At 37.6% G+C, this 58,117-nt stretch overlaps 1 long non-coding RNA gene across 1 annotated transcript; it reads right to left on the bottom strand.

Annotated features, from left to right (window-relative positions):
- Positions 1-2,022: 2,022 nt before the first annotated feature.
- On the bottom strand, positions 2,023-46,763 carry LOC148214625 (uncharacterized). The gene is made up of 3 exons (XR_015797718.1): positions 46,645-46,763; positions 4,687-5,130; positions 2,023-2,219 (listed from the first exon to the last, which is right to left on the bottom strand). It is a non-coding gene; the product is annotated as an uncharacterized LOC148214625 (long non-coding RNA).
- Positions 46,764-58,117: the final 11,354 nt, after the last annotated feature.

The following is a 58,117-nucleotide window of genomic DNA, read 5'->3' as shown; positions in this document are numbered from 1 at the left end:
CGCCATTATTTTCTATGGAAAAAGTAAATACACCTTGGCTGTAATACCTGCTATTGCCCCCTTTGGCAGAAAAGAACTCAAATAGGTATTGCCTTGTAACTGTCTACCAGTCTCTGAAAAAATTCTGGAAGGAACTTTTTCCCACTCATCCAATGCAGATTTTTTCCAGCTGTGTGATTTCTGGGCGGTTTCTTGCATGCAGAGCCCATTTCAAATCACCCCACAGAATCTTGATGAGATTTAGATCTGGGCTTTCTAGAACCTCCCCCCCCCCCGCCCCCCAGCCATTCCTTGGTGGTTTTGCTGGAATGTTTAGGGTCATTGTCACGTTGCAAGGTCTACTTTCGGTTGAACTTCAATCTTCTGACAGATGGTCTCACGTTATTGTCAAGCACCTTCTGGTACAATGAAGAATTCATAGTGGATTCTATGATGGTGAGCTGCCCAGGTCCTGATGAAGCAAAGCAGTCCCAAACCATAACATTTCAACTATCATGCTTTACAGTTGGTATCAGGTTCTTCTGGTGAAATGCTGTCTTTGGTTTTCACCAAACATGTCTTCTAGTACTGTGGCCAAATAACTCTATCTTTGCCCTGCCTGTCCAGAGCACATTGTTCCAGAAGTCCTGGTCTTTGCCTAGATGTTCATGAGCAACATGAGTTGTGCCCTGATGTTCTTTCTGGGCAGCAAAGGTGTCCTCCTGGCACACCTAACACATAGATCTGATTTGTGCAACTTCTTTCTAATGGTAGACTCATGCACTTTGACACTAATATTGGCAAGAGTTACCTGTAGGTCACGTGATGAAATTTTGGGGTACTTAGAGACTTCTTTCAGCATCCTGTGTTCTGCTTTCAGGCTGAAGTATCTGGGATGGCCTGGCCTGAACAAGTTGGCAGTTGAAACCTTCTCCATTTGTAGATGATCTTCCAGACAGTGGAATGATTGATGTCCAATTGTTTGCAATTGCAATTTTTTAAATCCCTTTCCAGACTCATAGGCATCTATAGCCTTCTTTCTGAAGGCCTCCAAGAGCTCTTTGATTTAGGCATGGTGATATCACACACTTTAACAACAAAGATCAAATCAAACTAGATGTTTGAGGTTGCAATAAGACAAGTTCCTCCCAGATCCTAACAATATTCTAATCATTTGCACCTGATCTGATGCACCTGATTCTAGTTTTAGGTATTTGAGGTAGTAATAAATGTAGGAATGAACTTACTTTTTCCATATGCAAAATTTGAATTTATGTTCATTTAAACTGACAATGAACTACAAAATGTAATGATATTTGTTATATCTCCTTTATCTATCAGTACTGTTGAAATGAAGATCAAATATGTGTATGTTGAAATATGTTGAAAAAGTCAATTTCAATGCAATGTACTTTTTCACATGAATGTATTTTGGCATTTATGTCAAATTTCAAGTTTGTACAGTATATAACTTGAAAGTCTCTTAACCAATTTGCTTCCATGCCAAATGAAAAGTGCTCAGTATTATTATGTTTATATAGTAGTTGGCATATATTGGTCTACATAAAATTTCAAGGCTTTGACTTTTTTGGAATTGTATCAAAATTAATACCCCTGTAAGTAAGTGGCATTGCAATGATACCCAGACTTAGATGGGAGGAGATCAAACTGAATACAATAGAAACTTACTCCCAAGTAAAGAGGTGCAATCTGTCAATATTCTAGTAACTTTCAAGTAGTATTTCTATTAAATCTCATGTGTCCATAATCCGTACCTATTTAAGAGGCTGCAGCTTGAAGAATACGTACTAGCAGTTGCATCTTATTAAAAAATATTGGAGAACATTATTTGAAACACTAACTTGATCATACAGTGGATTTATAGTATTTACCCAGGAAACTACCACAGCTTATAATTGTTCCTTTTATTTTAAGTTTACTGAAATGCCCAGTGTAGTCCTATAAGGAGCCCATCAAATGGGGATGTGTGCTGAGAGTCAGAAGGGAGAATAGCATTAACACAGTCTATGTGATGCAAAAGAACTGTAGTTTTCTGAGATATCACCATTTAATAAATAACAAAGTGAAAAAAAAAGCAGGAATTGATTTTAGTTTCACTGAAACCCAACAATTAACTCTCTAGTCCTCCAAACTAGACAGCATTCCATTTTTTCCATCCACTGAGGAGATGCTTCAGAAAAGTGTCAATACAATTTCTTTCCTGAGGTTGCCATCTTATTCTAAAGGAAAAAAAAGAGAGAGAAACTAAAAAACAGGAAAGAAGTGTGTTTACATGGTAATTTTACAATGGAAATGGCTTTTTAAAAAAATTTCCCATAAATAGTGGTTAGGCTTCACCATTTAAAATTTGAGCATTTTCCCTTCATGTGATTCATGAAAATGTGATTCAGTGCTATTTACAGAATTAGAAAACCTGTCACAGAATAATTGGCATATGTATTTGTTTCTTTATGAAGAACTGAAAATACTGTATATATAATTGCTATGGAAAATTTAGAGCTAGGGATAGATAGCATTCAACATCTGAGTTTCAAAGCTGATCTTTTTAAAACGTTGCTGTTCCGTACCATGTAGTCCCAATTATACATCTATGCCAGTGGTCCTTTACATTCTTAAAAATGATTGAGGAGCTCAAAGAGCTTTGGTTTATGTGAGTTATATTTTTCAATAGTTCTGTATTAGAAATTATAACAGAAATGTTAAAATATTTATTTATTTGACCTTATGGACTCCCTGAAAAATCTTAGGGACCCCCAGGGGTCCCCAGACCACACTTTGAGAACCACTGATCTATTCAATGTGGCTATTCATTGTTAACTTCTTTTATGAGTTCTGGTGAGTGCATCAGGCTTTAGTTATTTAATACTTTTTTATTTTGTAAACCATTTCAAAATGGAAAACAAAATATATAATTAGAAATTACTATCATTGTTAGGTTTTTTTGTTTTGTTCTTGGCAGGGGCTCCTATGCCTCTAATATCTGTGTAATTTTTATTTATTTATTTATTGGTGCCTTCAAGTGAATGTTGACTCCCAGCAACTGCCTGGACAAATCCCTGCAGTTTTCTTGGCAAGATTTCAGAAGTGGTTTGCCATTGCCTGCTTCCTAAGGTTGAGAGAGAGTGACTGATCAAAATCAGGCAGCCTTTCCACAACAGGCAAGGGCAATTTGGGAAAATTTAAGCTACAATAATTCTGCCAGGGTGAGTGATGTCACATTGTTGGAGTACTAACTTTAATCACCAGAACATTAGGCCTTAAAAATCTATTAAACAAAGCAACAAGGCTAAGAGTTATAACATCAGTGCAAAATCAACCATTTTACAAAAATCTAGCTGAAAAAAGAAGAAGATATTTATGAAGGGTTTTCAGAGAGCAGTGTTTTCCCCTCTCTTGGTAGACTTTTGCCTATCTCCCCAAGCTGCTGTTGGCCCCATTGCTGAGGAGGAAAGAGAAAACAGGTACCTACATTTTGACTCAGGAAATATGTCTCATGACCAGGCCATCTTACATTGCCCAAAATATGAGTTGGGGAGGAAACAGAGCATTTCTCAGATATATGCTAGATGGAGGCTAGATGGTTCTGATCCTGTAGCTAATAGAATTTTAGTTTCTCATACAATCTATGTTTAAAATTGTAGCCCACCCCACAGATCAAGAGAGTAGAGCAGAAAAGGGATATATTTTGCATATACATGTATCTATTTAGTCCTACAGCATAATCCTAAACATACAAAGAGTGTCAAGATGTTTAGGATAACATAAACTAACGTGTTTATACTTTAATGAAGGCATCAGCTTGGATAACTCAAGCTGAAGCCCTTCTGCTATTGGTCCAGTGGTCACTTATATCACTTTGTATGCTGCTACTTCTCTTTTCTACAACTTTCCCAAATGTGCAAAAAAACATTCTGTATGTGTTCACTTTTTGTGCATCAGACTTACATACAATGTCTATCTGCTCACATATACAAAATGTATGGCATACCATTGTAACCCACATTTAAATACAGCATATAAAGGCCAAATCCTACACAAGTGTGTAATGGGTTGGCATCTGGAAGTACCGCTTAGTAGTGGTACTGGGTTGATGAGTTTGATTGTCAAGACAGGCAATTTAAGATTAGTTAGCTAAATTAGCTTTCCTGTACATTGTATATAAACAGGTCTCCATAGCCTGCAGGAATCTATAGTTCCTCTGAATGTGCCTCCAAATATATTTGCAGAATCAACAATGTTGAAAGTAAGAAGGATTAGTGACAGGAGTGACATTCAGGTCAGCTTGTACCCTTAGGAAAATATATATCATGTTAGAAAACAATGTCTGATCACCCAAAGAAAATTTACTTTCTCTCCTGTTAGAAATTAGCAAGAGACTTGCTGGTTTATATGTCAACCCTTACTATATAGTAGCATTACCATGTTGAATTTCTCATATCCCATCATATATAATTTGGTAGAAATTATTGTGTGAATTGGAAATATTATACAGAATTTCTGTGGCCTACTCAGCTATGACATTAAAGCAACAGAATATTTTGTTTTAGTCCCAACTAATATAGTTATTGTATTAAATGGTATATAATTGCAAGGTAAGAAATTCTTTTAGAAGATTCTAAATCTCATGTAAACATATAATATATAGACCACTTCAAAAAGATAGTAGTTATAGTCAAAGTAACTTACTAAGCATTTCTCTTTACTCAGTGCCTGCTGTTGGTTGCAAGAATGATGCTGTGGTTGTTTGCATGATTTCATCCCCATGTGGTTCTTCGCTTGAAAATATACTTGAAAAATCTCCTGGTTCTAGGCTGAATTCCTGGCAGGGTTCCCCAGCTGGTCCTATACTTGGCTCCTCTGTTGGTATATCACTTGCCTCTACTGTGGATTCTTCATTTGGTTCTGTGCTTGGTTCAACAGTTATTTCTCCTTCTCCACTGGATTCTCCACTTGTATCCCCACTTAGATCTTCACCTGGTTGTATGCTGGGCTGTTCACTTGGTTCCACACTTGGTTCTATATCTGGTTCCTCACTTGGTTGTGTGCTGCTCAATTCTGTGTTTGAGTCAACTGTTGGCACCTTGCTCGGTTCAATGCTTGGTTTCTCAGTCATTGGTGCAACAGATCCTTCTGGAATATTAAAAATGGTGAACATACCATGCAAAGTGATAGTTTTGTTACTAAATATCAAACACTTGGTTGCAGACATGCAACATATTAAGATGGTCATGGAGTGGAATGGTCTGGTTTTGATCTTTTTTGCTTCTTCCATTAGAAATCCTGTGGCCAACCAGTGTGTTTTTAATTTACAAAAAAAGGCATATCACCGAGCCTCTGCCTTAAACTTTTCAGAGCCTGAGAAAGTAGATAATGATTTGCAAAATATTACTAGCCGAAAATATCTGTACATTCTTCCCCTATCAGGAAAATAGTTAACCACCTTCCCTGTCCATTGAATGATTGTTAGCAAGAGAATTAAGACATCCTTGTCCTAGTGAACTTAGAAATAAATTGAGTGCTGTAGGAAGGTATCCTGTTTGTCAAGGTTTCTGTAACCTAAATCTCTTTTCTGTTTCCATAAATCTAATTAAATACAACTTTGTAAGAATCTTGTTTTCTCTTGCAAGAATTTTGACAACCAACAAATGCTAGGTAGCCCACTGAAAACTGGTCAACAGGCTACCTTCCTCCATCCATTGAATTACATTCCTCTTTTGTACTGAAGCTTTTAAATATTTTAGTAACAGTTTAAGCTATGAAGTTGCTTAGGCAAAGAAAAATAATCTCAAAAAATGTAAGAATACCAGGGGATCACACTAGCCCTAAATTTTAAATGTTGCTTTTAAATGAATAAACTTAAAGTATCTTAATATTTCCCTACTGCTGTTGGATGAGAATGACTTTACTGCATATAATGTTTTGTATGATAGCATGTAGAGCCCAGCTATCTTTATGCATTGGCCACTACTGTAGATCCTAACTGATCACAATCTAGTTTTTTATTATGTTTGTCTCAGAGTGATCTTAAGGTATTCAAGGTATAATCTTTTAAATCCAACATAAACAATGTGTAAAAATTGTAGTTAATAATACAGTAATCTCTCAAACTGATTGGCTTACCTGGTATGATTAGTACAAGAAGGATTGCTGAGAAGATTGACTTTTTTTTCAACATAATTTTCTTGTTATTTCTTGTGAAATGCCAGCAACACAGAGGCAGACTACAGAATCTTGTGGAAACAGAATTTTGGCTCTATTTATTTAGGCAAATCCTTGGCCTCAACCTTCTCCAAAACCTGATCTTTGACGTCAAAGGTTGCAAGACAACCCATCCCCCATCCCTTATGTTAAAGAATTCCGAATGGGATTAGGAATCTCAGTGTTGTTGGTAAATTTCCATTTCATTGTCTCAGAATAAGATAACATTTACAACACTGTGCTTGAAGGAAAATTACAAGTGTTTGTATGGTGGGAAAGGATCAGTCATGGAAAAGACTTTATTATCAGGCAAGGCCCACAAGAGTTTGCTTCTGGCAAATTTCTCAAGACAAGTTACCCTTTGCTCTCTAGCTGAATGTATTTTGTACTATCCAACAGAAAGTGCCTCTGGGCACTTGGTAGGAGGTGAAAAGTCAGTGGAGATTGCAATACATTTTGTCATTGTATCATAAGAGGATAATCATGGTATTGAAACTGTAAACCAGATTCAGGTTTGAGATGGAGACTCTGTCCTAATGTGCACTCACTCTTAGCATTTTACATGATTCAGGGTACCGCACGTTCACATATATTTGTCAGGTTTTCTTAATGACCCAGTGGAGATCAATGAGATTGGACTGTGCTTAATGTTCCCTGCTTTTATGTATCAGGTCAAAGGGGTGGAAATTTCTCCTAGAAAAATGCTTAGTAATAGATATTCTTTCAAGTTTGTTCAGTGCTACTGTTTCCTTAATTGTCTTTCTCCAAGCTCACCTCCACTTGCCTTCTCATTCTTCCTTCTTAGATCAGCATATTACATATCAAATTAGATTAGATACAAAATGGCCTGTCAAAATTCCAGTAAAGCACTGTGTGTGTGTGTGTGTGTGTGTGTTACACATCCCTTTCTTCCTGAAGAAACTTTGTTCAGCTTTAATGGGTCTGCCAGTGGCAGCCCTTTCTCAATCAGGAGGTGCTGAAGATTGTCATCTCTCAATTAAACTACAGTAATTTGCCCTTACATGTGGATGCCATTGCAGGTGACTCAGTAGGTGCAGTTGGTACAGAATGTGGCTGCCTATTTTTTGACCAGGATTGGCCAGTTCAGGAGAACAATACCTATTTTATGGGAGTTGCACTTCCCTTCCTGATCTAGCATGGTGTAAAAAGCATAGAAGGTGATCTTGATGGAGATAGATAAGATCCATTACCCAAACAATGAGGGGAAAATATATACAAATCCAGATCCAGATCCAAAACAAGCAGAAAATATATGGAAGCTGCTCAGAAAGACACGCCCCTATTCACATGAGTATAAGAGGGGAGGAGGTACAGCACTATCAGACTTGCAAGATTCTGTTATTATAGCTACTCTCCGTAAAAGTAGACTTGGACTTCCTATGGAGCTAATTCCTGCTGTCATCTACCTGGTGATGCTAAGGTGATGCACCCCGCCTTACTCTGCAATGGCATGCCCCCGATGTCAGGTTGGCCACACCTTCTGTCCTATGGGAAACTGGTGAAGATCTCCTTCTTTGTAGGGCATGAAGATTCCAATTACGAGAGCAATTAGGTTTTATTGTAATAAATTGTTTTGATGGACGTTTTTAGATCTGTATATTTTACACAGTCTAGATGGTGTTTCTCAACCTTGGCAACTTGAAGTCCTTGGTGTGGACTTCAGCTCCCAGAATTTCCCAGCCAGTCTTTGATTGTTCTCCTCAATGAGTTGCACCTTCACCAACCTGCCTGGCCCTGAAGAATATAACCAAGGTCTTCCTTGACCATTTCAACGCTAATGATTTATAGCATCTTCCCCCCATTACTGTAGAGATATAAAGCCTTTGTCATTACATGTTGCCATATCTATAACTGGATGACATATTACATTTTTAATAAGAAATGCTCATTGTGTACCTGACCTCAAGAAATGTCACACAATGGATTTTTCCACTGATGTTCCATGGCAAGGAAATTTCCTATTTAGGTAACAGGACGGGCTGCAGAAATCTGGACAACTGCTAGAGGGTAGCAAAGGACAAGAAAACTTGGGGTTGCTGGTTCATTGCAGCCCAAATATGGTAGCCCTATAGATGGGTATTTCACTGATTAATTCTAAAGGGATCCTCAAGATCATTTCCCTTCAAACTGCTTTAAAATGTATTTTAGTATTTAATTGTCTGTAGGTTTAGCAGTTTATTTTAGGTTTTATTATTCCTTCCATCCCTACCCTGCTGCCCCTGTTTAACTGTTGATGTGATATTTTTGGATCCCCTAGTGTTTATATTTTTTGGGTTTACAGAATAATGAGCTTTTAATACCTTGTAGGTCAGCTTGGAATGGTTAATTCTGAAAGGCACCTGAATGTGTATATTTAATATTTATATATGAAAGCTTATTGATAGTTCCTGCTTATTCTGAAGTCTGTCTTACGATGTCCAAATGTGCCTACAGAAAACATAGCTATATACCTCCTCTCACAATATCACTTCGCATTGTGTGACCTGAAAATTTAGGGTTAGGAGTCTGTCCCCCAAACACTCACAAGACATGGCTTGATCATTTGTCCCATTAAGTAGGGAACAAATCACCCATTTCTACAAGCAGAATGAATCCATTCAGATCTGCACTTGTATATAAATTCCTTTGGATGCTGTCGCCAAAGCAGTGCCTGGGGAGGGAAGGCCAGCAGGGCTAACCCATTCAGCAGTACCAGCCAGCTTTTCTGGAAAGGTGAGAGAGGCGGTGACAGCATGTAATTCCTTTCTTATCAGATGTGGACAGTAATCGGCCCAAAGCATCAGCTGCGGAGTTAAAATGGCTCAGGCGGAAGGTAGTTGAGTTACTCTCCTCAAATAGCTTATCAACTAGAATCACATTTCAGCTGGTTAGGTGATACTGGTAAAAAAAAACAAAAAACAGAAAAGACAAGTTATAATGAAATCTTTATTTTGCAGTTCTCTCCTCCCATCCATGTGGTTTCTGTTTCTATTCTCTTAAGAGCACACACAAAAAAAGGATATTTGGATGTTACCTTTAAATCCAAGTGTGTAATGACAGAAAATCAGGTTTACTATAGATAGGCCTCAATAGAGGGCTGTAAATAGAATTATAGATATGTGTACTCTGCACTAAAAACTGTTAAAAACTGGGCCAAAGATGCATCTTGCTCATATTTTATTTTTAATCCTGGCAACTGTTACCTGTATTTACCATAGAATAATAATTTTCTGAGGAGGGACATCCATGAGGAAAAAGTCAAGAACACAGCTATGACTATGCAATGTCAAACCCTGCTCCTTTTTTAAGGTGTATTACACACATAACATATCTAAAATACATGCAGGGCTTTGATTGCAGGGTTTGTGTGACTTTTTTGACACTCCATGGAAACCCCTGTCTTGCAGGCCCATCATTTTTGTATTTAGTGTTCAATATTTTGAATGTAGGACTATGCTGAATGTTGGCTCATTTGATTTTTAGGACAAAAAAGTTTTGTAGAAGTCTAAAAAAGCCTAAAAAGCAAGTAGGACAAATATGTCTTATTTGTAAATAGTCACTGTTTCCATTGTCTTTAAAAGGATTTTTTCCTTCTTAGAATCAATTGCCAGAGTCAACACTGACTCGAAGGCGCGTACACACACACCCATACACACGAACACACTCAAGCAGTTAATATCTTTAAACTATGTAATCAGTCAGAATACAGATGTCACCAAAATCAACATACTGAAAGCTAAGCAGTATGGCTGAAACAGGAGTTGCAACTTCTTAGTAACTAAGAACACATGGCTTTCTTCTGTCTTTCCCTGTCTATTGATCTAAAATTGTGTTTTGGAACACCACTGTAGCTTGGTCATGGAAAGTACTCTGATGTAAATCTTGTCCAAATCCTGTGTTAGCATCCATCCATTTATGTTACGACAGAGAAGTTATGAAAGTGTTATAAACAGGATATAAACCCTTCTGCAATTGTTTTTCATATGCACTCACTATGGGTGAAATAGGGTTTCTAATTCACGTTAGTATAGAAAAAAGTTAACCAATTATTTGGTCACCTAATGCGAAGAGAGGACTCTTTGGAAAAGACCCTGGTGCTGGGAAAGATTGAAGGCAAAAGGAGAAGGGGACGGCAGAGGATGAGATGGCTAGATAGTATCACTGAAGCAATGAGCATGAAACTGAGCAAACTCAGGGAGGCAGTGAAGGACAGGAAGGCCTGGTGCGATATGGTTCATGGGGTCACGAAGAGTCGGACACAAATTAATGACTGAACAACAACAACAAAAGTATACACTTTTGTGAAGAAAAGAAAAGGAAAGGAAAGGAGAGAAGAGAGAGAGAGAGAAGAGAAAGAAAAAAAGAAAGAAAGAAAGAAAGAAAGAAAGAAAGAAAGAAAGAAAGAAAGAAAGAAAGAAAGAAAGAAAGAAAGAGATCAGTGATGCTTGCTGATTAGGGCATAGTCTTGACTGCTTTGTTCACTAATAGTGTATAGTGTGTATGTACACGTTCCTAAACAGACTGCTGCTCTTTTAATCACTTTAGGAATGAAGCTATGACAGTTACTGCTTAATCCTTTTTTTGCTAGACAAGGGTTTAATTAAACTTTGTACTTCTCTTAGCATTTAATTAGGTTATTCTCCTTAGGATCTGCCCTATTAACTGCCTCCTGGCTATCTGCTTGCAGCATCACCCTCCTGCTGGCTTGGCTGTTTCAAGCATTTCCTGTTTATGAGATGGGCACTTAAACAGAATAAAGTTCTGAGATAAACTTCCTTGCATTACAAGAGTTAGTGCTTCATGATTAATCATAGTCCAACCAAATTGTCAAAAATTCCTTTTACTGTGCCACTAACTAAATAAGGAGTGACAAGCATTTGTATCAGATTCCTACAGGATATTACTTCCATCTGCTCTGCTTCAAATAAGCACTTGTCTGCCTTCCCAGCCTCCAATGCCAGAGTGTTTCTGTAATAAGAAAAAAAAAATGTTCCCTTGGAAGGCTGGTTCTCCAGCAGTTCAGACCTTCCAGTCACTGTTAGGTAATTTCCTGTTGCAAGTTGCTCCCCCAAGCCAATTCTGCAGATACCAACCAGTTGGCCCGCCTCTGCCTGTCTGGGCTTCTGACCCCCTTTCCAGCTGGATTCATCCTTTCCTAGGGTTCCTGTTTTGCCCACAAAGGTAAATTAGAGGTCCTCCTCCCCCAGTATACCATCAGCATTCCTTTCTGTTTTTAAATGCTGAGATTCCATGAATAAGTTGGGACATCTTGAACTAGCTGGTTGGGGTAGATGTTGAATGCCTGCTGCAACCTCTTACAGAAAAGCAGAATATTTCTAATTTGCAATGCTAATATGTAGTGTTAGAGAAAGAATTTAGCCCTGTCTGGGGAAAGGAAGGGTTTACATCACAATAACAACTAAAATTAACCAGGTAGCGTAGTCCTATAGAATCTGGCATTTTCTAGATGTCTTGAAATTGCAGAATTCTCAGCAATGAAAAAGGCAGGGATAGCTTTTCATAGTTTTCCAGGTAGGCTAGAACATTTTAATGTTAAAAATGCAAGTGGGGTAGCATTTGGACTTCCTGGGTGAGAGAAATGGTCTCTGTAGAACAGTGTTTCTCAACCTTGGCAACTTTAAGATGTGTGGACTTCAACTCCCATGGCTGGCTGGGGAATCCTGGGAGTTGAAGTCCACACATCTTAAAGTTGCCAAAGTTGACAAACACTACTGTAGAGGGTAAGAGAGAATAAGGACAACTCTTTCCAATTAAGAAAATGTTTCGTAGTAGAGTTTTGCATTACAGCCTACCAAATAGGCAATTACATCTTCAGCTATGGGTAGGTGACTTACTGAATGCCTTTTATTAGATTTTGGCTTGAATTCTTATATTGATTGGGCAGAAATTGTTGGATCTCATGCCTTCCCTTCTTTTCTGGATCAATAGGAAATGCTGTCTCTGGCTACTGTGCAAGCAAGAGCTGTATGGGCTCAGGAAAACAGCAAAGAATCCTTAGCTAACATTTAAATTCATAAATAAAACTCATCCTTGCTTCTATTCCTAATGACAACCAACACAACAGTTCCCAAATTAAGTAGGATAAAACATTTTGAATGTTGACGTCACCCCAACTTTCAGATTAAGAACAAAATAGGAGGGAAAGGGAATGGGAATAGGTGTACTGACCTGATCTTGCCTTCCTTTTATTTAAATACATGCATCTTTGATTAAATATATTTTAAAAGATATTTTTACACTTTGTGTGCTTATTTAAAAAAAATAGCAGAGGGATGGAAGTCAGAGTTAGGAAAATAAACAATGGATGACCATAGGAAAGGCTAGCAATTGTGGCACATTATATGTTGTATCCAAGCTAATCATAAACATTTTTACCACCATCCACAGCATTTTAAAGGAATAGTTGGTGGTCCTTGCATGGATGTAGTGCATCAGTCATGATCTAAGTGGTCTGTAAGGAACATCCATTTATGGTTACTTGAATTCTAAAAGAACCCTTCATATGTTATTGGGGTTTCTGATCATAGAGAGGGTTCTATTCATGTTCATGCAAACACAATAGTCCTTGTTGGTTTTTATGGAGAGATCTTTATGATGAACCTAACAGTAATATTTGGAGCTGACTATATATCAGACTGGGAAATTAAAAAATATCCAGAAGGTGATAAGGTTAACCACTTATTTACTAGTGCCAAGAAAACTACATGGATGTGTCCATGAAATCAGCAGGACTCAAGATTAACTCAAAGATTATTTTAAAAAAAGTTTTCATGCTAATCTAGCAAATTATGACACTATATTCCCCAAGATCATTCTAGCGGGATCTCTTTCTGTCTCTGCCTCTCTCTCTCTCTCTCTCTCTGTTTAGACTCTGTACAGATGTTATGATTTCTAAAGTTTCCCCATAATGACATATCCTGATTTTGATTATACTTATTTCCTTTTGTATATGCTTTGTAATCCTAAATTCAAGATCTTAATCATATTATAATTAAACAGGACTACAGCCAGGCTTTTTGAAGTAGTAAATCTCACTGATTTCAACTTTGCAGTAAATCATGCTGAATTCAACAAGTCTTCTGCCAAATAAGTGGGGGCAGGATTTGTGACTTCTCAAGATTTATGACTTCTCTAAACTGTTTGTGAGGACTAATGAATAATTTAGCACATTTATTGTTGCTCTTTCAAACTGTTCTCTTTTAAAGGCCCTAGGGCTCATTTACTGAATACATGGTGCTGTGCAATCATTAAATGTATAAACAAGTAATTTATTATACTGCAAATCTTATGTTGAAGAAGCAAGGCAAGAAAACAGTAGATGAGAGATAGTAAGGGAATCATATTTAAGGCAAATATAAATTATTGTACTGTTTTCCAAAAAACACAATATTTATTTTTTAATTAGGTATCTTGACTCTCTTCCTAGGAATTCAGAAGAACTTGAATTATCCCATTGTTTCCCAATTGGTGCTGTTTACATTTGGTTTCCTATTGCCAGGAACAATATAGTACTCTCTTTCATTCTCTGACTCTCCTGTTTGCATTTTATATCATCAGTCCACTTGAAGAAGAGATTTACTATAAGTACAGTGGCAGCAGCAATTCATCCTAGACAGTTCAGATGATGGCCTATCATGAACATGAGATCCTTACTAAATCTGTTGCACAGAAGAAAAACTGCAGTATGCTGTGTTGCGGTTAAGATATTAGAGCAGGACCAAGGACATCTAGTTTCAGTTTAACCATGGAAGCTTGTAGTCACTCTCTGTGGGGTAGGTTGAACCAGTCACTCTCTTTCATCCCAATCTATGGATGTTGTGGGAAAAGTTAGAAGAGGAGGATCCTATGAATGCTGCCTTGAGCTTCTAAGGGAGAAAAAAAAAACACCCCAGGATATAAACCTAACAAACTAACTAAACTGCAATGCAAAGAGTCTCCCTACTGTTCTGAATTATTTACTTTTTCAGTCTAGCAACATCATTACACTGATTTCCAAATGCTTCCACTGCAGTTTAGATTAATCACTGAACTAATTCTAAGATTGTATTGAGGAATTGTGGGGGAACCCTGGAAGTTGAAAGCAATTGTGTTCATCATGTCCAAAGTCAGAAGGTAATGCTATTGATGACTGTTCATCATTCAATATAAACTTTCTCTTTGATTTTGTTGAGTCATTCTTATTTGCTCAATAGAAGAGCAAAACAATGAACTGTGATAAATTTATTGTTGGAGAAAAAAACATCAGCTACATAGATTATTGCATTGTGAAACAAACTTGAATTCACACAGGTATGCTAATTCAACCTAAGCCCAACCAGGCTGGACAAACTAATAGAGAATAGGTAAACACAATAACCAGTTATCATTTAGCAGCATAATGTGAGTCCATTTACTGGATCTTGTTGACGGTGAAATTGTCTTTAGAGCACAGTATTTGTCTTCTGTTTTTGTTTCATAGTTGAAGAACATGCATCTAAGGATAGAGTCACATTAAAGAACAGTATTCTAAGAGATTATTGTAATGTATTATGTAGCTTTAAAATTCCAGTAATTTCCTTTATTTGTCTCAGAGATTCAAATGAGCTCACATGGTGTGATAATCATATCTCCTTTGGGTGTTTCATATTGATCAACATAGATTCTGTGACTATTTTTCTACCATTTGTTTGCTTTAAAAATATGGATGCTTCCAAAACTCAAAACAAAGTTTTCTCAGGGTGATTTCTAACACATTAAAATCACAATGTTATTTTTAAACATTCTAAAATAGTGATTAAAATAGATTATAATAAACACACAGCAGCAAACTGCTTAGTTAAATACCTTCTATGCCTCATATACACGCAACATTAACATATTGGCATATTTAACATTCTAAGAGAATAAAAACAGTTTTGCCTAGTGCCAAAAAGGCCATAAAATAGCACCAGTGTAGCCACCTCAGCCTGGGTAGACACCTGGAGCAAGGCTTCTGAAAATGCCTTAGATAACAGGTAGGAGATATAAGAAGGGACGTTCCTTCAGATACTATGATGATCCACTTGAGGCCAGCCCTGCTGTTTCTGCACAACATTTATTACATTTTTAGAAGACCTGATGTGACCCTTGCCTGACAAAGATTTAAAGCCAGATAGTAGAGAGAGAACTATAGGGCTGCTCATGCACACAAAGTAAATATAATGCTCATCCTTAATTCCTGGAGAAAAAGCTCAAGGATATGCATCTTAAGTTACAATAATTTAAGAAAACCACAGTCAACTTACTATTCAGTTTAAACTAGTTCTTCAAAGGTGTAGCAAAAGAAGAAGAAGAAGAAAAAAGAAACACTGGTAACCTTCTGTACATATGACACAAATTGGCTGACGGAAGTTGTAAATTCCTGGAAACTTTTTCACTTTTAATATTGATGATTAATTCACTTTGTATAACTGGACTAATTAAAATCCATGGGGTTGCATGAAGCATATGTACTATTTTAAAAATCAAAGCAAAAATATGAATCAAGGGTTGATAGCTGATCTAGTTGTGGTTTACTCCTTTATGTTTCCATCACAAAGAAGGATATGAAGTTGACACCAAGAGTGGAAATTCATGATGCCGATAGTTCCCAATCTATGGCCCAGGGAGTCAAGGTATTACAGTTGACTCCTCATGCAGGCACATGCATGCATGTGTGTCTGTGTATTGTGTACCTCATGCAATTAACAAATCTCACAAGTTTCTCACATTTAAGATTTCATGAGATATCAGTATTTTTTCTTGTATCTTCCAACAGTTCAGGTGGACACACCAACATCTTGTGAGATTTTGGGGTGCCCAGATGGTCATAAAAAATCCCCCAACAATGTTGAAGTCCTCTGGATGATAAGTGGAGAGGAGATATATAGCTCACATATAGTTAATTCAGAATACTAGACAGATTTCATACACATTGCATTAATACTCCTTCCCTGTTCAATTAATATGGATCTAAAATTCCCAAGGAGGTTCAGCTGAAGTCACAGCACTTCACTTTAATGTGTTGCTTTGACCAATAATCGTATTACCAAACATTTTCAAAATCTAGATATGAATTCTGCTTTAACTCTCTTGACTCTATTTATGGATTAATTACCCACCATATGTTTACACTGGATCATTTACCTTGTAAATATATTCATATTTCATCTATTAAATTATAGCTTCAAGCAATGTCCACATTATAGTTATATCTAAAATTTTAAGAATGTTTTTGCAATATTTTAATACTTCCAATAACTTTATAAAATCTTGCAAAAGCATGTGCATCTGTAAAGCCAGCTACCTGTCTAAGAACTCTGAGATTTCAAAATGAAACAAAAATGTTTATGAGAGATTAATATGGGATGTATGAAAGCTAAGTTATTGTACTTATTTTCCTGCTGTAATCAGTATGGATTAAGATATGTCCCATTTCTTTTTTGCTCTTCAAATCATTCATTGCATGGTCTATCTAAATTTAAGCACTTTTAAATGCCATCAAGTTTTGCAGAAGATCCAAACACATACCTACACAATTTAAGATGAGTCCAAGGTGATTTTGCAATACTAAGATTTATTCAGTTGCAAGTTCTGCAGGATCCCTCTACACAGGCACTGTGAAGTCATATTTAAACTGACTTCTACTTTAGCAACTGTAATACTTTTTCAGCAAATGAAATTACATAAAAATCCAGAAGAGGGAGCCCTTTATTAAAACAAGACAGTGCGCTGGATTTTTCTCTTTTATGAATTCATACTCTGAATTCCACTGTCTATAAGCTGCTGCTTCTGCTTCTGCTTCTGCTTCTGCTTCTTCAGCAAGAATCATTGGGTAATTTCACCTAGTAATGTCACATAGTTGTTAAAGATCCTGGAGGACAAGATGGAACCTGCAGCATCTCATAATCTACAGTTTATGAGTTCCCAGCCTCAAACATCCGAGATCTACTTTCTAGGAAACTCTGGAATTGCCTGAGCATAGAACCTGCCTTCCATCTGTGAAAAGTATACCAGGATAAAACCATGCTTGCCTGGAATCAAAGAATCCCCTGGCTGTCTTCCTTCACACAGAAGCCTGAGGAAGTCACAATTGCCTCAAATGCAGTTCAGTCCTATGCTCTTTTGAATTAACAAACTTCAGAACAATTGTCTTGTATCAATATTGCATCTGATGAGGATAAGCAAAATCAGGGGAAACTGGAAATGGACCATTTCACTGCTGATCCTAAGTTTTTGAGTCAGAAGGTTAAAGAGAGTACTGTATTATTTCCTAGAAAATGCACTACTTCTCTTTGCTTATTCCCACTATATTTCCCAGACAACAGTGCAAACATTTACAGACACATTCTGTAACTCCCAATCAAAGCTCTGCAGCAGTTGGGAAATGTCGGCAAGAAAGTGGAACGTTTCCCATAGATCTCTACTGGTTGGCTGGGAAGCAGGTTAGATAGGCTTTAGAACTGATCTAGTCAAAATCAGAATATCTTCTTCTGATTTAAAAAAAAAAAATGAAAAGGCAGAGAGAATCTTGCAAAACCTTTCCCCACATTGATGAAGAACCACTGATAAATACTCTTAGGCATAGGCTGATTACAATGTTTTGATTTAAAAAAGAATAAAGTTTTCTTTGAGTCAGTTGGACTCCTGATCAAGAATGTAATGTAAAAGTCCAAAGTAAAAAGAAACTGAAATATACATTTAGTATGAAAAGTGCAATGTCCATAAAATTAGCAATGAAAACATAAACATCTTTGGAAGAATGTTATTTGTTAATGTATTGCTCACATTGGTAAAGTGAGATGGCTTCTCAAGACAATGATTCTTTTTTATATAGTATCCTTGGTCATTCTTTAATTTCAAAATAGAAATGTGACACTGTTAGTGTTTAAAATAGCTTTATACAGTATACACAATATGTCTTCTTCTCCAGAAACGGTCCTTGTATGGCTGTTCGGCAAACTTGTGTTTTTAACTTGTCCAATGATCTCACCCTTAACATTCTTAGAGGATCTTAAAAGCTGAAAACATAAATTAAAATTCTATCCAAAATGAATACTAAAACCAGCAAGTAATTAAAAGCTTAGGGAAGAGGTGGGTCTTTGTAGACATGGGCTGTACAATTTTGGAAGGAATGTGCCCCATACCCAGAAGGCAGCCTCTTCCATCTGCAGAAAGACAGGCCCCTTGGCAGTGGAGAAATGCTCAATGATAGAGACAGAGATTCCAGCTGGAGAGCATCAGCGCTGGGACAAACTACAATTCAACTATAACTTAAAACTGGGAAGAAAGTCACACCCTTTTAATACAGTTTATGTTAGGGGGTAAAAGGAGAAATGGAGAAGATGTTTTGGGTGGGCCAGAATGTGAACAGCAATTTTCACAGATTCTTTTCTGAAATCTGGTAGATTACATCCATTTACTAGGTAGATTATGTGTGGTGAATTCCATGCTATTTGGACAATTCTTACTGACTTTATACTGAATGAGATACTTAGGCTTTATAATAACAGAAATAGAAAACTGAAGTCCATTATGGCTTCATGTTTTGGTTCAATAAAATTTAGTTTCATAATACAGGATTAGAGTGACAGTGAACCTGACATTTAAATGTAAGAAAGGCACTACCTCCTGGCATTTGGATCTGGCAGCAGAGGCCAATTTTGTCAGGGACTTGCTAGCCCTGAACTCTTTTATTTTTGGCTGTTTGTCCACATGCTGTTTCTGAATTGATGGGAAGAAAGCAAGAACAATAATCCCAGTGTACATCACTTTGGACAGTGGCGTGATTTGGGACTAGAGAGAAAGACAGATGAACGGTTAACCACCTGCATTGTATAGCATGTCCAGCAATTTGTTTTGTTGATCATTTCCAAGACTGAAGCATCCTTTTCACATGCAGTTGTAGTAGCACATGAACACTTCCCTGTGGTCTGATCAAAGGATACATAAGGGATATCAGAGCTATGTGGCTGTTCACTGGGCTTCTGGCACTCTCATATGCAGTTCCAACACATGGTATTCCAGCACGATGAAGAAGAGATCAAATCTTTTCAATTGACTCAGTTCAATTCAATTGATTCAGTTCTGTTCAACTGATATGAAGGAGAGCTGAAAGGCTCCTCTGGTTCTTGCCAAGAGTTGGCACTGGTGTTTATGGCTACCTGGGGAAAGATGCTATTTCCTCCTTGCCATACAGCTGCCGTTACAAAGCTGTTCTGTAGGAAGGATTTTCAAATGCTTTAACAGGCCTGGTGCTCATTCTCACTCACAGGTTATAGTCTGCTGAACTAAATGATCTGTAATAAAGTTCAATAACGTTTTTGTGTCTTTATGATCCTAGGTATAAATGACATGAGGGAACATTTCTTGGCATGGAGTGCATTATTTATCATAAGTTAGAAAAAATGGGCAGCTAGTTTTTATTAAAATACTTGGAAAGTTCAATACATATTTCTTCAGTATATGCATTTTGAAGTTATTTGGTCAATGTGAACTTAGATGCTTTCAAATAATTGCTGAAATAAATAACAAATAAATAATTGTTCCGATTGCAAGTTGCAATAATATAAACAACTGGACGCTATGTTGTATATTCAGGGATATCATTATATTCTGTGCAACAGTTTCTATGAGTTTTACTGAATATTGTTGTAATTTAGCTAAGTGGGCTGTAGAAAGTGAAAGTTCTATGCTACAAAAGTTAAGGGCTGCTTTCAGATTTGCCACTGTTGAAATTCTGCCAAAATTGTGATATATGGTAGGCAGGCTGCCTTCTTCTTTGAACCTAGCACTGAGAGATGAGATTAGATTGGTAAATTTACTTCCCACAAGATGGGACAGAAAGTGCTAAGAAAGCTAGCTAGCTGGATAGACTTGAAGGCTGGATACTTAAATCTCGAGTGTAATACATTGGATTGTTTCTAAAGAGCAGAAACTGATGGATGATGAAGAATTCTTTTTACTCCGTGTTGGAATAATGATAAAAGACAATACAGCCAATCCTTTTGTACTAATAATTATAATTTTGCTTGAAATACTGCTTAGGATTTTGTTTTTTTGTTTTTCAAATCTAAATACAACCAGTGCCCTGTTTCTTTTCTAGCAGGACTTAGGAGATTGCCCTTCAAAACTCAGCAATAACTGCAAAAGCCTTGTATTGTTTAAAGACAACCAGCTACTTCCTTACATAAACTCTGTTGGTCTTTTATGTAGTTGCAAAACAGTTTCACACAAATGAAAACCAAATGCTTTATATGTATACTATATATATTCCTCTTCTATTGCAGTAGAAGAAATCCTAGAGAAGTAAAGGCTAAAGCAATTCTCAATTTCTCTTCTCCCCGTGCCCAGTTGACTCTTTCAAAAGAGAATACAGAATGCATCTATTCAGAAAAGCTATGCATCTTTCTGTTAGATACAGAATCTACTGGAGAGATTAAAAAAGCAACTTGTATGAAACTATTCAGAATAAAGAATCCCTGGATATGGAAAACATTATGCATCTTAGACTGAGGTGTGCCATGTTTTTCAGCTTAAAATAGTTGCTATTGTCAAAACAGCCCCTTTCATGCAAACACACTCACAATAATAAATTAAACCCAATGTTGCACAGACAATTTTTCAATAGGCTATGGGCCCAAAGGAGAGGCATTATAAATGTGTGCCTCTCTGATGCTCATCAATAGGAGTCTCACTCAATTACATCAGCATGTGATTTTGATTTATAATCAGAAAACAAGTATGGCATGCAAAGGCAATTTAGTGGGTTCTTCTGTTCAGATATTTACTATTGCAAAGCCATCTCTTGGATGTTTATTGTGAATTTTGTATCCCATAAGCCTTTGTCTCTATACTTGTGAAAACTGAAGGGATACTTCCTCAAGGCATTATAAAAATAGGACTAATTGCTATACAAATGTTACTGCTAAACACATGTATTACAGCGAAGATAGGCCATGTGGGAACTGGAGTTGAACAACCTCTGCAGTTCACCTTCTGGTAAATTGGTGGGGGGTTTAATTGGCCATGGCCAACATGGCAGCTACAGTGTGTGTAGACAGTCCCAGTTCTAGCAAGTGCTGATGATATGCTGTCAAAATTCAAAATATGCTCTAAGGTTCAAAAAATTTGCAGGATTTCCTGGGCTGGGCTGACTGCAATGTGTGCTAGGGGTTGTGGGGGAAACTGGGCAGGGAATTAATCCAGTGGGAAAGAAATTGGATCCAACATTGGATGACTTCACCTGTGTGCAGATTTCATCCATATCAAAAGCATGAAAAAGGTGGGGAAAAAAACAAAAACTAATCTTGTGAGTGTTGTAAGAATTCATAGTGGTCCCCCCCCCCCCTTATAATGCACAGATGCAGTAAAATCCACATAGGATAGGATTCTTTGTGCTCTGACTCAATTCTGAAAATGATTTATACACAACACTAGAAAGCATCACTATCAGTTAAATGAACAGAGGAACTTTGAGCATGCAGCTTACTATTAGCAACAGTTTCTAGGAACTTATTTGTACATCTGGGCTGCATATTCTGGTGTATGAGGGTCTAGACAAACCTTTGGATCTTGAGGCATATTTGAAATTGAAAACATACCATAGGCCGTCAGAATACCCATACAGGAAGAAAGGTACACAGTAGTATTCCCCTTGATGTTTGGAGTAGCTATGCAAGGAGAAGAAAATACATTTAATGCTCTGGGAAGTATCCTCAACCTCTTGCTTATTTCAGAGTTGTTGCATACAGCGCCCACAAATAATGGAGGCATGGCAAGTCTGGAAGCAAAAAGAAAGTACACAGGACCACATTTGCCCCCTGAACAGTATCTCATTGCTATACACAGACATTGTTTTGAAGGAATCTCAAAATATCAGGTATGACTGCATATGAGAGAGATAGCATGCAAATGATTGAGACCACCTGATGAACAGTGTGCATTGTCTTGAAGCCAGGATAGCGTTTATACTTGGTGATAGTATTTGCCAATAAGTGATAAGACTCAAGATCATTTTATTGCCTATCTGATCATTCTACAAATGTAGGTATATGATTCAAGTGAATGTGGCTATCTGTGAATTTCACTGGTCATTAAAATAAATTAAATATTTTATTTTAATCCTGTTCATGAATGTACAGGAATTGCCCCTGGATGCAAAAACAATACTCAGGAGCAACACCCAACACAGAAGTGGACATTTTAAAGTCTCTAATATGTTTCAAACAATGATTTATGCTTTTCTGCTTTTTATTAAGTAATGATGTTTTAATGTTGAATCATATTTTGGCTATTTGTATTGTATTTCTGGTATTCCCAACATGGTGCTTGCAGGCACCAGTGTGGATGGGAGTCTTGATAACTGCCCTTTTGTATTCTTTTCCCCCTAAAATTCTTTGTAATTATGACAAAACTGTGGGCAGATTGCAAGTTGCAAGGTAAACCATCAGTTTTTAACACTTTTATTTTCAAGAACTGCCTTTGGGAACTCATGTGGCATTCTTAGAAGATAAAAATGGCAGGTGGTGAAAGCTTCATTCTTTGTTCTGAAGCCATGTAAACCCTGCAGATTATGGTAGGGGCAGTAGGAGGCACTCCTGGCCTGCTACTTGCATGGCCACCTTTTGCAGAATTAATTAATGAAGAGTCTTAAGCCAATCACTTCTGATGACACAAAGACATTATGAAGCCAAATCCAAGGCAATGCAATTGATACACTGCACTTTGAAGGAACTGCAAGCCACATTGTGTGTTTGCAATATGCACCAGTTTCATCTGTAATCCAATCCTGGATTTATCCATGTCATTTTATAAGGTTACCATATCAGGGCTCCAAAAATCTGGATGACTAATGGTAACAAGGAGATTCAGAAAACTTTATTTTTTGCCACCATCGATTGGTTGCCTTGATTTTTGCTTTCCAGATATGGTAGCTATACATTTTGAGGAATGAATTGCGGATAAATGAGACTGGCTTCATGTTTCTAATCATTAGTGATAGATGCAAAAGCCAAGAGACCTGCATCATAACTAAGAAAGCTAATTATAATTATTTTAAAACTTTCCAGCTATTTGACCTCTTACCTAAGAGTCTGCAGAATGGACAAATAGATGGTAAATTTTAAGCTGACTCCTTTGCAATCCCATTGACTTAATTTGGACTCCCATGATTTAGTTGATTCAGGATGTTGGTCTTTTTAAACATTGCCTGTTCAATATATGACTATAGGAATAAGATGTACAGTATGTCATTTCCAAGGCATGATAGTTATTAAAGACTTTTACATTCATTCTTAAGACCTTTATCTACAGAGACCTCCAAGAGAGATAAAAAGTTTGTGTAAGGTCTGGATTCCTCTTATGGGGTTGTAATATTATCACCAATTGTAATGTTATGAAACGGCTAAAACGTGAGTTGAAAAGGGACATGAGCTGTAAACAAGTCATAAGGAATTGAAAACATAGGGTGTCAGGCTTAATATTTCAAAATATTCCTGACATCTTCCCACTGCTTCAGACTTTTCCACCTGGTTATCCTGAGACACTCAGATCTGCTGTGAGTTGGGAAGCCAGCTGTACAGGCACAGTATAGCATGGTATCTGGGAAGAGTTTGAACTTGTTATCCTGAGGAAATGGACAGGGTCCTCAGTGCTGTCAATGCAGCCACTTGTGTATTAGAACTATCTCCTCCTGGTTGGTTAAGGCCTTCAGAGACATGACATGTGGTTGGATCCAGGCAATAATAAATATATTCTTGAGGAAGGGGGTGGTTCCTCCAGCTGTTAAAGAGGTGGTAGCTAGTCTCCTCTTCAAGAAGCTATCTCTGGATCTAACAGTACTAGACACTTTTTGTCTGGTCTCCAAGTAGTAGACAATTTTTGTCTGGTCTCTTTTCTTTTTAGGAAAAATTGTTGAGAAAATAATCAGTTTACAACTCCAAGGGGTCCTGGAGGAAACAAATTATCTGAACCCCCTTCAGTCAGATTTCAGACTGGGATATAGTACTGAGACAGCATTGATCATACTTGTAGATGACCTTTGGCAGGACTGAGATAGGGGTAGTGATTCTATCCTGCTCTCCTTAATCTCTCAGTGGGTTTCAATACTATTGATCATAGTATTCTTCTGGACTGGCTTCTGGGGGGCACTGTGTTGTCTCTTCCTTCCTGCAGGGCTGGATCCAGTCTGTTGATCAGAGGGAGTGTAATCTAGCCCCAAACCTCCAGGGATATAGTTCTATCCTCATTCTTATTTAACATCTACATGAAATCAATGGGTGGTGCCAGTACAGGGTCAAATATACTCAAAACACTGATGATGCCCATTTGTATATCTCCATTCTAGGCTGAACAAGCAATGCCATCAAGATTCTTTCCCAGTGTCTAGAACTGGGGGAATTGGATAGGGAAGAACAAGATTTAGCCTAGCCTAAGCAAGACTAAGTGGCTATGGGTTTCGGGGTCCCCAGATTTGGGAGACTATCTTTTTTTGAATGGGGTTGCAGTCACACATTCAGAATGGGTGTGCAATCTGAAGGTCCTCTTGGACTCAGTTCTTGCTGGAAGGGCTAGTGGCAGCCTTCGCCAGGCATGTCTCTCTGCACAAATTCATCTAGAGCACCAGTTGCAGCCAGTCCTGAATTAGGAGGCCTTGCTCACATTCACTCATGCCTTGGTCCCCTCTTGGTTGAACTATAACAAAACATTCTACATGGGGCTGCCCTTAAAAACCATCTAGAAGCTGCAATTGGTCCAGAATATAGTGGTGTGAGTAATATAGGTATACCACAATTTGCCCATGTAACCCCAAAACTTCATGAACTGTGCTGGTTCCCTATAGGCTTCTGGGTCACCCTTATATCACCTATAAAGCCCTTTATGGCACAGGGACAGATTACTATATCTGCAGCACCACCTGTTTCCAATTCTCTCTGCTTATCCCATGAGTTCCAGCAGAGGTGCCAAGCTTAAAGTCCCTTCTATGAAGCAATATCCCCTGGTGGGACTTGGACAGTGTGCCTTCTCTATTGCAGTACCTACCATATGGAATAATATTCCCCTTAAATATGGATGGCCATGACCTTGGTGACCTTCCATAAGGCTCTGAAAACCTGGTTCATCTGGGCAACAGCCTGGGATAAGCCTGTCCAGAAATGATGGTTGGCATCTGTTTTTATGCTTCTAACCAAGTGTAAGCCACTTCTGTGAGTTGGGCAGTCATATTAAATAATAAACAAACAAACAAACTTGTACTTTAAAAGTAAAATTGAATATAATTCATAACAAATTGAATATAAATTACACTATGTACATTGAAGAAACATGGTTACTTGTAAAAGGGAAGCTTATTTAATGCATGCATGTCTAATCTGTTCTTAGCTCTGCTACCCTTTGAACTAATTAAAGTCTAAGTTGTATGTATTTACATACAGACACACAGTTGCACACAAATCTCTCTGTCTCTCTCCCTCTCCCTCTCCCTCTCCCTCTCCCTCTCCCTCTCCCTCTCCCTCTCCCTCTCCCTCTCCCTCTCCCTCTCCCTCTCCCTCTCCCTCTCCCTCTCCCTCTCTCTGTCTCTGTCTCTGTCTCTCTCTCATCTATCTACCTATCACCTCTCATCTATCAGACAGTACCTTTTTTTGTGATGATATTATTTCTTTTTTAAAAAGCAGATATGATAAAGATATCAGATCTATTAGTAAGGATTTTCTATCTTTTTTTTTTTTTTTACTTTAGCTATATTAGAAAACTGAACTCTTGCTACCCCAGAAATTTAATCCTAGGGAGTTCAGTGCTTAGTGCAGGACTACTCTGGGGGAACAAAAGATACCTTTCCAATTAAAGTTAATAGAAGGATAACTTCAGACATACAAAGAGAAAAAAAAAAGACACTTATAAGTCATGGTGAGTTCAAAAGGAAAGAATTAAGCTAGATGCACAAAGCATCACGGGAAGTGCTATTCAAGCTACCATGTCAAAAAGGCTGATTAAGAGCAGTTCCAAGTCTACCTGATCACCAGGGAGTCTCACTGATAAAATTATTTTCTTCTCTAGAGAGAATCTTGCTGAACTGAACAAATGCTCACTTTTAAATAAGGATTCACAAAACGGAAAGTTAGACAGGATAGAAAGAGTGAGAAAAGGAGAGGAAAGGAAAGGTCTATTTTCCTTGAAAGGCTTGAAATTTTATATCCTAAGAGTTTGTACTGAACTCTATATCCAGAATAAAATTACTGTTCTGATGGCAGTGGGGTAGCCATACATCATTTGTTTCCATATTCCCAAAGACCTGTTTTGGTTATTAAAAGTCTTCTAAAACATATATGCATTTGCTAATTAAATGAACGCCATTGTATCTGTTTTGGCTTCCAGTTCAACGAGCTGGCCCAGTTCTTCAAATCTTGGCAGTCAGTTTGGGATGAAAAGAAAACCTTCATAGCCAGAAGAACCCCTCCACCGCCACGTGTCATTTCTTGCTTATCACAGGGCAATATAAAATAGGTGAAATAGGTACTGCAGTATTTTATTTTCCTATTAACTTTTTTTTTTCAAATAGTAGCAAATATTTTGCTACTAAGGTTTATGTTAAAATAAATAGTTACTCTTTGGAGCACCAGGACAAAAGCACCTGTAACATTAATAGCTTGTCTCTGTGGGCAGGTTGGACTAGTGCCACTTCTACCATTCAAATTCACTAGGGAGAAATCAAGACATAAGTCCTCCCAGGGCTTCCAGCAGAGTAGGCTTCCTCGCTCAGAGGAATCCCCCAATTGTCCATAATGCAATATGAGTCGTGGCAAACCCTCTCAACTAATGCAAGACTGCTCTGTCACACCTTGCCTTGGGCAGTGAAACAATCCTCTTCAACCCCAGCAGCTTTCCAAAATGCAAGACTTGCTATCATTCTAGAAGCCTTATAGAGTCTGCTAAGCATCTTCATATCATTACATGAGAAGTATTTTGAGGTACCAGACATCTTCATGTTCACAGCCCTTTGATTGCAACATGGACAGTAAACAGTGCAAGTTTTCTTCTGAACTAACTTTCAAGAAGTAGATGAATGTCTGGAAAATCAGCATAATGAACATGGACATTTCATTTGTTAAAACTGTTTGACAAGGGCCGTTTGTTTTAAGAAATTCCCTATACCACTCTTCAGAAAATATGAGCAACTAGACTGGGTACTTCTTCTTGGCTTCCAGGCCAATCAAAATAATAAAAAGAAAACAAAATCATTGCAATACTCACTGCTTGTGGACATTATAGGGCCACATTTGTGATTTTTGGTACAGTTGCCTTTTTCATTGAAAGCCCCAATTTCCATTTAGTTTGCCAAAAAATGTTTTCTGGCAGTAAGGTTATTATGCAATATTCTATAAATTTTAAGGATTTATACACTGATAGAGAAAACATGCAATCTAGTCTAAAGCTTTGGGGCTGATCACTGCTGAAAGTTGCCCTGTTTTTGAACAACTTAATACTTTCTTCCCTTTCTCTCTCTTTAAAATTTGTAATGTTCTTTATCATTTTAATTCTGTTTGGAATCAAGATACAAATTAATGTCCTGCAGGAGATACTGATTTTGCTATACCTCCAGGAGAAATATAGAAAATATTAATTGAACATTCTCATTTGCAATATTAAAAATTTTGTATGATTGTAGGTCACATTTTATATTTTATTAAGGTTTCTTTTCTGAAATCAAACTACTGCAGAATCCCACTACTCTTGGTGAAACTTCTGACACTCCCTTTTCTGTCCAGTAGGGAATTCTAAGCCCTTAGCTTTAGGGGAGAAACTTTAAAAGTATCTTGATTTTTCTTGACTAAAGCTCAGAAACACAGAATATAAGAAAACCCTATAGAGAACCCTAAAACAGAGTGGTTATGTAACTATGCATACTATCTAAGGAAGGTTTTAGTAAAGCAACATAGCTATATGTCCAGTTATTAAAGAATTATCTAGGAAAGTGGGGAGAGGGGAGGGGGAAGGTGAACACAACTATACCCAAAATTCTAAAATAAAAACAGTTAAATCAGTTAAATTTAGCTAATGATATATAATCTGCATAAATAGGATTTGGGTTTCAGTTTATCTGTTGATCTATTAGATTTCTAAACAGCTGTAATCACACAACTCTCAGCTGTTTACAAAAAAAAAAGCAACCATAATAAGAATAATAAGGTAAATAAACAACAGCAACATATGCCATTAACTTAAAACCAGACTAATGCATAAATAGTTGTTAAGGTGTTCTTCTGCTGATTAAAATAGCTCTCCAGAAGAGCTCCATTCTAAATTGTGTCTGGAAACCAACAGGGTTGGGCAAGTCTAATTCCCAAGGGAAGATTATTCTGCAACATGGGATCCATAATGGAGAAACACTTGCTCTAGTCTCAGCCTGATTTTATGGTAATGGAGAACTACCTGCAAGGTTTTCTGAGTTGTTTATATCAGACTGATCAATTCTGGTTGAAGGCAGTCATCCTGAAAGAGTCTTAGTGCCAATCCCTGTATGGCTTTATAGATTAAAATGTAAGTTGTACCTGGAACCCTACTGGCAGTACATGAAGGGTCTACAATACATGCACGATTTGTCCATGGTATCTAACTCCAATTAACATGCAGGGCACTGTGTGCATATCATCTGCAATTTCCAAGTGATTTTTAAAGGCAGCCCCATGCAAACCAGACTGAGTGGTGATGAGAGCAGTAGTTATTGTTGCAAGATCCTTCTTGTAACAAGTAAGGCCACATCTGGTGCAACAGCCAAGTAAAAGCCTTCCTGGCTACCAATCTAGCATCAATAGTGACTCCAGGAGGGTCCCCAAGTCATGGACCTGTTTCCCTCAGGGACAATGCTGAACTCATTGTACAGTGGATGGGCTGAGAAACAGCATCTGGCTTCTACAGATGTTGTTAATAACTCGCTCTGAGAGAACAAAATTCCACATTTTTATGAGACCCTGAGATCAATTAAAGCAGCCTCTTAGCTGCTTTTTCTGGCTATAATAGCATAATATCCTCCATTTCTGATGTCAAGGAGCTTAATACAAGATTACGTAGCATTAATCCACCTTGCTATAAAATCCCCATTGATTTATAAAAGAGTGGATAGTTTGAACACTACAAACCATTGTGCAAAACAGTTTAAGTCTGGGGCACACACTGAAGACCAAATGTTATAAACTGATCTATTTAGATGCTTTGGCATACAGCCCAAACCCCAGACATTTGAAGGGGCCCTGTGGAGTGCATCAATGTCCAGGTTTTTCCAAAGCTTGTTTGGAAATAAAATTATAGAGTCTCCAAAAATAGTATTGATCAGAAGTGAATGTTTTTGTACTGTTATGCTGGGGAGGAACAAATGGATGTTCTCTAATTAACTGAAAAATTATGTGGGATATTTCATTCTCTTGCCAATGTCTTCTGTGATTGTTCTATCCACCCCATAGTTTTATTATACCATTTATTATACAGCTGTCAGTAATATATTTTCCTGTTGATAGCTATTTATAGGAATAGTTTCATTTTCCACTGTTAGGTGATACTATGCAAATCTTCTAGCTGAATCTGCTTTTATATTCTTTGTGAATGTTTATACTTTGATGTATGAATTAAGAGAGCGATTTATTGCTGCTTGATCTGTTGAATGGTAAAACCACAAAGATATTAATGAAGTGTCTGGCAGTTTTTGAAAAAAAGTATTTTTAAGAAAGAATGTCTTTCTAACCATCATTTCAAAGGTATCAGACAATATAACAGTCCCCCTTAACTGACATCAACAGAAAGCAATTTTAATAATATACCTAAAGTTGGCATCTGTTTTGACTATCCAGGAGATTTTTTGCTAGTTCAGTTGGCATATATTGTAGAAAATTGAGGCAGTTATTTAAAAATGCAGTGAATAAAATTCAAACTATAGCTAAATGTTTATGTATTCCACCTGTATTTATTTATTCCATATTTTTATTTATTTATCCCATTTGTACACCACTGCACTCCAAGCAACTCTCTGATATAACTTAACCACGCTAATTCAGTCAATTAACTCATATGCTAAAATACATAGAAATATGTTCCCTGCCTCCCACAACCTCATTTTCCAATTTTGTCTTGCGTCCTTCTCCCCATAAAACTCCAACTGATTGGCTCTTATATTTTGTTGATCAATGGAGAAAAAGAATCTCTATTTGACACCTTTATTGAGTCTCCCTTCTTTTTGGCTATACTGTATTGGGAAGTGATTGCTTTGAGATCATCCCCCAAATCTCCAAATGTCTCTCCATCTTTAACATGTCCTTCCAGGGTTATGTGGTAAGGCTAAGGATGCTTCAAGAATTATTTAGAAGAAGTGTGCTAGACATGTTTCATATAATGTAGTTTGACTGCCACTGTAGGTTAATTTAGTCCTTCAGTACACAGGCCATACATACATCCTAGACAGGGATGGGGAACAAGTTACTCTTCAGATGTTGAATTCCCTACATTCTTCACCATTGGGCACCATTGCTGTTCAGCCACAGCTGGAGGACAGGCTTAACATCCCACTCTTTTAGGGTAGAGTCATGTGAGCAAGCGTAAGAAGTGTAATGGGCCAGGCCACTTCCCAGAGTATGCAATATACAAAGGTTTCATGGCAAACTTGCCAAAATTCTTTAAGATGGAAAGAGTTCCTTGAAGGCGGGGGGAAAACCCCCCCAGTGTTTGACAGACAACATTTTGCAGAACATGTTTATTTCTAACTTTGGACATGTAACTGAACTGCAAAAAAAGAACAATTGACTTCTTGCTTTATTAGTTTTCAAGGTCTAGAGTCTGCTAGAAAAATACAAAATTAATAATCCATATGTTTTTGAAAATTAAACATTATTTTTATATTTGCAGTTAGGCATTGGTTTTATTCACATTCACTGTTTTAAAATCAAGACTCTGCCAAAACATAAGCTTTCATTTTATTTAAATGTGCAAGCAAGTTCTTTTATGCTGGAGAACTGGTGCCTCTTTTTCAAGGACATCTGGTCTAATTGTTTTTCCCATGGGAACAACTAGTACGCTTTTCAATTTTTTTTATCAATCTAATAAGTATAGATGAAATTACTTGCTCTTTAAACAGATGCAGCTCTGACTTTTATTCAGAGACATTTGATGAAATATTTTGCTTTTCTGCTCTGACCACCTCATTCACTCACAGTGCCTGCCCCTAACAGGTTTCAGTTTCTCATGCTGGAAGACTACCTGAATCCATCCATCAGAAAATACATAGTAATAGCTTCCTTTGGTCCTTCTCAAGATTTGTATGAACAATGCTTTTTAAAAGCTATGAATAGTGTGATGAATTTACTCACTTTAGATGAAAGCAGTGTTTCTCAACCTTGGCAGCTTGAAGATGAGTGGACTTCAACTCCCAGAATTGCTGGGAGGCTGGCTGGGGAATTCTGGGAGTTGAAGTCCACTCATCTTCAAGTTGCCAAGGTTGAGAAACACTGGATGAAGGCTTCTCTTCTCTTTTTCAGTGGTAACTTGCCAGTTCTAGTAAATGAGCTTGGATCTTGCCATATTCCTTTCAAATATTTAGCCTGTGGCTTCTTTCCAGAAGGAAATGTTTTAAGGCTTCTTTAATATTTAACAATCTGACTTTCAAGGATCAGGATACTATAAAGAAACTCTTATGAAACCATCTCTGGGTCACCTAGACACCATATTAATGGACAAAGTTCATCTGTACCGGAGCTCAGATTTCATATGTTGATTCACACATATGACGGTATCTTTTACCATAACCTCTCTGGCCCTTTCCCTGCTCAAATCACAATGGAAATCATACAACATGATTGGAGGCTGCATCTATTAATTAATACTGTACCCAAAAGATGCCAGGAAGCTTTTGTTTTGTTTTTTCCCTGGCTTGTTTTGAGTGATAGGGATGAGAGAAAAGTATCTTCATTAAATCAGCTGGACACTGTTTTGTGGTATATTGATTGCTACGCTTTATAAAGTTCTCATGTAAGGTGGTCACTTTGCAGCTGTCAGGCAGAATCCAGCCCCTGAAGCAATTTTATTTGGGACTCCAATAGCTGATGTTAATAACAAGAAAAAATGTTGTTGGTATGTGAGTCAGACATTTCACATATTACTACTTTAATATTGCTAAATGCTGCTGGATGGGTGTAACATTATAAAACAGAAGTTGGACTTCTCTTGGAGATATTGAATATCTTTGCCATCAGGTTCAGCTGCGTGCATATCTTCGCCATCAGGTTCTCCAAGCTAAATCTCCCACATTTTTGTTTGTTTCATTTCACTACTGACCAGCTATGCTTGTTGATTGTCTTTCTCTACACATGGATAGCCAGTCACTGTATACAATGTACTATACTCTTGTATTCTTATGGAGACAGCAGGATGGTGATCAGGTTTTAGAAGGAAAGACAGGGTTTATTAATATGAAGGTTATTAATACAATTAATATTAAGGTTATTAATACAGTTCTGGAACTCGCTTATGATGGCAGATGAATTAAACAAAACCTAGCAAGAGCAAATTCCAGGAGTGTAGAGTGAATATATTTTTATGGAATGGACACCGGACTGTACTTTTTGCAGAGGTCGCAAGTAATGTACTGGTTTAATCCAAATACTGTAGGACCTTGTCGATAGTCTAGCAAACTTCATTAGGCTAGAGACTGGACCTACTTTCCTCTCCTGTTCAGACATACTCGCTGTATGCATTTACTTAGCAATGGCAATGCAAGCAATCCCAGTTCCTGTTGTAATCTGAGGACCGTGAGGGTCATTAAGCAAGTACCTGTGACCATGACATGGGAAGGGGTGGGAGTCCTGGGCAAGCAGGCCAGTGGGGAGAGCTACAGGTGAGAGGGTGGGTGCTATGAAGTGCGGGTGGGCCAGTGAGTACTCTGGGTGGGCACTATGGAGTGCAGCCAAGTTGGCGGGTGCCACAGGTGAGCACTGTGGAGTGTGGGCAGATCAGCAGGTGCTGCAGGTGGGCACTACAGAATGTGGGCAGGCAGGGACTATGGATGGGGGCCCCTTGGGGGAAAAAGCAGTGGGAGTGGGAGCAACTTGTGGGAGTTACTTGCGACCTCCTGCTAGCTTCCCCATTGACTTTGCTTGTGGGAAGCTGTCAAGAAAGGTTGCAAATGGCAATCTCATGACCATGGGATGCCACAACTGTCATAATTGCCAAGTGCCTGAATCGTGATCACATGACCATGGGAATGCTGCAATGGCTGGAAATTTGAGGACTGGTCGCATGTCTCCCTTGTTCAGGCTGTTGTAATGGTCACTGAGCGAGTGGTCATAACCTGAGGACTACCTGTATAAGCCTGGAAATTCAGCATTTTTTCAGCATTTGGCACCTGCACATTAAGATACATGTATATTCTATGGGGAGGAGGAAAGCTGTATCAATGGTATAAAAGATAAATAAACCCATAAAAGGTTTATATTCCATCTTTTAGTTTAGGAGCTCCAAGTGACATAGTTAGTTCTCCATCTCTTTTCCCATACAACAAACCAATGGGAAAAGTTGGTCTGAAAGAGAATAAATGGATGAGGAAACTGGGTCTCCCAGGGCCAGTCCAACACCTCACAATTACACCACACTGGCCATCAAGGATAACACTGACACCAGATTTAAACATGATTGTTGATTAAAATGTTTGCTTTTACCAGTAATATTTCTTATGATTTTGATGGCATAAATATTCTAAATCACATTATAATTTTCAAATTACACATAATTCTCTTACTTTCACATAGATATTCACAGGATGGAAATGATGTAAAGTAAATAACTTAGAGATTATAGCTTTTAAAGGCATTTAGAGATTTTTGCAGCAAATAGCTGGAGCAATGACATCACTATCAGAATTACAATGAGATCTGCTTTGCCAAAGCGTCACCATTAATTTGAGCATATCTTACAATGTCATAAAATAGCAAGAAAAAGGTGCCAGACATTTTAATAAAAGAAACAGAACAGGGAAGATTGATTTCTTATGAAATTGTTTTTCTTCCAATCTGTATTATCAATTATTCCCTACCTGCTGTATCTGAGTCTTACTTTCAGTATGCAGTGCATTTTTTGTCTTCTCCCTTGTTCACTTTTATAGCTTGATTCTCTGAAGAAGAAAGCATGCATGCTTTCCACCAGCCTACATATCAAAATCTCTAAAACCTGATTTCCTTTCTTTTCCTCAGCAAAACATATCTACTGGGGAGGGAGTACATGGAAGAAGAGCAGAGACTCCTGAAGTTGGTCATATGGCAGACATCCAAATCCGGAAGTCATCAGAATCTGGTGCAAATTGTTTTATTCTCTAAGGACTGAGTTGGAAAAACCATTAGTTTTTCTGCCTTATTGTGCTGTTAGATTTATACTCAGAGAGCTTTGCAATGGAATTATATGGGAAATAAATAAAATCCTGCCAAAAAATATTGAAAAATCTACCAATTTAAGTTATTTATATTGTGCTAACCCTAGCCATGGCAACTGGCAGAAGCAGGCAAAAATACACTTGGAGAAAATCATGGACTTGGGGTTAATGTTCTGAGCCTTTTTCAATATAATCCTTAGCAGAACTCCACAAGTGATTGGTTGGTTTATCTATGTTCTTACTAAAATGTATATGCTACTCTATTTCAAGAAGGTTCTAAGCAGCTTACATACCAACATTGGAATAAAGATAATAATCACAAATAGCAAAACAAAACAACAATGTCCTGAGGAGTATCCATCCCATAGAAGGAGGGTCTCTCTCATAACAAATCTACTCCCAAGCCTGACCAGAAAAGCCAGTTTCAATAGCTTTCCAAAAAACCAACAGGGCAGGAGACAACCTGATCTTGGGAGGCATGCTGATCTAGAGAAGGGTAACCTTGACTGTGTATATTGTCCTCATTCTTCTTGTCCTTCTCTGTTTTGTTTGCAGGAATAGAAAACAATGGATTAAGGCAGCATATCAATAAACAATAAAGGTTCCATGCCCATCTTGTGTGAATCTGCCAAGTTATGGCAGGAATAGGGAGAAAAATTGAGATTGGCAGGATATTCTGGTTATGCCCCAACTATGAGGACCAGTTGTAAGTACCACTTGTTCAGCATCGTTGTAACTTTGAACAGCCACTGAACTAGTGGTTGTTAAGCAAGGACTATCTGTAACTCATATTCTAATGAGATTATCTTGTCTTTTGGGTTTTTGCTTTTCCGCTGGAGAAATGGCTTGCCACATCTTTCACTTCCCTGCTCCTAGCTAGCATTTTACCTAGCCCAGCTAAAAGAGAATCTTTCATATTCAGTTCACTGTCATGCTACTCATGCAGGGCTTGATGCCTAGCAACACTCTCAAATTTGCTAAGATTTGTACAGAACTTACTAAAATATGACTTTTATATGGTTCACTCTCCAATGGTAAGTGGGCACTATGGTGAACAGAAGGCTTTTGAAGCTTCTGAATGCATTTATTAATAGTTTCTAAAACTGAAGTTTCCTTGCAACCATCCTTATAGGAACTTACTGGGAAAAATGGTTTGCAGATTGGCAGTCAAATCTACACAGATACTTGTGGACCAATACATGGATTCAGGAAGGGTGCACTACATTTATTTATTTAATTTCTCTTTTGTGAAGAATGGGATGGCTGTTCATTCATCTATAAAGCACTGGAAGTTCTGGGGATTGTACAGTCTGTGAGTAGTTTGCAGTGACTGAGTGGTGTTCTCTGTCTTCAACCTATTGGCTAACTTGTACTGAGCAATGATTACCTGAAAGTACTCTTTGAGACTTGCAAGCATTATAGACAACAAGATGCTAAAGCATCTGGAACCTCAGAGGGTTAGGAGGCTATGGAGGAATTGCAAATTGGTTAAAGTGTTTTGGAAATGAATGGACAATGGTAAAGCTGGTTATATGGCAGAGATTACTAAAGAAAAGTTCTAAGTGTTTAAGCCAAATATTTTCTTGAAAAGTGGCAGGACTTGAAGGAATCCCTTCAAGACAGAAAGATGTCATGATCAAAGTATTTTGAAACAGATGTCCATTTCAAGGGGCAATAGTGAGAAAGATTCACTATTCAGCAAAGCTTTAAACCTGCCTTTATGATCCCAGTCTTGAGAAAATCTGAGAAAGAAAAAATGTATAAATTAACTCGCCCATTGAAATCAGCTAAATTCTGCTGAACTGTAGCCTATAGGAGCAAAATACTAAAAGCTTGTTCTAAGTGTTTTATTTTAGCATAAATCCACTTTTCACATGCAGGTTATTCAAATGCCTTTGAATGAAAAAAAAAAAATGCTGGTTATGGTAAAACAGCCTCATTTGTTAGTGCCACTATGGAATAATGAAATGAATGCAGAACTTGAAGCAGGAATAAGCTCATATTCTGTGACATGCATGCAAGCATTTTTTTCACCCACTTCATGTGGCTGAAATGATAAAATCAGAACTCTCCTATATGCCATCCAAAGTATTGGAGGGTGGGGGGAGAGGTTACAGTAATCACACTCTTGCTTTACACCTTGGCTCTGCAAACTATGAGGAAACTAATTCAATTTTAAAACCAGACACTATCTTTAGTTTGAAGTTGGCTGCATGAAAACCCCAGGGACACTAATTAACTATAATAGAAGTCTCTCAACCTCTAAACAAATTTTAAGAAGTTGACAAGGCACTTTTGTAGTTTAGCCACATGCATTATGCATTTAAGCATCTGTTTAATATCATCCCATTTTTAGACATGAGCAAATTCATTGATTTTACTGAAGTTATTCCTAATTTCCTCCAGGATGCCTGAAATGTTGATCAAGATGCATATGAAGCCATTCTCACAAACTCACATTGTTAACAGTATTATTCTGGTCATAAAACTTTCCCATGGACTGTCTAAAAGGGACCATGTAGTCTGTTTCTCATTTGCATCTATAAGTCACCTGATGTATAGTGTCTGAAACTGTATGCGACAGCAATAAATCTCCATAGAAGGCAGCAAGTCTGGGCTTGGGTATTGGCATGAAACAGATTCCCGAGATGTTATTAAAGGTACTCTTTGGCCAATAGTTGGAATATGGAAGGGACTGTTCAGGATCAGCAAGGAGGAAATGAAGTATTGCAAGGGAAAATACACTAGAAGCCCATTTAATATCCTTAATTTATATCAATTGAGCATTCAAGGCAGCAAACAATTAAAATCCAGAATACAGAAAAAAACTTGAACTAATGCAAAAATTAATTAACCATTAAAAGTTTGGCAAAAGAGGTATGACCTGGCTGCTCTTCTGAAGGCAGAGAAGGCCTTATACAACTCCTGAGGGAAGGCACTTCACAGCCTGGGAACAAGACAGACCAGGCCACCTATAGCATTATATTAAACTGGGTCTAGGGGGACGCGGTGGCGCAGCGGCTTAATGACGCTGAAAGTTGCCGGCCAGAAATGGTCGACGCTTCAGCGGTTCGAGTCCAGCCTTTGTGTTAGCAGGGTGAGCTCCTGTTTCCTCCCCAGTTCCTGTAAACCCAACAGTTCAAAAACTCACGTGAGTAGATAAATGGGTACTCTCACTCTGGTGAGAGGAAAAATGCTGGCGGCGCCTTGCAAAAAAAAAAAAAAAGGAGTCGGGAGCAGTTGCTGGTAAGCGCAAAAAAAAAAACCGCGCACGCCCAAAAAGGGCGCGAAGCAACGGAAACCCCGCCTCCTGCGTTCGCCAGCTGGGCTCTGCTCTAGGAAGGAGGCCATGGCAAACCATTTCCGAAACAATTGCCTTGAAAACTGCAGAGTCGGTAACGACTGAGCGCAGATTAAAAAAAACAAAACAAAACTGGGTCTATGTATATGGAGTCTTGACAATAGAATTTAACGTGGATTCCCCACACATTTTTTTTTCTTTTAAACTGGTCATCCTTGTGAAAATGAGGTGAAATGTGCAAGACATATAGACAAACTATAATTAGAACATTAATGACAATATCTGCTTTGCCAAAAATAACTATAATTTTTCTGTTTTCCTGAGAAGCATTGATTTAAAATGCAAAACCAGTGCAGTGGCATTATTGTACTGTGACTTTTCCTGTTCCCTTTCACTCCTGCCCTGTTCCACTTCAATGACTGCTACTTGCATAGAAGGGAAAATCAGATCATTGATGCACATTTCGTATTAACTAGATTGCTACTGCAGAAATAGCAAGAGCAGCAGCCTCACTTGCATCTGTTAGTTCTTCTCTGTGTATCTAGCAGTGTCACTGGGGGATATGTCATTCCAGACCAGTTTTTGAGTTCCATTGTGTTTCAATAATTCTTTTCAACAATGTAAAGCCAGAAGAGATCTTTACTGAAGGCCTTGATAATTCGACCGAGGCATGGTGGACATGCTGCAATTCCTATAAGCAGCTGTTCAAGATGTAAAAAGAAATTGCTGGGGAATTTATATAAAGCTTGGAAGCTCACAACTTCTAAATTGCCCGGAGGCTCTTTCCCATGTAGCAAAGTATTGCCTGTGGCACTAGGAGGAACAGATGGAAATTTCTCAAATTCAGTTAAATCTCATTCTTTTAAAACAACAACAACAACAAAAACTGCAACATGTCACTACCTGTCACATAGCGTGCAAAAGAGAAATCCTCAGGGATCATTCACTCACATTTGGTGGGCCTATTGACTTGTTGCTGGAAGGGACTGGAAGGGTCAAGGATTATTTTGCAGTGAGGTTCACTCTAACTTTGAATATTTTAATATGTAAAGCTTAAAATCTGCCTTGCTTCAGTAGGGCTTATAACATAAATAAAAAACCAGTGTTAGTCAGAATGTTTGTGCATTGCATAAATAAAACAGGATAAGATCTCTTGAGCATAATTTAGATAAAGACTTGCAAAACTGGTGAATTCCTTCCTTGGGAAGGTGGGAGATTTTTGTTTACTGAAAGTTATGAATTTGCTCATGAATGCCAGTAGAGAGAAGATAAGATTATGATTAATAGAAGTACACAAAGTTAAAAAAAAAAAAGCTGCAGAAAAGGAACAATTAAAGGACCAAGTTTTACAAGGATTTATAGTATTGACATCAATACTACCAATATAATCTTACCCATTAAATCATGCACAGGGCAGTGACCAGCCATTGAAGGAGAGGGAGTGTGCGAGGGACTTCAGCCAGTCAGAACTGGATGTTCTACTAGAATAGAATGAAGTATTGGAAACCATCCGCTCTGAAGGGTTTAAGAGAACTCAGGTCAGAAATCAGCAGTTTTGGATCAAGCTGGAAAGTCAGGCATGGGGTCCATTTGCATGAGGTTGGAAGTAGGAGAGTACATCATTTATTCCTGCACTCAGGAAGCAGCTCGTGGCCTATGCTGGTGAGGGGTTATGCAGAAAATGCAAATCTGTTTTGTCTATTCTGATTTCTGTTTCACTTGGCATTCTGATCCATAAGGTTTTATTTTAACGTGTATCTCTGCTTATACAGTACATTTTCATCAAAAATTCATACAGTACCATACATTTAGTATACTATCCATTTAAAGACTTTTAGAGCTGGGAGAGAAATAATGTATGTTTCTAGAAAATATATGTGTTTTTCTTCAACAGCTTCCCTCTTCTCATACACATTTTAAATCTTAAACTTTCCATACCAGAGCTTAATGATGACCTTAAATTCTGGCTTGTTTTTCCCTACTTGTCATCCTGTTTTGCCTCTCTGTGTGAGAATCCATACCCTGGCTATTGTAAATTCAGTCCCCTCACCCAGCTGAAAACATATCCTACCCTGATCCTGCAAAGAGGCATCAGCAAACTGCTTTTGTATTGTGGCCAAGAAATCTATTTGGATCTGTCCCTAACAATCAAGTGCAACTCAAAGGAGTCCTCCAGAACAAATTCATATGTACTGTGACTTCTCTCCAAAAGGAAGCCACTACTGCAGATGACTAGGTATACCATATCTGGGCTGCAAAGATATGGAAGAGTACAGATGTACATATGTATAGAAATCTCTAATTCTTTGCTTTCCAAATTAAAGCCCAGATATGGCATGCTTACAGAAGACCAGATCATACAAACAAAAGTTGTAATGTGAGAACCACTGTGGCAACAGTTTGAGTGCTAGATATGAACATCAATTTCTACTTTTAAAAACATTCAATAGACATGAAAGAATAATAATCCATAATTTTAAGTTTCACATTTTATATCTATTGAAATTTGACATCATAGATGCCCAAAGAGCTTTTTACTGAGTTCATGTATTGGACTTCCAGTTCCCTTTTCTATGCCACTCTATAGTCTTGAATATCTAATTTAGCATATTCTAACAACTCCATTTATGTATAATTATTATAGACCTTTTTTGTATAGGACATGTTAAATTATCTAGTATGGGGAAGGTAGGAAAACTTAGTGCTGCTCTCCAGCATCTAGATGTCAACAGCTGTTGTAGTTGAAAATATTGCTGCTTAACTCTCTCTCTCTCTCTCTCTTTCTCTAATATGCCACTGTTTACATAATAAAGAATCTGTCTAATCTTATGAATTGCTCTGAAATATACTGTCCACATTCTGCCCAGGTTCTTTGACAAAAGGATTGTCTTGCTATTTTCAAGGAGACTCGCCATTAATGTTGATTTAACAAGGATTGCATTGGAGCCAATGTGCTGTTGCATGCCATACCTCTCTGGTAGCTAATATAACAAGAAGGGAAATTCTTTATTTTCCAAAATTATTACAGCCTAACATTCACCAATGTATACAACCTGCCAATTTCAAGATAACACACAAGGGCAAGTTTCCAGAAGGCCAAACTTGCCATTCCTTAACTTGAGAAAGAAGAAGGTATAAACTTAGGGACATAGAGTTAGAAGGGGATACTTAGGCAATTGAGTTGCACTCCCTGTTTCAGTGCAAGAATCTAAATTAAAACATCCCTGAATACAGTACTTCTGCTTGAACACATTGAGGGAAGGAGAAACTAATTACATTTCTCTGTAATTGTTCTATTGTCAAACTACTCTTACCGTTAGGAATTTCTTCCTGACATTCCACTACAGTTTGCTAGCCTGTAACTTAAACCCATTGCTCCATGTCCTGTGTATGGAATGACACAGAACTGGTCTGATTTTAAATCTGGAAAATGAAAACCGCCTAGTATACAGTATATAAAATGCATATCCTGCTGCTTACTGCAAGATTTCTTTTACTTTGTTGAAAGAGCTAGGTAGCTCTATCTGAATCAAGATTACTATGCATTGGATGGAAGAAAATATCTCTAAGCCAAATGTCGCCAGACTTTCCCTTGGTTAAGCATAGTTCTTGCCAATGAAAAAACTATAACAATCCAGTTGATAGACTGGAACCCTGGGAGTTCTTGTTCTCCAAATAGTACTAGATCAGATCATCCTGAACATCCTTGAGAGTGCAGCTTGGATTATTAATCTAGAACTTTCAAATTGCTATATGATAAAGATTAGATTTGCTAGTCTGCAGTTTAGTAAACAGAGAATTTCATTTTAAGAATCCTTTTCCTGAAGAATTCTTTTTGCAGGCTAGAGCTTGTCCAGCTTCTGCTACTGCCTGTTGATAAAATGATGGTCTGCAGGTAAATATTTTCTGAAGGATCTTATGACCATATTAATTCTTCCACCCTTTTCTCTCTGTGATTTGACCTGGCAACCAACAAGAAACATTCTGCCCCTTAAATGGCCAGCTTTCCTCAGGCAGATCTGTTCATAGAAAATGGAGTCGTATTTCAATCATTCCAATATAATTTCCTACTATGTTCATATTATGAGCAAATGGCAAAATGAATTTTATTTAAAAATGGGGATATGAGATAGGGGACAGAAGTATATTTCACATTATGTAACATCAAATGCTACAGCTATAACTATTTCTTAACTATGGTGTCTGAAACAGAGCACATATTGACTTAAATCCCTTGCCCTACTCAATATTCAATGCTTTCCTTTTTAAGATCCTCCTCCTCCTCCTCCTTGAAGCTGTGAAGTGAAGTTGTTGGGCAACCTGAAGAAAAAGGTTATGCAATGTGAAAGTTTTGCGTATGATTTTGAATGGATTTTCCTATTACTTTAACAGGAGAGATGAAATAATTAAATCTTAAGATGGTTTTAAGAAATTGGCTGCTTTTCTTTGAAATGGGTGGCTTTTGAGGAAAAAAGTGGTTCAAAGAAGTGTTAGGTTCAGAACTGCATCCCTGCTATTCCACACATTTCCTAATGCATTTTTAAAATAAGGCCTTAGTTAAAACTAAAGACTTTCACTTTTATATTTTAATCTTCCTTAAAAATTTAAAGAGGTGAAAGCGTAGAGACATTTTTCACAGCAATTGTATACCCATAACATACAGGATTTACATGGAACTCTTGGAAGTTTAAAGTACTAAACGTATCCATTTCCTAATCAAATACATAGTAGGTAGATTCACAGAGTGTTAAATCATAATTAGACTGTGAACCCAACCATTGTATTCTGTAAGCACGCATTTGTTAAACAAACCACAGTTTAGCATATTGTGTAAAGCTAGTTGCTCAGAAAATGAGAAGGGCCTGAAGGAAGTGAAGCAATGGAAGATTTCTGCCTATTCCAAATATAAAGTGCAAACATTATAAAGTGCAGTTAAGAAATAGTGGAAAATGAGTTATACTTCTTTTTCCCCTATCTCTATTCCTTCCTTTAGGACTCAAAAATAAGTCATAGAAGTTACCCGTTTTTTGAACCCATGAGGAACACACCAGCATTTCCAGATGCGGCTCATAGGCCTGTGGTCATACAGTTTATGTAAAGCAACATGAGTTAAATCTCACATCTTCAATTGTAGCAGCAGCACCAAATCAATTCTGTAACGGTTAACAATGTGGAAACCTAGAAACAAGTCATTTAAGATACTGCTGAAAGGCTATTTCAGCCACACTTTGTCATAGCCTGTTCATTAATATAGCAGCCAAAACCAAATTAGGTCATCGCAAAATTATGTTGGCTATATCACTTTGTGCTCAGTGGATAACATTTGCCAGACACCTTCTGGGTAATTCATTTCCAATAGAGCTCATGAGCACAAACTAAGCAACTGCACACCAGCTGAAGTTAAAAATAGGGGAGATACTTGCTCTAGATCCTAGCCTTACTTGGGATTTCCAATCAGTTTAATTCTCAGAGAATTTGAAAGGTACCCATCAAGCCTGACCTCCACAACCCCCTTTTCCTGCAACGATCTATAGTTTCAACTCTACGGTGTGCTTCAAGAAGACATCAAGAATAATAAGGTAGATCTACTGCGTAGAAAACAGGACCTTACAAAGCCTCCAGCATTTCAGAGATAAATGTATCTTTAACATATACATTCTCACACTAAACATCATGATATGAGCCTCTTCCATCATTAGATATAAATAAGGAGTTCCAATGTCTTTAGCTTCAACTACAATTTGGCAATTCAAAAAAAAAAAAAAGCTCATTTATCTCAGAATAATTCAGAGGCTCCTGATTCAACTCCAGTTTTGATTTCTATTTTGAAATGTTAATCTCCATTACTTGTACTGATTATGACCAGAGATCAACAAATGACCATGATTGCCAGGATAATAGGCTCCCTCACGAGATGAGCTTGCCAAATTTCAGATAAAATGTTGCGTTATGTGTGTGTTTATTCTAGATGGTTTTACATTCTCATTTTTAGAAGTGGGATGTTTTCTAAATTCCAGTCATGTCTTTATTTCTTGGCAAAACTGGGTGAAATTTTCAGGCTCCCTCTTTATATGGAGAGCTCGGGAAGAAATGTATAAAGCTTTTGCTGACACACAGTCTGTTTTTCCCCATGTCTCTGAATCATTAGGGAATTTTTGGAAGGATTCAAATTTGAATTAGTTTTTCTTCAGAGGAGCCCTGCTTCAGTTCAGGCATTTCTGGAACATTCTCAATCAGTCTGTTGCAGGAACTTGGGATTTGATTAAATCTATTGCACATCTCAACTGAAGACTGTGTTCTTGGTTTTGCTTGCTAGTATAACATTTATTGCAAAGACCTATGCCACACTGTCTTCAAAATAGAGTGTATTATTAAATTGTTCATAATACCGTCAATTCTCATACAGCATGTGTTTATACAACACTAATTTGTTCACACATGATTGATAAAACAGGGGAACAATGACTGTATATCATGAAGCGTGTTTGTTTATGCATGAGTTTCCAGAGTTTCAATTTTGTGCTAATGAGAAATCAGGTGAACACGGTGAGCAATACCCAGTTGACTGCAACAGCTTGCTGCTTTGTTTACTGCCTACTTGACTTAGCTGCTACGTGTGCACGACTTTGGTAGTGTCTATTGCACCTCTTTCCTTGTGTTTTGGTTTTATTACTGCTTACATGTATACAAAGTGAGTAAAATAATAGAAAAGAATGTGCCAAAGAAGTGTGCTGCTGATACAAATTTCAGGTAGAAAAAGAAAAGTTTTATTGATTAGTTACACTGTAGCCTCAACCTCAGATCCTAATTTTCAAGCTATCATCACTTATTTTCAAAGTAAGACTCTAAATTTGCATTCCTAAATTATGTCTTTAACCAGTTTTTCCACTGTATAAGTACCTTATTGGGACTGTTTACTGTGTTAGTAACGTTTTGATTACAAATGTGTTTTCATTCTTGAGTGACCTGCTCCTAATGCTATTTTTTCTGTAAGTCCTGTTATTCACATTGCACAATTTTGCATAGCACAGGGGTTTCTAGAAACACAACTATTTTGCTATGTGAGAACTGACGGCATCATTTTTAATCCAATATTTAATTTACAGGACACTGCTTTGGATTTGATAGGATAGCTGAAAGTGAAAAATATACAATAAGATATACTGTCTGAATTAAAAGTTATTTGAGATGGAACAAAAGCAGGGTATGCACAGTAGATATTCCAATAGAAAGGCTCCAACTGGAGAGTCAACATTAACAAGGACATGTGGAAACTTTTAATCAAGTGGACAACAAAAGGTTGCCATCTTGACCTAGTTGATGCTATCTCTTGCTTTTTATTAGAGGTGGAAAGTTACAAAATTCTATGTTTTAAGAGTTCTTTCAGCATTAAGAAGTCAATCCTTTTCTAGTTTTCTAAATTCTTGTTAGTATCATTGTACAAAAGATCACCTTTTTTCTCCCCTCTCTATATTCTTGCCTTCTTTCTGCTATTTGTTTTACTGCTCTTTTTCCAGATTTACATTATTTCTCTCTCGTGTATGACTATAGCATAATAACATTTATATCCAGTGTACCAGGAGCAAGAAATTCAGGTACCCTCTGCATTTCAAACACTTTAATTTCCTGACCATTCAAAGTGGATTTTAACTTATTTTTTAAAAAACAAGCTCTACAAAGCTAACTTTAGACATTTCTCTAGATCCGGAAGACTTGTTTCTAGTAAGACTGCCATTGCATTTTGTATATATTGTGGTTATAAGCTTTTCCCATCACCCAAAGCTGCTACCACATTTCAGTTTTAGAAAAACCTTTCACCACCAGTGAAATTATGCACTGATTAGTGATATTATAGAAACGTTAGCTTACAGACCCTTGATAGGTCCCTTCCTTTGTTTTCCCTAAACCAGCTATTTTTCAGTCATGATTTGCAAGAAAATGCAGTGCAAGTATGCAGAGGAAGACAGTACTGTTATTGCCAATTTGGTATTTACCTTCCTACTAGTTTTGTTTAGGGTTTACCTCAATATACATACTACTTGTATCCAGGTTCTATGTTATTGTTATTTCTGGGCAACTCACTCAGAATACGTTGGACACTCCAAAAGCTATGGCCCAATCATTTTGTTTTGTGGCCTTTCCTAAACTGTAGTATGGGGCAAAACTTAGTTCTGGTTCAGAACAACAGGAGATTGGTTGCTGACCATTTCATTTCTTCCAACAGTGGGATTCTGGGTTGGCAGGCCTAAAATCCTTCTCCTAATTCTTCAATCCACCTCAGAAAACAGGACCATCCCTTTGTAAGGCCTAAGCCCAAGTTGATGTCAGAATTGGGAACTCCCCAAATCTCTCAGGCTCTTAATGATTGTTTGATGATCACCACTTGCACCATCAATTTAACACTCACTTATAAATTACTGCAAGGCTGTAAGAAGTGCTTCCAAGTGACTGAGAATGGAATATTTTATAGGTTGGTCATATTCTTACTATACTATACCTATTGTGCTTTCAGTCTACATGGAGACTGAATGGATGGAGCAAAATGTCACACGACACATTGACAGGTAAATCTGTAAATCAACAAGTAAGCACAAATGGGGGTGGGGGGACAATAACTTTTGTAGATTGACTTGCTGATCAGTTTTAAAACCTTTTTGCTCCAAAGCAACAGATCATTTTTCATTTTTAAAAGAATTATTAACATAAAAAGAATATTCTCAATCCTTACCTGAGATAATATTTTCAACATGAAATTAGGTATATGGCATGTCTGGAAGTAATCCAAGTATACATCTCAAAGGATTAAAGTCTGCAGGGCAGATTTGCTCATTGAATGTTATTATTTTTACTTATTGCATTCAGATTGTTTTCTTGGCACTTGACGCTCAACAGTACCAGACTGAAGAGCTCGGGTGATTCAAGTCTTGGAACCATTCCAACATTCCGGTTCTTAAGCCATTCTTTAGTTGATTTTTTTTTTCAAATCAATGGCTGCATTCATTCATGGTACAGAACTATAAAAGCATGGGAGAAAAAGGAGAAAGCAGAAGAAGCTGTTTTTAAATTTAAGTTTTTCTGGGTGGAATTCAATAAAAAATAAATCAAGTTTAGAAATTTACCAAATGAGCACACAGATTCCAACTGTACAACACATACATACACACACATAAACACAGAGGAGCAGGAGTATAGAGCAGTGCAAATTGTGTTGTTTCTGATACTTTGTAAATGTAATATCTGATGCAAATATACAGGCTAAGCACTGGACCATATTGTTTTCCCAGTGGATTCTCATTCACAAAATATGAGTGCAATATTTTTAGAATAAGAGGCAAGTCCTTCTAAGGAGAAATGCATGGATATTAGAGGAAAGAAAAATAGCTGATTCCTTTCAGTTTACCAGTCTTGTTCCTTAATTTAAAAAATGACTTTGGGCTGAAAAATGTGTCATTTGTCTTTAGTTTCCATTTTTGGGAACTGTAACTGATAGAAAATGAAGAACTTCCAGGAACCAGCCATGATACATATATTCTGCTCATGAAAAATTTCACCACAAGATAAAATAATTCTCTCCTCCTGGTTGTAGAAGTAGACTACCTATAGCTCTTACATTATGCTTGAATGCTGCTCCTGAATGGAATGAATAGTTGAACACATCTTCCAAGTTGTACTGGAATCTAATCAGCATCCAATATTAAGGAATGCTGAAAGGTCCTGAAAGTTTTCAGTCTTTATTAATTTATCTCCCCACTTGACCAGAGAACTAGTCATGGTGGGAGGATATTGTCCAGTTATTTGATTTTGGGATTTTTTTTCAGAGAGAGAATGAGAAAGAACCAATATTTCTTATAAAACCATGACTTTAACATCTGGAAAAGATGGCCACGTTGAAAAGTAATCAACTGGTTCACTGAGATAGCAAGTTTCTTTGTATTTCTGAAGATATTGCTGGATGATGAAAAAGACGTGACCCACCTATCACATTGAAAGTAAGATGAAGGGCAAGACATCAGAGCAAAATTTGGCAATAAAAATGTAGGGTAGAAAGAAATGTTTGGGATCCTTTGAATACACAGTGTAATCATTAGGAAAACAGGGAGCCAGGCTAATTTATGCCTCAGCAACTGGAAGCATTTTCTTGACCTTTTCTGATAATAAGCTAAGTTTGGTTAGATTAGTAGGCAAAAGTGGGAGTATAGGGCTATAAAATAGACTGGAAAGTAAAAAAAAATAAAATAAAATCAGGAAGAAGGTAATGGTGAAACACTTCCATACTGTTACCAAGAAAACTTCATGGGTGCATTCATGATGTCACCATGAGTCAAAGGAAATGTGAAGGATTCCTTACTTTCAGCCAGCTGGTGGCTGACCTGACTAATTTTACATCAACCTGAAATCTAATTAGTTGATTTCTTCCCAATACAGTTTAGGATAGGGAAGAAGACACATAGGTAAGTAGTACTTTGCTTTCTTTTTTACATTTACATCATGGCCTCTCAAGCCATATAATAAGGCAGAAATATGTAATATGCTAAAGATTGGTTTGCTGATTCAGAGAATCAACATTTAGATTAATACACTTGTATACACAGAATTCATCAAGTGTAAACTAACTGAACAGCAAGTAATATTTGCTCCAAATATAGAGTCATGAGAAAATAAAAAAATAAAAATGATGCCAAGTTCATATATCACAAGAGTACCATGATGGTTGTTTTTCTGCTGATACATCACACGCGTGACAGGTTCAAGGTGAGATATGCAGGATGAGGCGGCTGCTATCATGCAAGCCTCGGAGACTGCAGGGGTGGGGTACAGAGAGAAAGCTGTATAGGTATTACTCACACTATTTTCCCAGCCCACATTACCTTTCAAGCAGCAGAAGGATATTGGATTTGCTCACTGAAAGGCGATACAAATTGCTGAGTAATAGATGCAGTGAGCTTCAGAGTAGACAGCAGTACTGAAATAAAGATGATTAATGGCCATTTGTCTGCTCCGTTTTAATAGCTTTTAAATCTTTTAAACAACATTGCATCAATTTGCTCGAATTTGCTCCACTCAGGAAAACATCAGTAGAGTGTTGACCTATCTGCTGTAAAGCACTTTGTCCACCCGGGGGTGCTAATACCTCAATATAATGAAATGTTCACCATCCTGGCAAAAGATTAGAGATTAGACAACTTGTTCCATCCTTAACGACTTGTTTTTTAAGGGAAAGCTCTGTCTTCTTAAATATTTTAACCACAGGGAAAACCAAATCCTGCTTTGCTTTTATTGAATCCCACATTTTAATGCCATCTGGAGATGTCCAGGGCAATAGACATGGAAGGACAAACAGGTATCAGGTCTTTTAAAAAAGCATAGCTAATATTTTCAAAAGAGATTCATTTCCAGAAGAAAAAAACTGAAGTTGGGCTGGAGAGAACTTTGGACCAGGGTGGGGAATGGTTACATTTTCCCCATCTCATCCCATCACAATGTGCCAGATCACATGTGCATTATTGCTCAAGACCATCTACACTGCTGGTTTTGAAGTTTCAAAAAGGGATACAAGCAACCTTTTTATAACTTGTTACTTCTCTCTTCGGTATATTCCTGAGCATTGTCTGGATATTATAACTTAGCTTTATAGTATATACTTGCAGTTTCCTTCTGTTAGAACCTTCTTTTTGCTTTTGGAGACAGTTTAGGCCGTAATTGCATTGCACCCTTAAGCTGATCCTATCTGATGGTCATGAACGCTTGACTGTAGGCGGTATTAAGAAAATCCTGTTCACACAGGGGCGCTTTGACAATAGCTTGCAAGGTATTCAGTCCAGATTGCAGGCTGTCATGTTTCCTCTACTGCTGTATCCTCCCATCTTTCTTTTCCAGGAAAGCAGTTCCTATCACTTTTATTCCTCTAGTGTAGACATATGTATTTTTATATACACACACAAAACGAAACTGAATTTATATGTACAAAGTTAATGCATCAAAATGCACATATATTTTGCACAACAACCAGAGTTTTCAAAGAAATCCTTTTTTACTGTCTTGTTGGTCTCCAGTATCTTCTAGAGCTATTTTTACTAGGGATGCTATAATAACAGGGATGTTATAATTTATTCATTTATTTCATTGAATGTGTTATGGCCGCCCACTCCAGCAGACTCTGGATAGCTTAGAAAATCTAGTACAAGTTAAAACAATTAAAAACATGGGCAATGGACAGCCCAGCTAAAAACAGCCACAATAAAACATAACACATTAACCACAAGCCTGGGAACAAAGCCAGCTTTAAGGGCTTTTTGGAACCCCAGGAGAGTGGATGTCATCTGTATCTTGGGGGGGGGGGGAAGGTGCTACCTAGCGGGTGGAGGCCATAGCAGGTAAGGCACACTTCCTAGGTCCCACAAGATGGCAACATTTAACAGAAAAGACCTAGCACGTACTCATTTTGCCTGAATGTGCTGGATAGGCAGAAACGATGGTAGAGAGATAGTCTCTCAGATAACCAGTCCCTATGCCATGAAATACTTTAAAGATAACAACCAGCACCTTGAATTGCTCCCAGAAGCCAGCTGGTAGCCAATGCAGCTTGTGTAGCAGTGGTGACATATGGGCACAAAAAGAAGTAGCTATTACTGCTCGCACCACTGCATTTTGAGCCAGCTGAAGCTTCTGGATGATCTTCAAGCATAGGCCCATTTAGAGCTCATTGTAGTAATACCTGACTTGCTAATAGAAGGTTGCCAATTCCAAACCTAGCTGAATCTTTAAAAATGTACTCATTCCCTGAACTAGCTACTTTTCTCTGGGGTTTTTAAAAAAATGTACAGCAGTTTATCATTTTCTAGTCCATTACTTGAGGTGGAAGGATTTTACTCCCAGAGAGAAAGAAAAAGTTTTTAAAAAAATATTTCTGCCAGCTTATGAACCAGCAACTTTCTATTTATAAGGCAAGTGTAATAACCACTGTGCCATTATACCATTTCTAGTAGTTAGTTCTAGAAGACCTTAGAGACCACTGTAATCTGGCTCAACTGAATGGGTGTTTTGAGGTTTGTGTAGAGAGTAAGGAAGATGACCTTGCAGTAAATATGCAAGAACCATTACCTAGGCAAAAGGGGCTAAAACATTTTTTAAGTCCAGAGCAACAAGATAACATTTGGAAGCAGATCTGGCAGATGCCTCTCTGATTCACTGGAGTATAAGAAGATGGAGGAGGTTCAGCACAATCAGACTTGCAAGATTTGGTTATTAGAACTAAACTAAATAAAGAACTAAACCCTAGTAGCTTTAGGGTTGATTTTCTGATCTGGTCTGGTCTACCTAATAGAGCTGATATTCTGTGAAGCACCAGGTTAAGTACACCAGCAAAGATAGATAGGAACTCTCAAAGTGAGATAAGGAGAAAAAAAGGTAGTCGAAAACCATGTCCAGAGGACACATTTGCGCTGGGGTGCAATCTGAGTGCAGAGTGATATTTTCTGTTCCTGCCCTCCATAAACAGTTGCTGGCCCATTGGTGACAAGTAATCAGGCCAGGTGGATAAGTCCCAAATTCACAGCTTTTGTTTTAAAAACAAATTAGACTTGTGCTCAGATATGTTATTCCTGGGCACCATATCATCAGCATATTCAAAATAAATATAATGGAGGAAAATTGTGGCTGTTTTGCCTAAAACTATGACCAAGCAAACGTGAACAGAAAGGCAGAAAAAAAAATGAATGTGATATCCATTGCAGTATTCAGATTTTTAAAAAATAAAGCAAAAAAACCCCCAGTGGTTGTAAAATCATTTTTTTACAAATGGTCATTGCCGGTTTAAAATATTTAAAATAATTACTTAAAATATTTTATGCATTTACAGATTAGATGTTTCTTGAAATATTATTACTATTATCTTTTATAGTTGGGATGAAAATGATGCTGATACATTTTATTAATTTTCTAGGTGCTGTCTAGAAACTCAAATCCGAGACAGGATTGCTGCATGCTATTTTATACTTGCAAACATTGGACATCAAGCACAGGACATAGTAATTATGCTTTATACTCTACCAATTTCACTAAGTGTAACCATTTTAATTCAAGCTTGTTACAAGGGTGGTTCAAAGCAATCGACAGGGAGCTTTGCAAGTTGCATTGGCTTAAACGAAGCACCCTTCCTCAAAGAGTTGAGGCAGCCATGTCTTCTGGAAGAGTGGTTATACAGTGGTGCTTAAAAGTTTGTGAACCCTTTTGAATTTTCAATATTTCTGCATAAATATGACCTAAAATGTGACCTGTTCTCTCCACAAGTCCTAAAACTAGATAAAGAGAACCCAGTTAACAAATATAGAGGAAAATAATCCAAAGCTTCAAAAGCTTGCCCAGGTTGTTTACAAGTGTATGTATGGACTGACAGTGACGTGTCTGAAACAGTTATGCCAAATTTTCCAGAAAACAGGGGTGCCTTAGTGCTTCAAGGAAAGGCATTTTGATAGAAAGAGCATTCTTTGCAAAGTGCTATTTTAAAAATATTTGTACACCCTCCTTGATACAATAGCATCCTTTTTCAGAATTCTGGCTGTGTACATTATGAATGCAATTTGCTTTTTATTGTGAAGGATTTTCACACTTTCAGTGATGTAGTTAGTTAATTCAGAGGCAACCCTTCGAAACTTAGCCACCAAACTATGATTCTTATTTGGGGAGTAACCAGAGATGAATTCTTCACTCTGTGAAATGGTTACTCTATTTGTGCTTTGTGAGCGCAAACTTTTGAATTGGTATCTGGGTATCAGGCTCTATTTCTACTCAGCGCTTGGAAAATTTATCCTTTATCTTCAGCATTTTGCCTTTCTGTGAAATGGGCATTCTGTTCAAGATGAAAACTGTGTGGTTTAATATTTTCTCTTTATGTGAAATATAATTGCGTATTTCTTTTGTTTGGTGAAACTCTTCAAAGCAGCCATTTTCTGATTATATCCGCAACACTCTCTTAAATTCTAAAAGTTTACCCCTAAAAGTTTGGAGACCCTTGATTTATAGTATCTAAGTATTTTTGTTTTCAATCCTTTGCATTCTTTCCATGGCATATTGGCTGAGCCCTCAAAAAGGGAGAAAATGTCTTTTTGTAAACATTTGACTCATTGTTTTGAGGAGGTGATTCTAAAATGTATATTGAGGGATCAAGATATTGAGGGAAAAATGGGGCGGGGGGCGCATATAACATTAGCAGACCATCTGTCTTTCAGGGTTGCTGAGGAAGAGAGAGCTATGGATTCTGTTCAGCTTACTCATCAAGCCTTTCTTATTTCAGGATAGCTTTGGGCTGACTGTCTTAAATTTGACAGGGCTGCCTTCAAAATTTTAATTAAATTTTTAAAATTTTTAATACAGACACATGAACGTCCCTTACCTTGTTTGCTGGGGTAAGGGCAAGGCAGGCAAGGACAGCAGTGAAAGGAATGACGCCATGTGCATTAACCCCTTCCTTGACGTTCAGTGCTGTATACTAGAAGCCATACTGTTACTCTCAGCTGCCTTGGCTTTTTCAAGTGCACTGTCATCAATTCTATCACAGCTGGGCTAGCAAACAGGGCAGGAACATAAAGTAGACAGGTCCCTGAAGAGCAGATCTCTTTCTCCAATAAGGCTGTCCTGGCCAAAAGGCAGTGCTAGCAATCTTATGCTAAACAAAAACAGATACCAATTATAAACAATTACACATGTGCTTTTAAAAATCACTGTAAGATGTATTTATGTTGGCCAGCAGAAGTCACCTTGGCAGAGGAATTCTGTTAGAATAAGGGAGTTGGAAAATTTGACATTTCACACTTGAGAATCTGAAATTTCCAGAGGGGTGGGTGTGTGGGTTCGAGCTTCTGCATCTCTAAGACAGGGACTTATCATAAATGGGGATATGTCTATCTCCATAAAAAGAGGTCTAAATATATTTAAAAGGCGCACCAATGGAAATGATATCTCTAGCTGACCACTGGCCAGTTAATATGCAAATCATCTGGCACGTTCTGCTTGTTGACTTTGCACCACAGAGCAAACTTGATTCTCTTGATTCCTCTGTGATGTTTGCCCAGCCAACAAGAAGAATTAAGAATTCTTAAGAATTACGTTTTCAGACTTCTGTTAACAGTGTGATATGGATATGACAGTCTTACATCCAGCTTGAAAATCAAAGTCCTTTCTGATCTCTGAAAGTTCAGAGGCTCAATTGGCTAATGAAGCTTTTTTGGACAACTTTCCAGTATTCATTCTAAGGCTAGGCTACCCTTAATGACCAGGGAAAATGCGAGCAAGAGGGGAATTAGGTCTGGATGGACCAGTCTTACGTGGACAATGTACGCCAAATTGTTGTAATGTTTTTGACACAGATTGGTGCTATCCAACTAGGTATAATAAGATACAGTTATTTTCACTTCATGTGCTTCTTAGCATGTAGAGTTTTCATGATGTTGGAACTCTTCATCAGTATTTCTGATCAGGAGGAATGCTGTAAAAATACTATGCAGCATCAGCACTGAGCTGGCAGGCAGGCAGCTTCCCTTTGATAAAACTCTTGCTTGTCTCTCTTTTTTTAAAATCTTCTGCTGAAGTCAAAGCACCATGTTGCCTTATCACCATCTCACCATACTTTTTAAATAAAGTGATCTGGATCTGTTCAGATGCCAACTTTTGTGCTCCCCAGTAGTCTTATAGGGGTCAGCGCATAGAGAGGGTTGAATTTTGAGCGCTGCAGTGGTGAGAATACTTGCAGGGCAGCATGAAAATGTTTCTGGTGGCTTGGACAGTGAAAACGATCGCTATGTGGTGTTGTGCTTATGTCATTTTATTTGGTTTCTTGTCACTTTTAAATCTCTCTCTCTCTTCTGGGAGAAAAGTTTAGTCAAGTGCTTGGTTTGAGTATATCACATATTGGACCAAAGAGACGGGTCAGAGATTCTGCTGATATGTCAGCTGGTCCCCCTGCACAAGTGTCTTCCTTCCTAAGCTGACTGAGATGATCTCCAGTGGAGGAAACATTTGTCCTGGGGGGGCTTGATATCCATATGAATGTCACTTTAGGAGGATCATAACAAGCATAGTTCTGTCTTAGTTTGGAAATGGGACTATGCTTCATTTAGATCCAACTATAGCTCCATTTGGATCCAACTACATTTCTAGAAATCAGTGAGTGGCCTCAGAAAGCATTATAGTATTTTCAGAATATAGTATTTTCAGAATAAGTAAATAAATCTTATTTTTTAGATATTTAGATTTGTGTTTTTAAACTGGTTGATTTAATTTTAAGATTATTAGATTTGAGGTTGCATTATTACATTGAATTTTGGATGCCACAGTATGGTATACCCATTTCCAGAATACAAGTAGTTCTCACTTACTGACCACAATTGGGACTGACAACTGCGTCGCTAAGTTGCACTGTAATTAAGTGAAATGTCTTGTGACCATGCAACTTATAATGTCAGTTCTGTGGTTGTTAAATGAATCACCACGGGTTGTTAAGCACAATATCATGTGACTGCAACTTGTGACTTCCTGCTGGTTTCTCCATTGACTTTGCTTGTGGGAAGCTGGGTATAAAGGTCACAAATGGCGATCATGTGACTGCAGGATGCTGTGACCATTGTAAATGTGCGCTGGTTGCCAAGTGCTCGAATCATAATCACATGACTGTGGGGACAGTGCAGCAGCCGCAACTTAGAGGACTGGTCATAAGTCTCCTTTTTCAGCACTATCATAACTTTGAACAGTCGCTGAACCTAGAAGTACATCCTTCTGTGCTCAGTGAGATTTACTCCTTGGAAGGTGCACACAGAATCAAAGCTTTAAGAAATTAAATAAAGATTTTACAACGTGGTTGGTTCTAATAAGCTCAGAGGGTTGGGAAGTGAAATCTAACTCATAATATTCTCACCATAGCCTGCTTATGACAACACCAAATCTTTACTTTACGAAACACAGCTCTACTGTTTGGTCCTAAGAAGATGCTCTGTGCCATGTGGCATTGATGCTCGACTAGCCAATCTAAATACATCTCAGGCAAACAAAATGAGTGCCAATTAAGTGAAACCTAAACTTGAAAAGCCAATGAAAACAAGATCTTACCAATGAATTCTGTCATCTCCCAGGACACTTATTTTTCAGAGTGGAGAGAGCTGACCCTCCTACTGAGGCTATTACAAATCATCTTAACTGCTGCCAATCTACTGAATGATTGGCAGCAGACACAGTAAATATTGGGCCATAAACCAACTGGTTTACAGTACATATTTGGAGTCAGGATATATTTGGCTAGTTAATACTCTACAACCCGAAGAACGTTTAGGACAAAATGTTGTTCCTTATCTGTTCTGTGGATGCTAGACCTTAAATTATTATTATCATTTCCCCTATTTTGGAAGCAAGAAGTGGCTTTTCAAATACATTTTGACTTGAGAGTATAGTATTTAAAGACTGGCCTACATTTTTGATGTTCGGTTTGCATGACATTTGATGAGTTTATTTGGTTTTCCCTAAATTGCTCAGTTAATTTATTTAAACATTAGTTTGCTGTTTTTTGATTAAAAAAAAAAAAAGAAAACACAAAGCACCTGCAGACTTTTAAAGAATAAGGCATTATACATTTTGAACCTCTGCTCTGAGTAAACTACCCTAATTCCAGAATTTGCATAAATAATTCTTGAAGACTAACTAATTAATGAGACCACTAATTATTGAAGGGAATATGATTAAACTATTAAAAGTACTTCATTGATTTGCATTGCAATCCTGTGGTTCCTGGGGTGGTATCCCAAAACTACAATACAGTCTAAAAGCAGATAGAAGGAGAGAGGTAAGGAAATGTAATATCGGGTCTCTCCCTTTCTCTCCATGTGCTATTTCTTCTCCAACACTGGAATTTCAACATCAGGAATTGAAATGTTGGATGTGAATTATGGGCAGTTCTAGATCTTTGAGATCCAAAATCTCCTAAGCTTCAACCACAAATCCATGGGAGAATCTGTAGATTTGTCTTCAAGTTCTTAAAGAATTCAGTCCCTCCCCCATGATAAATAGAAGGAAGAACAGCAACATGTTTTTTTTCTTAGCTTTCACCTGCTAGTATTGTTCATGAAAGTGCAGGATTTCCTGGAGGGCCAGACATCATTGCAATGTAAGGAGAACAAGGGTGTCCACAGCATATGGTCCATAAAGTCAAGCTGGTGGTTATGATAGTGCAATCAAAGTTCTGTCCAATTTTTATGTGTGATACATATAAAAAATGGTGGAGCTTCAATCACACCATCATGGCCACCATCTTAACTTTTTTTTACTATATCCAGTACTTACACCCAAGGAGAACAATTGCCTTGCCATCTGCATAAAACTGAATATTACCTTGACCTCATCATACATGCCCTTTTGAGGATATTTATCTCAGAGCTGACTTGTTGAAATCAAAGTAAGTTAAACAGAATCCCATTGATACCCATGGATCTATTCTGATTAAATGTGGACTTATCCCTCATTATTTATATAGCTACCCCATGACAGTTATTGTCTATAAAACACAGGAGCTTCCAGTAAGAACTATTTAAAAAAAAACACAGCAGAATTTAAAACTAAGAGGCCTGGTCCAAAAGTTGTCCACATTTAACCATCAGCACCAATTATTCAACAGTGGCCCACTGCCATTGATAAGCTGAAGATTTAGTCTCAGGCAGCCAATCCACTGACCCATTGGGAGCAGACATACAGTATATGCAGAAGGGGATCTGTCACAAAATGGCCATAAGGAAGAAGGTGGGCAGGTAGAGCAAAGCTGAATTCTTTCTCTAAGTCTCTGTATATTTCCATACACAGCTCTTCCAGACTGGATGTAGCTATTGCCAAGAGAAAAAAGGGTCCCATCTTGCATCTAATCTATATGTCATTGCATCTCTGACCCTTGCTTTATACAGAATAAGCAAGGGATCTCCTGTGTTCAGCTTGGGTCCTGCCACCACTGTATTTAGTTGCACTTCTTTAAGCTGATAAGCCTTGCTTACCCTTTTCCAAACTTACTGATCATTTACATGTTCAAAAGGCTAAAAGAAAGGTATCTTCCTTGTCTCTAGAAACCACAGAGTTTAAAAAAAAATGTTAGCACTTCCACATTATGAGAAAGTAAGGGCTTGTTTTTCAGTTTACCCAGGACAACTGTTTCTCTCCCCCCTCCTTTTCTCTTT

This window comes from Python bivittatus, unplaced genomic scaffold, assembly GCF_059951505.1.
Source record: "Python bivittatus isolate LINGU-HERP-01145 unplaced genomic scaffold, Pbiv_v1 ctg000610_np1212, whole genome shotgun sequence".
Taxonomy (NCBI): domain Eukaryota; kingdom Metazoa; phylum Chordata; class Lepidosauria; order Squamata; family Pythonidae; genus Python; species Python bivittatus.
The sequence above is the reverse complement of the archived record's forward strand: the minus strand, read 5'-3'. Positions and strand labels throughout refer to the sequence as shown.